This window comes from Ceratotherium simum, chromosome X (genome assembly GCF_057802395.1).
Source record: "Ceratotherium simum simum isolate JZ-2026a chromosome X, ASM5780239v1, whole genome shotgun sequence".
NCBI classification, from domain to species: domain Eukaryota; kingdom Metazoa; phylum Chordata; class Mammalia; order Perissodactyla; family Rhinocerotidae; genus Ceratotherium; species Ceratotherium simum.
The window spans coordinates 104,101,271-104,173,359 of NC_141940.1; positions in this window are offsets into that span (position 1 = coordinate 104,101,271).

Genomic DNA, 72,089 nt, shown 5'->3' on the forward strand with positions numbered 1-72,089 from the left:
TAATATGTTATATATAATATAACTCAGTCACAAATTTAGGTATTACAAAAGGATGAGGTAGAAAATAAATACTACTCTGAAGAACATTGGCTTAGCTGACACCACTCAATCCTTCAGCTCTCAGCTCAAGAGTTGCTCCTCTGAAGTCTTCCTTCTCCCAACCAGGTCAGTCCCCTATCATAGACCTGTGATTCCTTTTTGCCCTGGGCACTTACCTCAACTTGTGATTATACATTAATTGCTGTAGTTATTTTATTAATTTCTGTCTCCCCTACAAGATTGAAAGTCTGATGGTTGCAGGGACAACTTGTACTTTTTCTCTCAATTGTATTCCCAACAAGGAACTCAGTGCCTGGCACAGAATTAGAACTCAGTTTCTATAATGAACGGATAAGTGATTCCCAAGACCCTGTTTATCTGTTCCCAGCTCTGAGTCTCTAGTTGTTAAATTAGGAGGCTGAATCTTCCCGGGGGAATTCTGGTGACCCAATCAGCATATTTGGGCTCTTATTCTGGTATCTCCTCTATCACTTCATGTTGACTGCTCAGACTGTGGCCAGGTCAGCTTTCTCCTGTTACCTCCACTGGAATCCTTGGGAGTTGATGCTTGGCCTGAATTGGACTGTGAATCTCATTGTGAATGGGTCAGAGTGGGGACCATTCCCACTAGCTAAGTCAACTTCTCTTAGCCCTAATCTTGTTAGATCTACCTTTTTCATCTATTCTGGCTCCACTTAGAAGTTCTCAGCATGCTATGTGGAAAGTCACACTGTTATTTTACTACTTCATAGGGTTCGCATGAGAATTAAGTGATAAAATGCACATGAAAACACCTTAGAAATTGTAAAACATTATTCAAATATTTGTTGTTTTCTTTGTAGCATAAACAGATTTTCTTCCTTGAGAAACAAATACAATAAAATGATTAGGAAATACATTGTTGGAAGTTTTTGCAATTCATTGCCGTTAAAAATAATTGATAAAGAAATGAAGACAATCAGCTGACTTACTTGTACAAGCTATCCAGCGAAGAAGTGATTTTTCTTCTGAGCCAGATGAAAGTAAATCAAGGTTTACTGATTCAGATGTTGCTACCAGACATCATTGTTTGGCGTGGATTAAGTGTCAGCTGCTATATCCTGCACATTTAGCTCCAAACCCTTCATGTAATGCTCTTAGGTGAAGCCCAAATCTTCTGTTTCTAAATTGATTAGAAATTAAATCTAGAAACAAGTTTGGAATATAGTGTACTCAGATGGAAGACCATAATGCATAGGGTCTGAAGCAATAATTTTGAGAGGCAGGAATTCTCAAAATTTAGTGTGAATAGGATTCACTCAGAGATCTTGTTAAAACTCCGATTGTTGGGCCCCACCCCCAGAGATTCTGACTTATTGGGCCTGGGATGGGGTCTGTGAATCTGCATTTATAACAAGCTGTCATGTGCTGCCAATGCTGCTCATCTGTGACCCACACAGTGAGTAGCACAGTTCTAATGAATAACTGATTTTCTGCCCAGTGTGATATGTTCAAACTGGACCTTCCTTATAAGCGAATTTTAGTTCTATGATGATGTTCTTTCTAACCAACAAAAGATATATGTCCAAAAAGATATTTGAAATACTTCTAATTTATGGTAATTTTTGATGTGGAACTAGCAGCACATGGTCTACCCAAGGAAAAAAATAAAATAAGCAACAATAGGAAATTTGGTTTTCTATAGGAATAAGACATAATCTGGAGATAAAAATTATATCCTATTTCTTTGCCAAGCAAAATCTTGAACGTGAATAAAATGGTTTGTAGGATTAAGTGAAGAATGTCACATCACTTTAAATTCTCAGGGTTGGAGTTGAGAGTTGAATAACATCTAATCCAATTCCCTTAATTTATAGACAGTGACAGGGGAACTGCCCACGGAAGATGAATAGCACCAGGTGATATAAATAATTAAAGCCAGGGCCAAGATTGTGACCTAAGTCTCCTGGCTGTGAGTAGAGTATGCTTTCCCATCCAAGAATTTCCTTTCCTGACAGAAAAGAGCAGGTTACACATCTGGTTGGAAGCTTCTCTTGGCCTCATCAATAGCAAAGATTATGGTGATTTGTGAAAAGCCTTCCAGCCACTTTGGAAAACATTCTGGCAGTTCCTCAAGTGATCAAACATAGAGTTACCATGTGACCCAACAATTCCACTCCTAGGTTTATATATACCCAAGAGAAATGAAAATATATGTCCATACAAAAATTTGTATGTGAATGTTTACAGCAACATTACTCATAATGGCTAAAAGGTGAAAACCCAACTATCCATCAATAGACAAATGGATACACAAAATGTCACGCATCTATACAATGAAGTATTATTCAGCACTAAAAAGAATAAAGTACTGATACATGCTACAACATGGGTGAACTTGGAAAACATTACGCTAAGTGAAAGGAGTCAGTTGCAAAAGACCACATACTATATGATTTCATTCATATGAAAGCCCATAATAGGAAAACCTATACAGACAGAAAGTAGATTAGTGGTTTCTTAGGGCCGGGTTGGGGAGCAACAGGAGAATAGGGGAATAATAGCTAGAACATAGAGGGTTTCTTCTTGAGGTAATGAAAATGTTCTAAAATTGACTGTGATGATGGTTGCACGTATCTTTGAATATAGTAAAACCACTGAATTGCATACTTTAAGTGGATGAATTGTATGGTATATGAATTATATCTCAATGAAGATGATAAAAGAGCTTACTTCATGCAGAATTACCATTACACTATTTGTAAACACTACTACTAAGAGAATTAGAGTAAACTGACAAAAATCACTCTGAGAACATGCTTCCTAGCTCTGAACTTAGACAACTTGGCATTAAAGACCATGTTTCTTGTGGGGAGACTACTTAAGTGTGTAAAAATATATGATACACACACTAGCACATGTTTATTTCCCTGTCTCATCTATGATTTAGTCTTTGTATCAGAAGGACAGGGTAGGGACTGTGTCTGTCTTGCTCATTTTGTTGCAGTTCTGTACTTAGTGTATTTGACACCTGGAGAAGATCATTCTTTAACAAATACCTCCTCTAAATGGCAAGATTATTTTCAGTAATAATTGTGTAATAATGACTAACAATTATATTTTCTTGATTCATTTTTTAGTTTTGAACCATACAATAATTGTAAAAGAATACATTTTACTTTTAAGAGGTTATACAAATACCTCTTTAAAGGTATTTGATACAGAGTATAAAAACACAGAAGGGACATGGAGTAAAATATTTGCATCTTCTAAACAAAAATATGATACCTCGCGTTCACACTCTTTGTTTTCAATTTTAAACCCAAATAAAATTCTAAGTGGTCATATGAAATGTGAAAGTTCTGTTTCTTCTTTACAATAGTCATCTTTTTTTGTTTTGTTTTGTTTTTTACTTTTGGTACCAGCATTGGTTTTTATTCAACAGTGACTGTTCAGAACACTTTGCTGGTGGGCCCAGCTTTTCAAAGCCCTCTTCATCTCTTGCCACCCCCCACAACAGACAAATGTTTTCCATGAGCCCTATCATTGGGGCTTCAGGCCAGCTGTGCCCCTAATCCGCCCATGTCCCAGATTTGGGAATGGTTCAGACTCCAACTGTTCCCCCACCCTACCCCCACTTTCTCCCAATCTCATCTCTTCCAGGTCACTGGAGGTCCCATCTACCCTCCCTGGCCTTCCTCACTGGTCACCACCTGATTTCTCCATCTCATTTCACCCTCTTCCGTGCAGCTGGTGTTTGCTTTTGCTGGAGCTCAGTTTGCAATGGGGAAGGATTAGGACCCTTTCATGCCATTTTTTTCTTTTTGTTTTTTTCTTCAGTGCCCTTGACCGCTCCAGGGGCTGACAGGCAGCTAGCAGGGTCTGTATTCCCTAGGAAGGAACAGGAGGGGTCGTGGGGGAGGCAATGGCAGGCTCAGCTGGCAGGCGGGATAGAAATGGCCCCTAGAGACCCCATCCTGGGGCTTGGAGCATGGCACAGCCACCACTCAGATGTGAGCATGGAGCGGGCAGGGCAGGAGCTGAGTTTCTGCCTAGGAAATTAGCTTCAGAGATGGTGCTTGGGTACCCAATGGCAGCCTCTGCAGGGTAAGCTAAAATGGGTTGTCTGGTTTGCAGAGGCCTCTTTTGAGAGATCAGATGGAGTAAGGGTAGTTTCTCTGCCTTCAGATTGGGCACTGCTTATCCCCCCACCCTCTACTATGTGGTGGGCCGAGCTACATTCAGGGGCTGGGCACTTAGCCTAACAGGTGATGGCGTGTACCTAATTAATAACAAAAATCCCTCATGCCTGGATAAGTACTTTACAGTTTACAAAGCCCTTTCATCTCCAGGCTAAGAATTAAAAACCAGGACTGGAGTTCAGATCTTTCAGATTCTAAAGCCTGTGTCAACAGTTTTTGGTGTGGTGTTGTATGGCACTCTGAATTTGAGAGTGGTTTATGTCTGCCTTGTGTCTAGCCTTTTTCTGCTAGCCAGAGACTCCTACTTTTTTTCAGGGTAATGATTTTTTTTTTGAGGAAGATCAGCCCTGAGCTAACATCCATGGCAATCCTCCTCTTTTTGCTGAGGAAGACTGGCCCTGAGCTAACACCTGTTGCCAATCCTCCTCCTTTTTTCCCCCTTTTTCTCCCCAAAGCCCCAGTAGATAGTTGTTATGTCATAGTTGCACATCCTTCTAGTTGCTGTATGTGGGACGTGGCCTCAGCATGGCCAGACAAGCGGTGTGTCGGTGCGCGCCTGGGATCCGAACCCCCGGGCCACGAGCAGTGGAGTGCATGCACTTAACCGCTAAGCCACGGGGCCGGCCCCCAGAGTAATGATTATTAAATACTACATACTCTGTGCATCCAGCCAAGCCTCTTTAAGTATGATGTGTCACTGGCTAGCACTTTATGGCATACAGAGTATTGGTTCTCATGAATCTGAATTTGCTGGATAACTAGTAGCGGTGGTGGTGAGCCATCTGGTGGTTGGTTGATCTTCAGGATTTATCCTTCATGGTACCAGATTTCCAGGTCTGAGAGGTGAAGGAGGCCTCTGAGGCACAGGGGAGGTAGGGCAAAAGCTCCCCAAATCAAAAGCACGGCTGAACCTGAGGCAGGGGACCAAAGTATTCAAGAACAGGTGCTTCACCCCTAGTACACAGAATAACCTTGGCCAAGTCGCTTGACCTTACTGAGCATCAGCTTCCTTATAAATGAAAAGGGGATAATTCATTCACTTGCCCAACAAATATTTATTAAGTGTGTACTGTTCCAGGAGATGAACAAGAGGGACAAATTCCCTGCCGTCCTGGAGTTTGCAGTCTTGTGGGTCTAAACTGGAGCAATTTATTGCGAGGGACAACAAATAAGTAAACATAGACTAAGTGCTATGAAGCAAAATTAAAGCAGGGCAGGGGTGTGTGAGTGGAGGCTGTTGTAGATAGGGTAGTCAGGTGGTCCTCCAGGGGTTCTTAGGCTGTTTCAAACAGATAGTGCAAGTAATGCGCTCAGCTCAGTGCTGACAACAATTGAGTACTTAACAAATATTATGTCAACCTGCTCCACACCTCTCAGTCCATATTTTAGTCTCCAAATAGCAGTAATAATTAACACTTATGTAGATCTTACACTTAGATACTGTTCTAAGCCTTTTAGATATTTGAACTCATTTAATTCTGACAATAACTCATATGAGGTAGGAAGTATTATCCCCTTTTATGGGGTCAGATACAGGCACAGAGAAGGCCAAACAATTAGGGAGGGCTGGAGGCTGAGAACTGAACCCAGGTCATCTTCCTAGAGGCTGAGCTGTGAGGGGCTGTGATTAGAGAGATACAAGGAGACAACAGTCTAGCTGGCATGTACAGGCTCTGATGTCAGATTGCCTGGCTTCTTATCCTGGTAGATCTAACCTATCTACTTTGGTTTCTTCATCTCAAAAATGGCACTACCAGCACCTATCTTACCTTATAGGGATCATGCTTAGAAGAGAGCCTTCTTTCTGCTTTGCGGGGCCCCAGCCTGTTCAGAGACCAGCCCGGCAGGCAGTGTGAGGGGTCAAGGGGCCTCTGAAACTTCTGAAAGGAAATAAAGGCACATCAGGCAGTTGTGAGAACAACCCTAAGTTCAGCTGGAGACCAGACCTCGGAAGCTAGGTTTTCATGATTTTGAGGTTGCCAGGGTGAAATTAGGAGACCCATAAATGCAGAAAACAGCTGAAATCTTGGCGTGGCCACAACACTCATTTTCCATTTCAGGCCTTACACAGCTGCCAGGAGAGGTAAAGTCTCATCGAATGTCAGGGTTGGAATGGCGCCTAGAGACGGCCAAGTTAGTAGACGGGGAAACTGAGGCCCAGAAAACCTGAGGGACTTACCCGAGGTCACAATGTGCATTAGGGGGCAGTCAGCTGGGGCAGCCTGGCAGCAACCTCGCCTTTCCCTGAGGCTTCCAAATCTCGGCCTCTTACCTGGCCCTCCTCTGGCCGGAAAGGGCCTCACCTTCGTCCAGAGCACTAGCAGCCTCATTCCCCACGTGAGTGCTGCAGGGGCCGGGAACAGCCGGACTCGAGAGCGGGTTACAATAGTCATCTTAATAATTTATTTATGTATTATTTACTATTACTGTTTATTTTGAATCTACTGTTTAAGCCCAGGAATAGTTAATGCCACAGGGTTAGAAACACACACTGTAATAAAATTATTACAAGTTTAGCTTTCAATAACCACCTAATTGCCAATATAAAGAATTGGTGTCACATTTCAAGCATGATACAGCTAGATCTACATATATAAAAATTAAAGAGTAATACACATTGTTTAAAAAAAAAAAGAAACACACACTGTGCCCAAAGTAAGCTTGAAAAATTCCAACTTGTGAAACAAATATGTGTAGCTGAGTGTACATGTGTCAGGGATGACAATGTACCTGGGAGTTCTCCTTATTAACTTCCATGTGGAATAAAGTGCTTATTAAAGGATAAAGAATGAAAATGTGCTAAATTGAAGCTAATATGTATATTATTAAAACTCAGCAGTATCCACAGCAATTGCTTAGAACTTAGGTCAACAAAAAGCTTATCCATTTTTTACTGTCCCGCACATGGTGATAATAAACAGCAGAGCGATTTTCGTTGGTTTTATCGTTGTTTTCGATTGTCTCTAGACAAGCACTCCCTCTTGCCTACACTCAGGGTGAACTGCTCCCACCACTCTGGCCTTGCTATGCCACTGCTTTATTGCTCTCCAAGCACCCAGTGTAGGCACCCACATAATGGTTCCATGGAATGGACCTAAATAAACCCAACTGGAGCATTCAATTGCTCATATTATTTAACAACAACAACAAATAATAAAATAAGAAAAATATAACTTGCTAAACAAGTAAACTCCACTGACTTAGAATGAAAAATCAACATAAAAACTATTTGCAATAAATTGGAAGCATCCAAAAGACGAGTTATACTTTGCTAAAATTAATCTTTGGGATTCAGCTTCCAAAGAAGCCTGTACTTCTTTGTAAAGTTGGCCAGAGTCACAATCAAGGGGACTATAAGGCATTCAAGTTTATTACTTCTTATATACCCATTTGTAAAATACATGAAATGGTAGCTTAGGAAATTTTTGGACAAGTGGCATTTGGTTCAAGGGCATTTCGATTTAGCTTCTTCAGTTAGCTTAGAGGAGTAGATAAAAATGAATATGTTAATGGAAGGGAAAATTAGCAAAGAGATGAAATGTGTAGTTTAGTCATGATACTATTGGTATTTTCCTTTTGCCTTACATATTGTTTAATTCAAGGATCCAATATGTCTTAGGAGTAGAAAAATAGGGCAATGTTATTACGAGTTCCTATAGCCAGTGAGTAATAGTCACTTAAGACTCATCCCAATTCTAATACACAAAGAGGTTTTCATTTGTATTGTTTGGTCACTTTTAGTGAGTCTGCCACAATTACTGCCTTAAATTCCAAAACTGAACCTATTTATGCTGGGGCTATGAAAAAGACATTGCAGATATTCATGGGATACTTATGAGAAATGGTTATGGTCAATAGTTTGTAAATATAACTAATAAGTGGAGTTTCTGGGAAAGCTCTTGAAAGGGGATTGACCAAGGTGTCATACACAGTTTTATGCTTCCCACTTCCCCTTCTTTCTTCCTGAAAAGTGAACATAATGACCAGAGTTCCAGCAGCCATCTGGAGAGCATAAGGATGGGGGTCATAGTCTAAGGATGACAAAGCTAGAAGGAACCTGGCTTGCTGATAACAGCATGCAGATGCCACACTAGCCCTGCCCTTGCAGACTTCTTTAAACCCTTGATTCAGTTAACTATTGTCTTTTTAAATCACTTTATTGAGATAAGATTGACATACAAAAAGCTGTGTATATTTAATGTACATCTTGATGAGTTTGGAGATAAGTAGTTGTCCCTTGGTATCTGCAGGGGGTTGGTTCCAGGACCCCCGTGGATACCAAAATCTGCGGATGCTCAAGTCCCTTAGTTGGCACTCCCTATCCATGCAGTTCCACATCTGTGTGGTTCTGCATCCTCTGATTCAACCAACTGTGGATTGTAAACATTTTGCATGATCCACGGTTGGTTGAATCCACAGATGTGGAACCCATGGATAGGGAGGGCCGACTGTATACATCCCTGAAACCATCACCACAGTCTATGTCATAAACATATCCAACACGTCCAAAAGTTTCCTCCCACATTATTTATTTATTATGATTATGATAAGCACACTTAACATAAGATACACCCTCTTAGCAAAATTATAAGTATACAATACAGTATTGTTAACTATAGGCACTATGCTGTACAGTAGATCTCTAGGACTTATCTTGCATAACTGAAACTTAGTACCCTTTGACTAATATCTCCCCATTTACTCCTTCTCCCAGTCCCTGGCAACCACCATTCTACTCTCTGTTTCTATGAGTTTGACTATTTTAGATTCCTTATATAAGTCATACCATGCAGTATTTGTTTTTCTGTATCTAGCATATTTCACTTAGCATAATCTCCTCCAGGTCCATCCATGTTGTCACAAATGGAAGAGTTTCCTTCTTTTTAAAGTCTGAATAATATTCTTTTGTATGTACGTACCACATTTTCTTCATCCATTCATCCATCTACGGACATTTAGGTTGCTTGCATATCTTGGCTACTGTGAATAATGCTACAATGAGCATGGGAGTGCAGATCTCTTTGAGATCTTGATTTCAATTCCTTTGGATATACACCCAGAAGAGGGATTGCCGGAACATATGGCAGTCCTATTTTTAATTTTTTGAGAAACCTCCCTACCGTTTTCTATAGTGGCTGTATGAATTTACATTCCTGCCAACCAGTGTACAAGAGTTCCCAATGAAAGAAATTAAAGCAGAGACAAATAAAGGGAAAGACAACCCAAGTTCATGGATTGGAAGAATTAATATTGTTAAAATGTCCACATGACCCAAAGTGATCTGCAGATTCAATGCAATCCCTATCAAAATCCCAATGGCATTTTTTACAGAAATAGAAAAACAATCCTAAAATTCATATGGAACCACAAAAGATTCCAACTAGCCAAAGAAATTTTAAGCAAGAAGAACAAAGCTCAAAGCATCACACTTCCTACTGTATACCTTAAATTTACAATATGTAACATGTCAAATTTATTAAATTAAAACATATATTACAAAGCTGCAGTAATCAAAACAGTATGGTACTGCCATAAAAACAGACATATAGACCAATGGAACAGAGTAGAAAGCCCAGATGTAAACTCACATATATACAGTCAAAAGATCTGTGACAAAAATGCCAAGAATACACAATGGGGAAAGGATAGTCTTTTCAATAAATGGTTCTAGGAAATTGGATATCTAAATGCAGAAGAATGAATTTGGACTCTTATCTTACATCGTACACCTAAGTTAACACAAAATGGATTAAAGACTTAAACATAAGACCTGAAACCATAAAACTCCTACAAGAAAACATAGGGGAAAAGCTTCTTGACATTAATCTTGGCAATGATTTCTTGGATATGACACTAAAAACACAGACAATAAAAGCAAAAATAGACAAACTAAAAAACTTCTGCATAGCAAAGATAATCAACAAAATGAAAAGGCAATATACGGAATGGGAGAAAATATTTGCAAATCATATATCTGAAAAAAGGATTAATACCAAAATATATAAGGAACTCCTACAACTCAATGCAAAACAACAAACAACCTGATTAAAAAATGGGCAAACGTTAACTATTGTTTTTCATCTGTGCAATTCCCAGTTACAGTAGTGAACCTCATGAAGGGTTCAATGTTATTTGAGGATAGTAGTATACTTCAACTGAGAATAGAATACACAGATAAGCAGTTTAATTTGCTTTTGCAATATTTGCAGCCCTTTCTTTAATCTGGCTCTTTGCTATTCACCTTCCTCACCTCTGCCAACTCAAGTAAATTTCTTCATCACCCTCACACTTCCCAAATCTTTGCTTCTACTTGATTATACTGTCTGTCACCCTAGTGCAGCAATAAGTAACATAAAAGTTTGTAAATAATTGATGACCTCCTCAGGCATCTCCTATAATAATCAAATACATTGATTTATTTCAAATAGAAATATCAAAATTTGATGGTTTTAAGTTGGTAAATTTGAATAAATTACCTACTTCTGTAAACTCAAAATTCTGTATTTTGAAAAACATCTGTATATTCACTGCATATATATTATTTTTGTATCTCTTCTAAGAGAGATATTTATACCATATTCTGTTGGTAATATATTTTAGGAATACTTAACAGTTTCTTACTATATTCGAGTATTTCACTAGACACCTTCAGTCTTAAGAAACAAATGCAATAAGCTACACAAATGATTCTAACATTTTGCAATTCTGTCCTACAGTAAAACTCCTATGTCATGGTAGCCAAAAAGCTATGGGCTCCATATCAATAGATTCTAGTTTGACATAATAATGAACAAACATTTGAGTAGAGAGCAGGAGCAATAACCCCATTTTTATTTTTGGCAACTTGAAATACTTTTCTAGCAATATCAGAAGCCTGGTGACAGACATAAGGAAATTATGGCCCAATTTCTTTAGAATTGGTATTTGTGTCAAGTAAACATTAATGGGCCAAGTAAACAGGGATCAACAACATATATATGTCTATATATTATGTCATTAGTATATTTATATATATAAAATTATTAATGGCATTACTTTTAATATTTTTCATAGAAAAATCAGTTATTACTCATTATCTTCTTTCCAGCTTCCAAAACTTGGTTGCAACCACTTGTCTCTTATTGTCTCCTCTTCCCTTCCCTTTGTTCTTATGGATTATGCCATTTTAATCTCTTCATTGCCATTTCAGTGTTGTTTCAGGAGGGAGGGAGTTAAATGTATGTGGTACATACACTATGTTAATTCCTCACCTCCTTCACCTCACCAACTCTTACTCATCCTTAAGATTTCTGCTTAAATTTTAGTGCCTCAGAGAAGCCTTCTCTGGCTGAGCCATCTAAGTTTGGTTTTTACATTATAATCTCTCATAGCATTGTTCTTCCATTAAGGAGGTTTTGGGCAAGATCCATGAGTTCTAGCAGATCCCTTTGCCAGAATTCCTTGAATAGAAAAGGGAAAATAAAAGAACCAGGATCCCAGCAGTCAAGTGTGAGCTCTGTCCAGCAAAAGCACATAACCTCAATCATTTCACCTAGGAGATACATGCTCTATCGTTTTCTAGATGTTCTACAAACAATAATTTAAATAAAAAACAGTTTGTTTGCAGAAGCTTTTTATGGCGTGTTCATAGCACAGGGATATTCACATAATGAGTACTCAGTAAAAGCATTATATAGCTTAGATTTGCTTCTTGCATCTGTAGTAAAATTTGAACATCTAGTTGGGTAGCTTCTGCCTAACGGGCTAAATATATGTGTGTGTGTGTGAGTGTGTGTGTGTGTGTGTATGTGTGTTCATTTCTCTATATATGTGAGTATGTGTACTTACGAATTTTAAGGATAGGATTTTTGTATAGTTCTTGATTCCTTTTTTTTTTTTAAATACCCTAAACTTTTAAAATGTATTTTGGAATAGACAATGCAAACATACAAAATAGTATAAAATGAAAGGCTTGTCTGTCCTTGAACCACCCAATTCCGCTCCCTAGAGGCAACAAGTGAGATCAATTTCTTCCAGAAACATTTAAAGTTATAAATATATATATTTATTAAACACAAGTGGTAGCACACTACACATACTCTTTTGTGCTTTACTTTTTAGACTTGTACAATATATCTTGGAATCTATCTCACACTCTTACACATAGAATTGATTCATTTCTTCTAATAGTTACATAATATTCCATTGGGTGGATGTACCATAATTTCTTTAGCTGATTCCTTATTAATAGACACACGAAAACATTGTTTTCAATATTGCTATTACAAATGGCACAATAGTAATAAAGTTGTATATGTGATATTTCACCCATGTAGGACTATTTGTGCTTCTCATTAATCTCATTTAATGTCTAATATATCTTATAAAAGGAACAATGACATTCATTTTTAAAAAAAAAATCACTATGGCTAAAACATGGTGAATAGATTGTGGAATGTGAGAGTATAAGCAGAGAAATGAGTTAGGAGGCTAGTGCACTAGTCCAGGTGAGAGAATGGTGCCTGAGCTAGAGTGATGGCAGAGGGGTCAAGTTGGACATTTTGTTTGGGATACGTTAATTTGCCAACAAGGCCATGGGATATACAATACTCGAATTAATAGGTGAAACCTGTGTTGGAAACTCTTATTTGGAAGTCACTGGCAAATAGGAACTGATTCGGGGCACTGGTTGAGATTACTAATGGGGAGACTATGGGGTGAGATAGGAAGAGGCCCTAAGACTGGGCTCAGAAAAAGGACAACATTTGTAATATGGGGAGCAGAGAATAAGTTATCTAAGGACAACAGAAGGGAATATTCAGAGATGTAGGAATAAAATCAGGAGAATACACTGGCATGAACTCCAAGGAGTGTTTCAAAAAGGAGGAAATAACCAAGATAAAGAGCTCTCCTATACTTATTCAAGGCTTTCATGGCCTACTTAATTTTTAATTTCTTATCACTTCTTCTTTTGGTTTGTAACTCTAGTTGAGGTGGGGGGAAGAGTGAAATAGGTGAAGGGGATTAAGAAGTACAAACTTCTAGCCATAAAATAAGTAAGTCATGGAGATGTAATGTACAGCATAGGGAATATAGTCAACAATACTGTAATAACTTTGTATGATAACCGATGGTTATTAGTCTTATCAGGGTGACCACTTTGTAATGTATATAAATGTCGAATCACTATGTACACCTGAAACTAATACAATATTGTATGTCAATTATACCTCAAAAAAAAAAACAAAATAAAAATAGTTTTATTGATTAAAAAGACCCCATGTGATTATTTAAGTAATTCTTTTCCCCCACTAGACTGTAAGCTTCATGAAAGCAATAACAACGAATGTTTTACTCATCAGCACTTAGCTGATGATGAAAGTTTGTTTGATGAGCATTTCTCACCAGCACCTAGCATACAGCTTGGCAAATAGTAGGTGTTAAAACATTAATGGAAGAAATGATAGATCAAGATGAGGGCAGAAATAATGTCAGTGGATGTAATAATGGAAGTCACTGGTTACCACACCAGGGGGATTCTGGTAGAGAGATTGGGATGACAGCCAGATGGAATGAGTGAAGGAGAAAGTGAGAGATGAGAACGTGGGAAGCAAGTGTAGACAACTCTATTGCGAAGTTTGGCTGTGAAGGAGGATAGAGATGAGGCAGTAGCTGGAAAGTAAAGTAGGGCCGAAGGAGGCAGAATGGTATTGTCATCATCAAAAAATTTTTTGACTGTGATATATCAATTCATATAGCTACCTATTCTGTCCTAGAAGTTGTCTTTTTCACTTCCGAAGTAGGAAGAACCTGATTGCTTACGTTAGTATCAGAAATTCTGCCACTCTAAGCATCTCCTTTGTGTTCTTTATGATAATTACAATGGTGCAAGACACCAAAGATTGTGAACTTGCATCTTTTCCTAGTAGAGGCAATGCAGTTAGATGTAGTTAGATGTTAGAGGTTCTGGGATGGTGTTGGTGTAGTTCTCTCTGGGGGGGTATATTAAATACCCTGGGACTATGCCATTTACTTTTACTTTCCTATAATTTAACTATCCAAAACCCTAAGTGGTTTTTCTTTTCACTTTTAGTAGATGGGATGTAAGTAAATATATTTGAGATTGTTTTACAGTCTCTAATAATATTACAACATTAAAAGACCTCACTTGAATTTTGAGTAAATTTGAAGGTCATTGATTATAATTATGTGAAAAATTTCTTTGAGTCTCAAGCTAAAATGATGACTTTAACCACACTAAGGAAGAAAGGAGACTGTCTCAGAGTTATTTTCTCTTTCTGTTTGAGTCTCTAACTAATTTTGAAGCTCAAATCGATTTTTTGATTACCTTAGTTGTTAAGCATTCAGTATGAAACACTCTTAAGGATGCAACAAATTATCTTTGGAACTACAAGAATACCTGAGCATAGTTAATACCTCATCAAGTGTGAAGTACGTGTCTGTATTAGTTATAAATTAAGCAGGTGGGAGCCAGCTGCAGTAGTATCTGACCTGTTTGGAATGAATTGAGTTCTGTCTTTAAGGATCATGAGAATTTTATATTCCAATAAATGATTCATCTTTAGCTCTCTTTTGAGTTCATTCACCTCTGTCACTTTTTCAAAGGATATATTCTTCAAATGTTTTCCTCTGCAATTAATCATGACTAGCAAACTCTAAGGTGGATAGAATAATGGCTATATGCTCAAGCTGGTTTCAACTTCACTTAAATTATTTTCTAAATCGCTTATGTGTTCTGTCAGCCATGACTGTTCCCCTTCAGATACCATTATTATTATCCTTTCTGCTTTCAGGGGATGGAGATATTAAAGCTACAGATACTATTATAACAACAATTTTAGCAAACATATCCAATCTTCACTCCTAGATTTGCCAACTATGAATCTAAATTTTATCATTTTATTTCTTTCCTCTCCTTTTTCTGATGTTGTATGGTTCAAAGACTTGGAGATAATGCTACTTGCTACACATATGTCCTTGAATGAGTTACTGTAATGAACCTCTTTCTCTAAAAAATAGAGATAATAATATTAACTTCGTGGAATTTCCAAATGAAATGTGGGCAAAATAATTAGAACTTGGATCCTGAAAAGCATCAGGAATTTCATAAACATGTAACTCAAGATGGATTATTTCTTGGGAAATAAAAAACATGCTTAATGGTTTTACTGATCTTAAAATACTATATGCTCAATGTAGAAAACTTGATAAATAAAAAAGCATAAATTAGGACTATCTATAGAGCCACTAGACGGATACAATCATTATCAACCTGTGGGGGTCCTAAGTGAAAAAGAAGAGGTAAAGCCCTGAGCCTGAGAACCTAGCACTTAAGTGCTCAAAATATAACTATATATATAGTGGAACAAGGTGATAAAATTAGCCTTTTAAAATATCTACATTTTATCTATATGTACATCTCTATAGATATCTCTACATATTTACCTACATATTTAGGGATAATATGGTTTAAACTGCCAGGCAAATCTTCTTGTGGGGACTCAGGGCTGCTTTTGTTCAGGAGTACTGATTTATTTAAGCTAACATCAGAGAGTACTACTCATAGCATCATGCAAGGCCCTGGTGGGCCTACATCTGAGTAGCAGGCATAGTCTCCTCTCCTCTGTTCTTGACAATTCAGAGAAATGAAAGGGCTATCTTACTAGAGTGTTTTTGTCTAAAGATGTTTTTGTCGAGCCTATAATATGGGGGATGGGAAGGGTGGTGTTAGGAGTGTAACTGCTGGGGACCTCAAGCTTGCAGTAGCATAAAGGGAGCGTCAGCAAGAAGTGGATCTCAGCACCTTAGGCAGTGCTGATATGTCCCACATCCGATGGGCTTGCTTTGACCAGTAGGAATTGCACAGGCTCCAGCTGTGTGTAGGAACCTTGAGTCTCAGAAATCTGTTTGGCAGCATCAGACTTGTGACATCAATCATCCAGGTTTCTGGAGATATCTGCCACTCATTTTGCTGTACGATCTCAGGCAGGTTATGTCACCTGTCTGAGCTACAGTTTCTTTAAATCAAGACTCTTTCTTGCATGCGATGGCAATTTAATGTAAAGTTGCATGGATATAAAGGAAATTTATTGCCTCTAGGATAATATGAGGATAACTAACATCAGTTGAGAACTTTCTGTTTGCTGAATACTTTTCTAAGTGTTTTTGCTTATTTAATTTGTCCACAGTTTTATACAGTAGGTATTATTATTATTTTCATTTTACGGATAAGGGAACTGAGGCACAGAGCATTGCCAAGGATATACAGTTAGTAAGTATGAAGCTGGGACTCAAATTGATAGCAGATGCTCAATAAGTAGCTGTTGAATAAATACATGAACAGCCAGAAAGTGACCAGTGTAAGTAGATCAGTTGGCTGGAAGTGATAAAACATTTCTGAAGCCAAAAGCATGATTCTATTTCCATACAATTCACTCAGTTTATTTCTGTTTCATGATAACAGTGACATCCTTATTCTTACCCATCTCTGGCTTCTGGTCACCTGACAAGCCAATGCATGAAGAGGCTGTATCATTACTGGGATTAACATCTTAAGTAGGCTCTATAAATGGGGGATCGAAAGCCTAATCTCATATATGAGATGGCCAGCTCAGGAATTATCCCATCACTATGTAGTTGCCTTTCAAAATGTACTCGGAGTTCAAAGCCTTTCAATAATGACAAAAGTGCTGAGTTAAAAATAGCCAGGAGGATTAGCCTCTACATATAAAGAGATCTCTGAATTTCATTGAACATATTCTTACCTATTTATACTTTGTTTTTTTCCAAAAGGAATTTGAAGTGATTGAGACATCTTTTTAAGGTTCTAAGTCTTCTCTAAGAAGCTTTATAGATGTCCCATTTAGAATACAAGATAACAGAAAGTTACCACAAAGACAAGCTAAAAAGTGCACATACTAAAAGTATGAAAGAGAAAACAAGAAAAAGCAAGCAAGTACAGTAAAAGCATACAATTTCAAACAAACAGATTAAATTACCACAAAGGAACAGATAAACTTCTTTATCTAAACTATAATAATTAATGACAGTATAGAATTCCCTGAGGTTCAGTATTGCTATAATTTATTGAATGACTACTGTATACTAAGAACTTTTCATTTATTTATTCAACAAATGTCTTTCTAAAGTGTCTTTTATGTGCCAGGCCTAGTTCTAGGTGCTAGGGATACAATAGTGAACCAAAAAGGTAAAATTCCTTGTCCTTATAGAGCTTACATTTTAGTGAGGATGCAGAAAATAAACAAGTTAAGTCGGTGAGATACATAGCATGTTAGATAGCAATAATCTTCACAACACTCATAGAAAGTGAGAGTTATTACCTCACATTTCAGAAGAGGAACATATGAACTAGGTTAGCTATAATTTCTGTCATTTCCTCCCTTCCCCAAAGGGGCTGCTCAGCCCTTTGTCACTGTGATGAGTATATCACATGCCCCATCAGTTGGGATTAGGGCTGCCACAGGGCTGTGGTGGACCATGACATTGTAGAACCTTCTACCCACCCACGGTACAACAATCTAGGGCCCAGAGAGTAGACATAATGCTGAAACATTGTACAATAACAAGTCTGAAACTGAGGCTTCATTCAGAGGGCTGGGCAGAAGATAGTAAGAGAATCTTTAAATGAGGGAATGGTAAAAATACAGGAATTTAAAAAATTTTTGCTGGACTTAGCAAGTAGAAGAATGGGAATATATATATATTTTTTTTTCTTTTTTTTTTTGGTGAGGAAGATTAGCCCTGAGCTAACATCTGTTGCCAATACTCCTCTTTTTTTTTGCTTGAGGAAGATTGGCCCTGAGCTAACATCTGTGCCAATCTTCCTCTATTTTGCATGTGGATCGCTGCCACACCATGGCTTGATGAGTGGTGTGTAGGTCTGCGCCCGGGATCTGAACCCGCGAACCTGGGCTGCCAAAGTGGAACGTGCTGAACTTAACCACTACACCACAGAGCCAGCCAGAATGGGAATATTTTTTGAAGGCTAGGCTCAGTGGTGTGGAAGAAGCAGAAACCAGAATGCAGTAGTTTGAGCAGTGACTGAAAAGTATGTAAAGCTAGGTAAGCTATAATAGAGGAGGAAATAAATAGAGTTATAGAGTCAGAAAAAAGTAAATTTAATTATGACTGAAGGAACCATGGAGCCCTCTATGAAAGAGTAGACATTGAAAAACTGTGAGGATTCAAGTGATTAGAGAAAAGAGAGAAAAAAATTTAGAAAAAAGGAACAGCATACAAAGATGCAAATGTAAGTAAGTGAAAACAAAGAGTCAGTTCCTCAATTTGAATGTAAAGTAGAGAATACATTCGGGATTAGAGGCCAATAAGATTGGGAAAGTAGGCTAGGGAGAGGTCATGAGGCTCCTAGAATACCACAGAAATCCTAACAAAAATAATTAAATTTAGTCCTGTAGCAAATTTTACTTATTTTGAAAATATTATCATTCAAAAATAAAACATATCAGCTTTGTAATAATAAATGTTTTGGTTAACCACACCCCAAATAATAATAACATTTCAATGGAAAATTGATAGATTTTAAAGCATTTTTATTCGGCACATGTGTGCAGTGATGGGTTGTAATTCGTATTTGGATGGTGAACATGATGTAATCTATGCAGAAATAGAAGTATAATGATGTACACCTGAAATTTATACAATGTTATAAACCAATGTTACTGCAATAAACAAGAAACTAAAAAATAAATAAATAAAATAAAGCATTTTTACAAGGCACACGAAGTATATGGTGGGTTATAAGAGCCAATTATACCATTTGTTACAAGACACTGCCGTGTATGTTTCCGTGACTCTTGCTGCCAATTTTATTTTACTTATTTATATTTTTTGTGAGGAAGATCTGCCCTGAGCTAACATCCGGTGCCAATCCTCCTCTTTTTGCTGAGGAAGATTGGCCCTGGGCTAACATCTGTGCCCATCTCTACTTTATATGGGACGCCGCTACTTTATATGGGACGCCGCCACAGCATGGCTTGATGAGCAGTGTGTAGTTCTGTGCCCAGGATCTGAACACATGAATCCCGGGCTGCTGAAGCGGAGCACGCAAACTTAACTACTATGCCACCGGGCCGGCCCCTGAGCTAATTGCTTTAAATACCTTTTGTAGAGATGGAAAACAACTGATCAAAATGTTCAATGAATCCTCCATATGCAGAGGATGTTTTCTTAAAGATCTTACACTAGGGAAGACCTCTGACTACTCACCCTGTAAATTAATAGTAGCTCACATTCAGTTTTAGTTAGGCACTGCATTTTACATAGAAAAAAGATCTCATTTAATTCTCACATGATGGTGTGTTAGACAGTATTATTAACCTCATTTTTTTTTTTTGGTGAGGAAAATCAGCACTGAGCTAACTTCTGATGCCAATCCTCCTCTTTTTTGCTGAGGAAGATTGGCCCTGAGCTAACATCATGCCCGTCTTCCTCTACTTTATATGGGACGCCGCCACAGCATGGCTCTACAAGCAGTGCATCTGTGCACGCCCAGGATCCAAACCGGCGAACCCCCGGCCACTGCAGCGGAGCGGGCGCACTTAACCGCTTGCGCCACCGGGTTGGCCCCATATTAACCTCATTTTGTAGATAAGAAAACTCAGTCTCAGAGAAGATACGCAACTTGTACAACTTGCCAAATGAGTACACGATTAATTTTTCCCTAATTCTTACTATCTCTACCTTTAATAAAAACAGAATCATTGATTAAAGCTAAAGCTGAGACTGGATCTGGGAATTTAATTATTTAAAATGATGATTTCTGAATCCCAAACCCAGATATTCTCATGTGTAATAAAATTTCTTCCCATAAAGACTGGAGATTAGTCAGCCTGTTTTTTTTTTTTTTTTAATTTCAGTGGCCCCTCGAGACATGGTCTATCCAGGAATTAATTGAGCTTAAATATTCATGTTTTATGTGGGAGTGAGTCAGAGATATTTTAAGAGTGCTTATCCTTGGAAATGCAAGTCAAAACCACAATGAGATACCAATGCACACCCACTAGGATGGCTATAATTTAAAAAAATAGATAATATCAAGTATCGGTGACGTTGTGGAGAAACGGGAACCCTCATACATTGCTAGTGGGGATGTAAATTGAGGCAGCCACTTTGGAAAACAGTTTAGTGGTTGCTCCAACAGTTAAGCATAGAGTTACCATATGACCCATCAATTCCACTTCTAGGTATATACTGAAGAGAATTGAAAACACATGTGTACACAAAAACCAGTACATGAAAAGTTCATCACAGTATTACTCACAATAGCCAAAGAGTGAAAAAAACCAAAATGTCCATCAAGAATGAATGAATAAACAAAATGTGGCATATTCATACAATGAAATATTATTCAGCTATAAAAAGAAATGAAGTACTGATACATGTGACAATACATGGATAAACTTTGAAAATATGTGAAATGAAAGAAGCCTGTTACAAAAGACTGCATATTGTATGATTTCATTTGTATGAAATGTCCAGATTAGGCAAATATACATAGACACAGAATAGATTAGTGCTTGCCTATGGATGGGGGGTATGGGGGAAATGGTAGGAGACTACTAAAGAGTACAGGGTTTCTTTTTGGGGTGATGAAAATGTTCAAAAATTGATTGTAATGATGGAGGCACAGTTCTGTGAATATATTAAAAACCACTGAATTGTACAGTTTAAACAAGTGAATTTATGGTATGTCAATAAAACTGTTTAAAAAAAGTTTATCTACCTTTACTCCCAACAAAACTTATTAAATACATTATGTCATCTGATACGGTACCATGGCAGCAATATGAGAGTTTAGTTGTGTCCTGTTTTCCACAGTACAACTCACCTCAGTTAATTGTTGGGCCTGAAGCCAAACAGTAAAAATAATTCTCAATGGGGAGAAGAAGGCTTTGTGTTCTGCTTGGATTGCAGAAGAGTCGCCTCTTCTGCAGCAATGCAGAGGGCTGCTCTGTCCATTACACTGGATTCTTATTAAGAATTCACATGAAGAGGAAAAAGTTGGGAAATGTTCTTTCTTCCATCTTCCTACTCATGAAACAGCTCCATGCCTTAGATTCTAAAGCTTAGAAGCTTAAACCATTTTTCCTTGACCTAATGGCAGTAAAGCAATAAGTAATGCCAAGAACTGATTTTAAGAAGGAAACTGCATCTCCAGGGAATTAGATCACAGAACTGGCCTGACAACTCCCTTATCCCTCAACATACATCCCAGACATTTCCCAAAGAATGGGAAACTATTCTCACGACTCTATCTTATCAGCCCAGCGGACATCTCCTCAAATACCAAGTCCTCTTCTTGTTCTTAAGAATACAAGCCATTCTGAATGTCAAAGAGATGTGGGAAATATGTTTATACTCACATTTGTATGTAACCCAACTCCAATCAGTGGAGTCTCAAAGGAGATAATGCATCAGCCCAGGAACGACTCTCAATTACATTTTATATCACAGCTGGATAATTAAGTGGCCTTTCTCCAACTCAACAGCTGACACAGTGGGAGGTACACTTTGAAATGAACAGTGGGAACAGTTATCCAGCTCCAGGTGGGAAGAATGGAAAGCATGAGAAGAAAATAAATATTCATTGCATTTTGAATGTGTATAGAATATTCCAGACAGATGAGTCAGAAGCCAGGGTGGTGGGCAATAGTCTGAAAAGAAATGGGTGATATTAGGGTACCCTAGGTGGTGGCATCCCATTGAGCATTAGTGCCTCTTGAGGTAAAAAAAATAGCTCTTTGCACAAAATGTACCCAGAACTGTCATTATTTTTTCAGAACGTGCATTAAGTGTCTCACTAAATAAACATAGTGAATGTTGAATTTTTTGCCGTGACTTTCTGTGTTTATTGATCATCCCTCCCTTGTCCTAGGATTGTTGGATGCTAATTTGAGAAACGCTTAATTGGAGAAATATTTGGAAAGTAAATTCATCAAGATTGTTGATTGTTTAGGTGTAGGGTGAGAGAGAAGGTGAAGAGTCACAAAGATTCTTCTATTTTTAGCTGAGAGACTGCCACGTGCAAAGAAGCTTAAATTAATTTTACAGGAAGATTAGTTCGCTAGAAGATATACTAATGCCAGTGGGTAGAGCTTATGTGGGAAAGGAAAGGGGTTTATCAGTTGTGGAATGCTGTTTCTGTGCTGGTCTCCAAGTTGATACTTTATATACCAATTTACACTTAATAAAACAAAGATATTTCTGTAAAGCACGAGTGTTTGAAAATAAAATGTGTTACCTTGGCAGGAAGAAAACATCTCACTGGTGAAAGAGTTCAAGAAAAGGTTTACTATTTGACCTCCCTTGGGGATGATGTAGAACAATGCTTCTCAAACTTCAAGGTGCTGAGAATCACCTGGGGATCTGGTTAAAATGTGCATGTTGGTTCAGTAGGTCTGGGTTGGGGCCTGAGACTGTATTTCTAAGAAACTGGTAGGTGGTGCTGCTGCTGCTGCTGGTCCACGGGCCACACTTTGTAGCAAGGACGCAGAGCAAGTCTCAATCTATTGGTGGTCATGAAATCAATCTAATGGGTCGTTGTAAAGATTAAAAACATATAAAATAGAATAAAAGGGGAAAATATCTGAATTCATTGCACATAGTAAGAGGAAGTACTGTTTTATGGAAATTCTGTTTCAGTTATGTTCAGTTATGATGCATTTTGTATATACTGTATCATAATGTATTTCATGTATTTCTTTTATATCCTGGGTCACAAGCAAAAACATTGGAAAGCTACAATTGTGGAGGAAACTTGTACTAACAAATTGAATTAGATAACTGCTTAGGTTCCTTCCTACCTTGAAATTCGATGATTCTGTGCATCTTATGTCTCATTCAAATCTCTCACTCTAGCATTCACAGAATATGCAAAGAGGCTTGAGCATCATTGACTCCATTAACTTCATTCTCACACTGGGAACCGAAGATATTGAACACGGCAAGGCATTGTGTAAAGGTATGTCATTTCCCTGTGGTTAGTGCTATGAGGAGAAAGCCCTGAGATAGTCCCTGCTTCCAGGGTTGATATTTGGTGCTTATTTCTGTTGTTGTTTTGATGCTGGGGTCATTTGTTTAATTACAAAGGGCTGTTAACATCAATTTGTGAATTATAGGCAAAGCTATTTGGAAGTAAAATAAGAACCTAAAAGAGTTAATGTCATTTCCAGAGCTATCTTATTTACAAGGTCATAACTCAGATTCTAAATAAATCTGGTTCATTATTTTTTAACTGAACGACGATTGCATTTGAAATTCAATCAAGATACTATGTCACTTTTGTTATTGCTCTAATTTATAATTTGTACCAAAAATATCTTAGTTTGAAAGATTATAGGCTTCCCAAGGGTACCAGTGTGTCTAGGAACACACAGACACGTACACACACACAGTGTTTGTAAATTTAATGTTGGAGTAGAGCAACCAAGGGCGAGCAAAAACAGCTGCAAATGTAAAGAATGTTTTAATGAGGTATTTCAGTTTGGAGTTTACTACTCCAATGGTCAGAAGGGTAAGTTTGCCGTCTGAGAAGTAGTTACTAATATACGACTTCTCTTATTAGTATCTGAATCGAAGTTAGACGCTACCACTCCTGTTCATGTGACTTCTCTAATAAACACCTGGCACAATTTGAATTACATGAATTATAAAAGTAGTGGTTACTATATTTAAAAACCATATAAAATATCCATTATTTTCTGTATTTTATAGTAGTTTTCTTGCATTACCAGATAATTTTTCATTTAAAAACATGAGCTGCTGTTTCAAATAACCCATTGGGTAAAATCAACACGATATTTCCTACTTTGGTTAAAAACTAACTAAGTCTAAACCTAATCCAAGTAATAACTACCAATGCTAGAAACATCTAATTTGATCTGAAGGCATTTCAACTAAATCTGAATGTTTTGATGCAGAAAATGGAATGTGGGAATGCTAGCTGCTGAAGCTCAAAATGAATCAACTTTAGGGAGAAATAGAAATAACTGAACACCCTAAAAAATATCTGACTGGAACTCAGAAACTAACTTCTCTTGATTTCTTCTCAATTATTCAACTAACTCACTTATTTTTGCCTACTAAGCCCATACTCAGCAGTGTGCTAGGTATGTTAGGAAATACAGGATAAACACGAACAGAGCCCTGTCTCAAAAGCCCTTCCAGTTGGCTTTTCTGAACTGCTAGAATTTCAGAGATGAAAGGTCACATGGATATATATTCAATTCAATTGAACAAATCTGCATTTAGCTGGTGGTGGATCCTGACATTCTCTTCTTGTTCTCAATTACATTACTATTTGGCATATCCCTAATATGGCTAAAAATCAAATTATAGTCCCTGTTCTAAGGGACCAACAATTAACAAGCTAATAAACTGTATTTTATTTACATTTCAAATACTCAAGCTAATTGTTGACATGCCACGCTATGCCTTGATTACAGGTCAGTAAGAACACTTATTAGAAAAAAAAATGGGAATGCCACTATATGCTTGAATTTCACAAGTTACAGGTTTCATACCAGTGAGCTTAACTGAGTCAATATTTTCATATTGAAACATCAGATAACACACTGTCTCATCTGAACATGTAGCTCATTAGAACCATTTACAGTTGGACTTTGGATGGAAGGATACTTCAGGGATATCTTAATTACTCTACCTTACTTCAGGTAAAGGCTAGTCTTTGCATGTGGTATAGTTGTTGTTTTATAGTTGTAGTATTTGCCTTTGGATGATACAGTAATTTGAATTTCACTTGTTATTTTGAATTACAAAAAGAAATTGAGGCAGTGAGTAAATTTAGATATTTATCTCTAATAGTACTTCTTTCTTCAACATATTACTAAAGATGATTTTGTGATTATAGGTGGACTAGGCCTAATCCCAAGAAGAATGCTTGTCAATGAAACCAAGCCTTCACTTCAGTTGGGTGTACAAGAATAAGGTTAGAATTAGTTGGGTCTTAATTATCATGTCCAAAGTCTAAGACTCCATGAATATCAATAACCCAAGAAATGCCACACCTTTTAAACTAATTCATGCTAGAGTTGTTGATGACTAATAATGACCTATCCATCTCAAATACCATTTACTGTATAACAATCTTTCAGTGATCTAGCACAAAGGCTAGAAAGGCTCGTTAGAAATTTCAGGTACTAGAAGATACCAGTGGTGAAGAGATTTGGGGCAGTGAATCCTTTCAAACAATATATTTATAGATGTCTAAGTAATAGATTGCCTGGAACTGTATGTAAAGGAATATATTTTCATTGAAAACATTCAAAGCTAGGAAGGAGAAAATCCATATTTAACATCTCGCTGCCAAGATCCAATCCTTTTATGTAACTGTTAGATAAACCCTGCAACATGTTACATATTCATGTAGGTGATTGCTAAATACATAGAAAATATTTTTCTTTTTAATATGCCTTTTCTTTCTCTATTCTCATTGTCTTCTTGGTGAATGGGAACTACACATGTACTATATATGTAAAAATAATGATTTTTCTCTTCTCCAAAGTTCATTTTTCAGATTTTTTTCAGTTTCAAGTCATGTACAAGATGGAGAGGAAGCAATGCAGAACTTTTTATTATCTTCAAATTTTCCAAGTCATAATAAATTGGAGAAGTGCTCCTCTCTCATCCCTCATAAATAAAGGGCAATAAGAAAAAAATGGTTTATGTTTATCACTATAATTTTCTAGCTGCTATAGAAGAAGCATTTGTTTTCCAGATTAAGAGTGCACACACACTTACAAACACACATACACACAAACTGAATTGTTACTTTGACTTCCATTCAGCACAACAGAAAAATATGACTGAACAAAATGTTCACAGTAAAATCCCCTAACCAGATTCAGAGTACTAAGCCAGTATGGACTTAGCTGTGGTTCATTAATCTTTCAGGGAAACACAATAACAAAACATAAATCAGAAGCCAAACCATAAAGTTTCACCTGTTTTTAACTTTAAAATGATGTAAAATACAAAAATGACATGTCCAAATGCATCCAAATACCCACTTGTTGAATTGATTTATTATTTTGTCATTTGCTACAGATGAAGAAACTGAGGCACAGGGCCTATTAACCAGGTCACAGGGTCTGAGCAGTGCCAAGTCCTGACTTCAAGGTTAATGATATTTCCTCCAGGATCATGGAAATGGCAAGAACTCAGGAACTGAAGGTGGGAGGAGGGTGAATAAAATTCTGTGTAATATACTCATTTTAGACAGTTCTGGAGTATATGTTAATGTCTTTTGCAGAAATAGGGAAATAATGGTGGAATTAAAATTATATTTTTAAAGGTTGAAATGTTCCCTGAAGCATGAGGTGGGTATGAGGGAGGCAAAAATAGAAATACCATATGGTCCAGCTATCTCACTACTGGGTATTTATCCAAAGAACACGAAATTAACAATTCAAAGAGATTTATGCATCCCTGTGCTCATCACAGCATTATTCACAATAGCCAAGATGTGGAAGCAACCCAAGTGCCATTCTACGGATGAATGGATAAAGAAGATGTGGTATATATGTACAATGGAACACTACTCAGCCATAAAAAAGACAAAATCGTCCCATTTGCAACAATACAGATGGACCTTGAGGGTATTATGCTAAGTGAAATAAATCAGACAGAGAATGTCAAACACCGTATGATTTCACTCATATGTGGAAGATAAACAAACACATGGATAAGGAGAGCAGATTAGTGGTTACCAGAGGGGAAGGTGTTAGGGGAGAGCGAAAGAGGTAAAGGGGCACATATGTATGGTGACATGTAAAAACCAGACTATTGGTGGTGAACATGATGCAGTCTATACAGAAGACTATCACATAGAAGGTGATAATGTACACCTAAAATTTACACAATGTTATAAGCCAATATGACCTCAATAAAAAAAAAATCAGACCTGGCAAAATTTCTATGTGTTGAAATAGTATCCCGTAATGTGAAGTAAATAAAACAGAAAATAGAAAGAGCTTGATCATCCTTGGTCTGTTATCTGAAATGAGTTCGTTACTGGTTATCATTTACACAAATTAATTCACATCCCTAACTTTTTCTGGATAATGAAGGTTATTTCACACTTACCACACTTTTGCAGAGATCTGGCAAAACAAAGAAAGTAGTTTTATGCTATTTTCCATTAGAAAATTACGAACTTTGTATATCCCCCTCCACTTGTATTCTTTTAAAAGTTAACCTTAGCCTTGTACATGTTGTTTTGTTTAGTGTCCTTGTGCCTGGTTTTAATCTTAAATAAAGAAACAAGAAATGCTACTTTTTTTTCCCAAAGGGGGAAAAAATCCGAAAAGCCACTTCAACAAACCCAAATACTGCAATAGTTATATTCTACTTCACTAACCTCTCCTGCTTGTTAGGAGCTTTGATTCGAGCTAACAAGGTTATCAGATTGTATGTCTATTGTCCTGTTATGACTTCCTTGGCTGGGCTCGTGCGGTAAACAGTGCTGATGTGATGTTTTGTTCAGGCGGCAGCACAAGAGGGAGCGGGAGGAGGAAGGTGTATGGAGGGGGACAGGGTCACAGAACTGTCAAGGCCTTCTCAGTGGCGGAGCTGTAGCCACCGCTACCTACAGTCAATTCTAATCAGCGCCTCAGTGTGCTGACCTCAGGTCCAGGTCCCCTTTGGCGGCCCGGAAATGGGAACTGAAACTCGGCGTGCTTTGTTCTTTTGAAGTGAATGCAGAGAGCAGCCAACAGAAAAAAATAGAACGAAAGAGGGTGAGGAAGAAGTAGCAGAAGGAACGTTGAATCTGGTCAAGGTAAAAGGAGCTCAGGCTTCAATTCAGCACTGACCTGTTTTTTTTTTATTAATTCTCAATTCACATAATCACTCACCAAATTGCTTCACATAAATCCTCCAAAGGATGAAGTTGATTGTATTTAGCAGAGCAGTTTAAATAAAACATTGTATGAAACCTTATCTAATCAGCTAATGAAAAAATAAAAAGCCTATTTGTTCATATCTCCCCAAGGTCTTTTGGTGTTCCATTGTGTCCCTATCTTGTTGTCTTTGTCAAAAATGCAGTCTTCGCAGTATGAATAAAAGAGTTGGTTGAGGAGAAGCTAGGTGTTTTAGATACCTCCTCATGCATCGATGTCTAGTTTTAGCTAACAATCCTAAATGACATTTGTCACATACATGATGTATCAGTTTCCTATTGCTGCTGTAACAAATTACCACAAACGTACTGGCTTAAATCAACACAAATTTATTTTCTTACAGTTCTGGAGGTCAGTAGTCCAAAATGGATGTCACTGGACTAAAATCAACATGTTGGCAGGGCTGTTATGTTACTTCTGGGGGCCCCAGGGAAGAATCTGATTTCTTGCCTTTTCCAGATCCCAGAGGCCACTTATATTCCTTAGCTGGTGGCACCCTTCCATCTTTCAAGCCAGTAATTACCAGTCAAGTCTTTCTTTTGTTGCCATCTCTCTAATTCTGACTCCTCTGCTTGCTACTTCCACATTTAAGAGGCCCTTGTGATTACATTGGGTCCATCCAGACAATCCAGGATAATCTCTTTATCTTAAAGTCAGATGCTTGGAAACCCTAATTCCACCTGAAACATTAATTATCTCTTGCCATGTAACATAATATATTCACAGACTATAGGGATTCAGACGTGGACATCTTTTGGGGGCCAGCATTCTGCCTACCACACATGACATTGACAGAAGTAAGAAGTAATGAGGCACTGTTAGGCAATTTGTATAGGATAAATGTTAATTAACTCAATACTAAGAAACAAATTTCCTAGAGTAGATGTAGACAAATCAAGTCAGGCAAAATTCAAATACCTATGTATTATTCCAGACATTCTCACATTATTCCCTGCTTTGTCCTTCGGTGTATGATCCTCATAAGACACAGTTTCTCACACAATTATTGGGCTGTTGTTAAGCACAACTATGTCAGTTGTTTATCAAGCTAAATAGCTATTGGTAAGGAAGAAGCCATTTACAGAAATTAGTTTCAAAATCAAAACATACAACCTACCATGTGCCATAGAGGTGCGGGATGTGGGGCACGTGACAGGGTCATGGCAAACACATACATGCCCTCTGAAGATTGATGTATCTATTCATAACTAGAAAGGTAAGCATTTGTTAAAACCTATGCTACTTTAATCTTTATTCAAAATATCTAAGAAGGAAGAGGCAGTCTTTTGTCTGAAGGTAATCTTCTTTCTAGGACATGTTGTATATCCAAAGGGTTTGGTTTATACAACCAATGAGCTTGAGAAGCAGTCTTAAATTCTTCTTTTATTTTATCAACTATTCCAAAGTATAATGGAATTTATCTGTCCATTTATGGAATTGTTGGTGCAAGATTTTACCTCAGGTTAATTAGATTAAAGATTAAATTCCAATGCAATATCTCCCTCTTCATTTTCGAGATAGCTCATTACAAGTGTCACTGAAGTATTCTGAGACAGATTTATGCTGACAATTTTGAGGTAAAAGCTTCTACCTAGACTAGAATGATAGACTCTTAAGAAACAACACTGATTCTTGTCCTACATCCTTCAAATTTATCTTCTGTGCTGAGTGACTTGGCAAAACACAACTTCTTAGCATGATATAAATCTGCGTGATCTGGTCCTTGCCAGAAATTTCTCTGTTGACTTATTTCCCACCACTTCTCACTTCACACTTAATGCTTCCTGAATTCACATGGGACTTCCTATAATCCTCTGCACAAGCAATGGTGTGTCAAGCCTCTGAGCCTTTTCCTTTTGTTGTTTCCTCTGCTTGGAACACCTTCCCCAGTTTCTTTACTCGGTTCATCCCTAGACATACATCAAGGCTTTACTTAGGTATGGCTTCTTCTAAAAAATTCCCCTAACTCCACACTTCACCCATCTTAGGTGGTGGCTCCCCTGACCTTTTTTAATGTTTATCTCTTTCTTGACTTCATGTATGGTGTCTTAATCTCTTGTTTTCCCAGCAATTACAGAGGAAGTCGACAAAATATTCAAGACCTGAGGGATGATTTACCAGGGCAAATCCTATACTCTTGACTGGAGAAAAACTAAACAAGAGTGAGATTCTGCAACTGGATCAGAACTATGAATGTCCAGTCTTGTCTTCAGTCTCTAAGGAACCAATGAGATCATGACTGTCCTCTTTGACATCAGAAAGGTCAGGGATCCAATCTTCAGATTTTCAGCCTGTCTACCTTTTTAAGATTGTTATGCACTTTTATTATCATCGAACTATATCTTTTAACTTTTAAGCGGGTTCTACTATATTATAATTGGGTCAACAAATTCATCTTCATAGTTATTTAAAAATTGGGTCATATCTCCTTCTCTTAGCCTTAATTTTTTTTAAGTTGACAATACTAGTCATTTTAGTCTATCTAACATTTTTCCTATAATTTATAGAATACAGACTTGCTGACAAGGTATAAGAAGAAATAGTTTCCAAATTCTTCTACATAAACTCACTTCTTTCAGTAAATGTCATGTTTAACTGGAGAAAATCCTTGGAACATATCTCTGGTTTTGGATTTTCCCCATGTCCATTAACATGAATCTTATGAGACTCCCTTTATGTGGTCACCAGTCTATTAACTAAATTAGATGATAATTTAAGTGCTTGCTTGAAGGTTGGGACTGAGTGAAAAGTGGAAATGCTGGATACAAGTGGAGACAATTGATAAAAGCCATAGTTACTCAGCTTCATTAAAATTCTCTCTCTTCAGCTAAACAGACCCTCCCACATTTGCTGAGGCCAACTGATAGAATTTTTATTTCATGGCCATAGAGAACACACCAGCTTCCCAGAGGAATTAAGGTACTGGAGAAAGCACTTATTCACTTCCGTTAGTGTGCACCAACCTGTGCTAGCAAGATTGTGGAGCAATATTAGAGCCAGGATCTTCCCTTCTCCTGCCTTCTCAGCCAATTGGCGGGAGGAACACCTATAAAGTGAGCGTGTCTGTGTGTGTGTGTGTGTGTGTGTGTGTGTGTAAATTCTTCTGTTTTGCAAAGGCACAATCTGATGTAAAAGAATCTGAAAGAGATCTATAACCAGTACTGTAACCCAAATAATGGTTTTCAGTTATATAGAAAATAGTTAATAAAATAATGAAAACTCATTTATGTTAGGGGTGGTATACAGAAAAATGCTTTGTGTTGAAAGAAACAAGTAAAAAGTGTGTGAAGCTGAAACTATTTTTATGAAATTGAATTTTATAGAACTTTTCATCAAGCTTAGATATGCATGGGAATGAAGGCTGTAAGAAATCTCTTCAATTATTAAAAAGAATATTTTTTTTCATTCAAACATATCTTTGCTGCAATCATATGAGGAATTTTATAGTCTTGCAGCATACTCATGAGTGAGGGGGAACATTTCACTCAACTCCAAAATAAAAGCTTTTATTTAGTGGAAGCATTAAACCCGGCTAGACAGTTGAATGTTACAAAGCTCTTTTTTAGCTCTTGGCAGTGAAATAGGAGATCTTTAGAAGGATTGAAATTGTCACTAGGGACCTAAGAGATGTCTATTTTATTCAAGCCTGGGGGTCAACTTCAGTCATCTTCAGAGAATTTAAAGACTTTTTTTTTCCTTTTTACAGAATGGACTATGGGGAGCAGGATGAGGCAAGGAATTTTGAATACTAAGAACTAACTTCATGTAGTATGATTGGAGCCTTTTAAACATAAAGGTCAATAGGCCAAATTCCAGTTACCTCAATGAAAACCAAGCATAATAAAATACAGCAAAGTCTAGTTTCTCTGGTATTCTATCAACTAGAAATCCCTATTAATGGGTTCTTCTACACAGATCATTAAAAACTGATATGCTCACTAGTGACCCTGAGGCCCTGAAACATCCCGGAAGCTTTCCTAAATTATCAAAGAAAGATGGAATGACTTCGGTATCATTTGAATGTTAATCATATTTTATAGTATTTAAATGCTTTTAAAATTGAGGATCCAAGTGTGGCAAAAAGTATAGTACTTTCAGTTCAACAGGTTATTTGACTAATCAGAAATATAATTTTTGAGTTATCTACAGATTTAATGTAGAAGTTCTTCTTGGTATTTAATATAGATTTACTGAGCATCTACAACATGCAAGAAAGTGTACTCAGTTATCTAAAAGCTACAAAAAGAACAGGACAAGGCCCTTCAGGCCCTCACAATCTGATGGGGAAGGACTTATACACAGGTAACTACAATAAAATATATATATGTATTTTTTTTTGTGAGGAAGATCAGCCCTGAGCTAACATCCATGCTAATCCTCCTCTTTTTGCTGAGGAAGACCGGCTCTGAGCTAACATCTATTGCCAATACTCCTCCTTTTTTTTCCCCAAAGCCCCAGTAGATAGTTGTATGTCGTAGTTACACATCCTTCTAGTTGCTGTATGTGTGACGCGGCCTCAGCATGGCCGGAGAAGGGGTGCATCAGTGCGCACCCGGGATCTGAACCCGGGCCGCCAGTAGCGGAGCGCGTGCACTTAACCACTAAGGCACGGGGCCGGCCCAAAATATATTTTTAAATAAATCTATTAAGATATGTGTAAACCACTGCTGCAGAGTCTCAGAAATGAATTATGAAGAACATTTTTAAATATCACTGGTCAGTATACACAACGGCAGTGATGTTGCAATACTTCGTATGAAGAACACTATCTCACCCACTGCAGTGGTTCAGTTTTGCCCTGACTTGTAGGCTAATGAAACCCTTAGATTTATAATTTAACATCTAATATTAGATCATTGTTAACGCCCTGAAAGGAGGGACCAGATGTTTTAACAAGGGGATATCTGTGGCAAATCATATTAATTTATTTCCAGGGCTGATTTTCTGATTGGTTGGCTACATAGGTATTTTCTTTCTCTGTGAACCACTGAACCCTCCCAAAGCTATAAACTGCATAAAGAGGCCAGTATTTCCAGCTGGAGGAAGGACAGTCTTCAGCCACTGGCACACAGTAGCTGCACGCCCCTTTTAGAATGCTACTACAAGCACTCGAGGAGCATCTCTTAGTTGACTCTGTATACCTAGCATCTGACATAGCATACTTCCCTTAGCTGTATTTCCTATGAGTTCTTGATTTTGCTATACTTTAGATAAATAATAAGAAATGCATAAAGGTTTGAGTAGATATGAACAATTTTTATACCCGAGCTATAACTACTTTCTAATTTTAGCTTCTAATTAAAATATTTTCTGGGCCAGCCCCATGGCCTAGTGGTTGAGTTCAGTGTACTCCGCTTCGGTGACCCGGGTTCAGTTCCTAGGCCGGGACCTACATCACTTGTTCGTGGCCATGCTGTGGTGGCGACCCACATACAAAATAGAGGAAGACTGGCACAGATGTTAGCTCAGGGCAAATCCTCCTCAAGCAAAAAGGGGAAGATTGGCAATAGATGTTAGCTCTGGGTGAATCTTCCTCAGCAAAAAAAAAAAAAAAAACAAGGTCTTCAGTTTGTTAACTGTTAGTTTTTCCCTCAACAAAAATCCATATCGGCCGTGAGGAATTTCCTGCTAGTCTGATTCATGGAAAGAAAGTTCCTATTTTATTGCCAATGGATGTATTGTACAGTATATCATGATTTTCTTTAGGTGTCTATTGAAAATGGGGATGGATATTATGTCAAAAATATTTTTGCTATGATATTGTGTTCATCTGTGGGCTGGTTATTCTCTGTTGGCCCTCAGATCCATTCTCTGTCCTTTTCTGACCTACTTTATGCTCCCAGGAGTCTGAACACTGTGAACGAATCTCCTGGGCTCCTTTACTGGATCGCTTCAGGTTGGGTTTGGCCAATGGGAGCCATCAGCAGATCAGAGGTTGAGAGAAGAAAGAGAACAGGTCAGTTGTTTCATCCTTGCTTCAGGCTATGGTTCTGGCAGTAGCTACATCCCTCCACATCTGTTGGCAGCATCTGTTCCTTGATTTCAACTCTCACTGGGCTCTGTTTCTTTCCCTTACCCCTTCAGCCCTAGAGGTGATGATGGTTTTCCACGGTTGCTAGTCTCTGGATGCCCCATCATGCCTAATTTTCCCCCATATCTCTGTATTAAAATCTCTTAATTTTGAATCATGTGGGAGTAAATTATACTTCGTACTGGGATCATAACTGATAAAACTTCTTTAAGAAGTGTTATAATCCCCAGGAAGAAAATATTAGGCTTTTATAAGAATCTTGTTTTCTACAAAACAACAAAACTTTAACATGATTGCTTAGCATCCAAATGCAAGTTATTGTGATAAGTAAGATTAACAATGAACCTCTAGGAGACTTTGGGAGTCAGAAACAGTCATACTTGCTCTCTTGGAGTTTTGTTATAGACTTCGTTCTAGTTTGTTTGTTGCATCTAGTTTCACCAAGGCCTTTAAATCCACACTGATGCCAGAGGCAAGTGAATTAGACATGGAGGTAATCATGTCATTCCTCTGCTCAAAACTTTTCAAGGGCTGCCCATCATTTGGGCATCCAAAGTTCTTTAGGATCTGCCTGCTGCCTACATACCGAGCATTATCTCCAAACACTTCCATTGTCACACTCAGTGGGACCACTTGGAGTTTTCTAAGCACTCTATACACTCCTATGCTCTACAACTGGAATGCTCATCTTATTGGTCTGGCTGCCTCTCTGAAATGTTTGCCCTGACTTCTCAAGACAGACATAAGGGTTTCTTTTCCTATGCTTCCACAGTTCTTTGTAGAATTTTCCATTACCATATTTATTTTAAGTTACTGAAATTGTTCCTTCATTTGTCTGTCCTTCCACAAGACTATAAGGATCTCGAGGGCCTCTACATCTTTTCGTCACTGAATTTCCATGCCAAACAATGTCTGGCACATCATCAAAATCTGATCAATCAGTGCTGCTCAATCTTGTTTACACATTGGAATCCCCTAGGGAGCAGCTTTAAAAAAATCTTGATGCCCAGGCCTTATCCCAGCCAATTGAAGCAGAATCCATGAGGGTGGGACCCCTGAATCAGTACTTTTTAAATTCCCCAGGTGATTCTAATGTGTAGCTAAGGTCGAGAACTGTGATAAACAGTTGTTAAATGAATGAATCAATAAGTGTTAAAAGAAATTTAGAACAGGGAAAGGAAAACATCAGAATGCTAATAGTGATTCTCTCTGGTGAATGGCGTAATATGCTAACTTTGCATTCTTTGTACTTTTCTGAATTTTCCAGATTTCCTACAATGAATATATACCATTTTATTATTAGAAAAAATAAAAGCATTATTAAGTGACTTTTATCTATTAGCACTGTAAAAACTAAATGTTTTATAAATCATGGTATTTGGGGATTAAACCAAAGGTTTTACTTATAAACCTCAGGCACATCACCTGATCTTTGTGTGTCTGTGTGTTCACGAGGTTAAAAGGGACAAGTCCCTGCAGTCAGTGACCTGGTATTGCTCCATTCACTATATTTACTGTTCAGGTTCCATTGATCCTTCACAAAAGAAACTTATTCCAGGATGAGGAGACAGTTATTAAATAATGGATACCATCTCACTGCTTTCACATTTTATTTCACAAATAGGAGGTAGTAAACATATGTCCTTTGCTAGACAGGACTGTGGGATTTGGGCAAAAGTACTCACATGCTAAAATAAGAGAGGAAAATATTGTAACGATAGTGACAGAGTTTCATCAGCATTTAGACCACAAATAACTGCAAATACAATCTTTTCTAATCTGAAGAAGGGGGGAGACATTGTAAGAGGGGCTGAGGGATGAAGGTTGCTGTGGCTTTATGGGATGAGGATGGCTGGTCTTTGGTGATGTGCTCTAAGGCCTGGGAACAGTCGCTGCCCAACTTTTGGAGAAGGGGTATGGTTTGGTTTACAGAGCCCACTCCTTGGATATAGGACACAGCTGCAGAATGCAGGGCCACCTTTTCCTTCTTAAATCTGCCTGCATTAATAAGTCTATAGCATGCCAGCTTCTTTTTTGATTGGGATCAGCTTAGAGGTTATGATGGTAGTTGTGATGATGTATTTAGTAAAACAATTTCTCTGAGTTCCACTCACGGATTGTTTAGTTTGAAGAGAAGCCTAGCCCAACCTTTTTGTTTTTATATAGAAAGAAATAGTGGCCCTGAGAAAGGGAGCCAACATTCTGTGGTTACCCAGTAAGTTTGTGGCAGTACTCTGGGTGCTGAAGTGCCAGATAAGGCTGCCTTGACAACACCAACATTCTCCCTGGCAGAAAGTGATGCCACTGGGGGTCACGTGCCCCTTGGGATGCTATGGTAGGTACACAGGTGGTGTGTGAGCACACCCTCTGTCGCTCAGTGGACTGCGTAAGGAAGGAAGACATCCACTTAGGCTCCTTCTGCTCCTTCCCCAGGGCAAGGATTTACTTAACAACAACTCCTTCCCAATTTTCAATTTTACAGTCTTTAAGTGTATAACCTTCCACAAGGTACCATCTTAGACCTAGAATAAAGACTAAGCTGAGGCCTAAAGCCACTGGTGAGAACATGTGTGAGGCTTTCTTTCCCTTCTATGCTTGTGGAGTATGTGCGCTCTGTTCCATCATTGGAGAAGCAAACAAAATGAATTACAGAGGTGTTTAACCTTTCTTAATCTCAAGTGTTTAAGGATTCTCACAAGCTTGGCCAGATAACCTATCGCAGAAGTAAGGTCTACATACTTATATTGAAAGAAATTATTTTTCTATATCATTAAAAAACATGTATAGAATGCCTAATACTATACCTAGAACAGATTAGGCATGCAATAATGGTAGCTACTCCTAATACTTTACAATTAATCAGTTGTCTTTTGAAGAGTTGCAATAGTGGAAGTGAACCCATTTCTCTTATAAACTGCATATTGGCAATATTATTTAAATGAGGACTTGTAGGCATTTCCAGTAAAATCCAGAAAATTTGGGGAGAAACTTCATGGGTGGACGTTGATAGAGAAAAGTTGTGGTGAAGAGTTTTGCCAGAATGTGGATACAAAATACTTAAGTCAGTTCATAGGCTGCAAGATGGAAGGTTCAACTAGATTCCTTTAGGGATCAGAAATTCAAGAATGGAGCTGGGCTGCAGGTCAAAGACAATAATTTTTCTGGAGCTCTGAGTTGAGCATTTTTGTTGAACAGTTTCGTTTTTTTCTCTAGAACCTTAGGTAATCATAGTTGCTTTTTTTCATATAATCTTTATAATTGATCAGAACTAAACAAATAGAGGGGGCGGAGTCAAGATGGCGGCGTAGGCAGACTCTGAACTCACCTCCTCCCGTGGACACAGCCAATTTACAACTACTCGTGGAAAAATTACCCCTGAGACAGAACTGAAAACTGGATAAGAGGAACTCCTGCAACAACGGACAATCCTAACTGGGGTAGAAGAGGCAGAGACTCCCTTCTGGAGAGAAAAACGCCGCCTTCACAAGCCGCCAGCTTCACGGCTGCCGGGAGCAGCTCACAGGAACGCAGCCTCCCTGGAGGCGCGGGGTCCTGAGCCGGGGAGCGCCCCCGCTGTGGGCATTTTGTGGACCCAGCACAATCGACACCAGCGGCATAATATCTGACTGTGCCCGCTACTAAAGCATTGGGTAGCACCCCCAGAAAACCCGGTTCACAAAGAAACTAAAACTGGCTCTTAAAGGGCCCGCGCACAAACTCACCCGTTCCAGAAAGCATCCTAAAATCACCAGAAAGAAAGGTGCACAGTGCTTCGGTGACAAGAGACTCACCTAATAGGCCCTGAGTGCATCTCGGTGAGGGGTGAGACCTCTCCAGGGACTGGGACATTGGCGGCGGCCATTGTTGTGGCCTGGTGTGAGCGTGCTGACACAGACGCCATTGGAGTTTTCCCTGAGACCTGCTAGCCCAGGGTCTGCTCCACCCGCTAGAGCACTGATTTAATCCAGCTCAGCCAGGGCAGGCAGCCCACCCTAGAGACTGGCCCCACCCAACAACAAGCCCTCAGGCAACGTGTGGGCCTGCATAGATTGGTGACTGGATTCTCTGCAGCCTGGCAACTGAGCTGACTTGAGCGGGGCAGGGTGTGCATAAGGAGCGGGTGGAGAGTGTGGGGTGGTGGCGGAGTGTGTGGGGCTCCTGCCGTGGAGAGACTGGGTCCGCTTGGGGAGGTCGGGGCGCTCACACGGGGCAGGACTGTGTTGACTGTGTGTGTGGACCTGTGGGCAACAGGGCTTGTCAGCTGCAGAAGACTTGTGCTTCTCAAAGACCCACATAGGAGGTTTGCCCCACCTTCCAAAGCCTGAAACAATTGGGTGCTCCTGTGCCTGAGGCCAGCCCCACCCAGCTGCAATCCTCTGAGAGCTGACAAGAGACCTAATAGGCTAGAGGTTTACAGCAATTCTAAGGCCCTGAGCCTAACAACCTGCCACACTGGGGGCCTACTCAATTAAAAGAAATACTGCAACACAAATGTGGTATTAGAATTTACAGCCAACTGTGCTGGGGCTCCCCACACCTGATAAAGAGACTGAAGGGCCCACAACAACTACAAGCAGCTGAGCATTACAACAGCTGGCCAGGAGCATAACTCAGCCTCTCTGGGCACCTATAGGGAGAGCTAACAGGCCACAATAGAAGGACACACATAGCCCACATAGGGGCCACCCCTGGAACATTGAGAACTGAGGGAAGCACACTGGAAGCCTCCTAAGGCATCACTTACATAAGGTCACCTATCCAAGAGCAGGAGACGTAGCTGACCTACCTAATACATAGACACAAGCACAGGGAAAGAGGCAAAATGAGGAGGCAAAAGAATACATTCCAAGTAAGGGAACAGGACAAAACCCCAGAAAAGGAACTAAGTGAAACAGAAATGAGCAACCTACCTGACAGAGAGTTCAAACTAAGAGTGTTAAGGATGCTCACTGATCTGGGGAGAAGAATAGATGAACTCAGTGAGAATGTCAACAAAGAAATGGAAGATATAAAAAAGAACCAATCAGAAATGAAGAATACAATACTGGAAATGAAAAACTCATTAGAGGGACTCAAAAGCAGAGTAGAGGATACAGAAGAACGGATCAGTGAGCTGGAAGAAAGACTAGAAGAAATTACCCAAGGGGAACAGGTAAAAGAGAAAAGAATTAAAAAGAGTGAGGACAGTCTAAGGGACTTCTGGGACAACATCAAGCGCACTAACATCCGTGTTATAGGTGTCCCGGAAGGAGAAGAGCGAGACAAGGGGGCAGAGAATCTATTTCAAGAAATAATAGATGAAAACTTCCCTAACCTAAGGAAGGAAACAGACATCCAGCTACAGGAGGCACAGAGAGCCCCAAACAAGATAAACCCAAAGAGCCCCACACCAAGACACATCATAATCAAAATGCCCAGAATTAAAGATAAAGAGAGAATCCTAAAAGCTGCAAGAGAATGTCAAGTTACATACAAAGGAAACCCCATAAGGCTATCAGCTGACTTCTCAGCAGAAACCTTACAGGCTAGAAGAGAATGGCACGATATATTTAAAGTGCTAAAAGGAAAAAACTTACAGCCAAGAATACTCTACCCAGCAAGGTTATCGTTCAAAATGGAAGGAGAGATCAAAATTTTCCCAGATAAGCAAAAATTAAAGGAGTTTGTCACCAAGAAACCAGTGTTACAAGAAATGTTAAAGGGACTGATTTAAGGGGAAAAGAGAAGACCACAAATAGGAAAAATTATCTATTTCCACGATTAGAACGTAATGGATACAAATGCACAAAAAAAAGAGTAGATAGGATATCAAAAACATAAAAGGAGGGAGGAGGGAGTTAAAGAGTACAGCTTTCAGACAGAGGTCAAACTAAAGTGACCATCAATTCTGTATAGAGGAAGTAAGGAACAGAGAAGGACTACTAAAACACTGAGGGAAAAAAAAAGTTAAAAATGGCAGTAAGTACCACATTATCAATAGCTACTTTAAACGTCAATGGACTAAATGCCCCAATTAAAAGGCATAGGGTGCCTGACTGGATAAAAAAACAAGACCCATATATATGCTGCATACAAGAGACACACTTCAGACCTAAAGACACTCACAAACTGAAAGTGAAGGGATGGAAAAATATACTCCACGCAAATGGCAATGAAAAGAAAGCTGGGGTAGCAGTACTCATATCAGACAAAATAGACTTTAAAACAAAAACTGTAAAAAGAGACAAAGAAGGGCATTACATAATGATCAAGGGAACAATCCAACAAGAGGATATAACACATGTAAATATCTACGCACCCAATGTAGATGCACCTAAATATATAAAGCAATTATTAACAGACATAAAAACAGAAGTAGACAGTAACACAATAATAGTAGGGGACTTTAACACTCCACTTACACCAACGGATAGATCATCCAAACAGAAGATCAATAAGGAAACATTGGCCTTAAACCACACCTTAGAACAGATGGACCTAGTAGATATATACAGAGCATTCCATCCAAAAACCGAAGAATACACGTTCTTTTCAAATGTGCATGGAACATTCTCCAGGATTGATCACATATTAGGCCACAAAACAAGTCTCCATAAATTTAAGAAGATTGAAATAATACCAAGCATCTTTTCTGACCACAACGGTATGAAACTAGAAATCAACTATAGGAAGAAAATCAGAAAAGCCACAAATACATGGAGATTAAACAACATGCTACTGAACAACGACTGGGTTAACGAAGAAATCAAAGAAGAAATCAAAAAATACCTGGAGAGAAATGAAAATGAAAATACGACATGCCAGAATTTATGGGATACAGCAAAAGCGGTTCTAAGAGGGAAGTTTATAGCGATACAGGCCTATCTCAACAAACAAGAAAAATCTCAAATAAACAATCTAAAAATGCACCTAAAGGAACTGGAAAAAGAAGAACAAACAAAGCCCAAAATCAGTAGAAGAAGGGAAATAATAAAAATCAGAGCAGAAATAAATGAAATAGAGACCAAAAACAATAGAAAAATTAATAAAACCAAGAGCTGCTTCTTTGAAAAGATCAACAAAATAGACAAACCTTTAGCTAGACTCACCAAGAAAAAAAGAGAGAAGGCACAAATAAGTAAAATCAGAAATGAAAGAGGAGAGGTTACAACAGACACCTCAGAAATACAAAAGATTATAAGAGAATACTATGAAAAACTATATGCCAACCAATTCGACAATCTGGAAGAAATGGATAAATTCTTAGAATCATACAACCTTCCAAAACTGGATCAAGAAGAAGTAGAGAATTTGAATAGACCAATCACCAGTAAGGAGATCGAAACAGTAATCACAAACCTCCCCAAAAATAAAAGTCCAGGACCAGACGGCTTCCCTGGTGAATTCTACCAAACATTCAAAGAAGACTTAATACCTATCCTTCTCAAACTCTTCCAAAACATTGAGGAGGGGGGAAAGCTCCCTAACTCATTCTACGAAGCTGACATTACCCTGATACCAAAACCAGACAAGGACAACACAAAAAAAGAAAATTACAGGCCAATATCACTGATGAACATTGATGCGAAAATCCTCAACAAAATACTAGCAAATCGCATACAATACGTTAAAAAGATTATACACCATGATCAAGTGGGATTTATTCCAGGGATGCAGGGATGGTTTAACATTTGCAAATCAATCAACGTAATACACCACATTAATAAAATGAAGAGCAAAAATCACATGATCATCTCAATAGATGCAGAGAAAGCATTTGACAAGATCCAGCATCCATTTATGATAAAAACTCTGAATAAAATGGGTATAGAAGGAAAGTACCTCAACATAATAAAGACCATATATGAGAAACCCACAGCTAATATCATCCTCAATGGTGAAAAACTGAAAGCTATCCCTCTAAGAACAGGAACCAGACAAGGATGCCCACTGTCACCACTCCTATTTAACATAGTATTGGAAGTCCTAGCCAGAGCAATCAGGCAAGAGAAAGAAATAAAAGGGATCCAAATTGGAAAGGAAGAAGTGAAACTGTCACTATTTGCAGATGACATGATTTTATATATAGAAAACCCTAAAGAATCCACCAGAAAACTTTTAGAAGTAATAAACGAATATGGTAAAGTTGCAGGATACAAAATCAACATACAAAAATCAGTTGCATTTCTGTACACTAACAACGAAGTAGCAGAAAGAGAAATTAAGAATACCATCCCATTTACAATTGCAACAAAAAGAATAAAATACCTAGGAATAAACTTAACCAAAGAGGTGAAAGATCTGTACACCGAAAACTATAAAACATTTCTGAAAGAAATTGAAGAAGACACAAAGAAATGGAAAGATATTCCGTGCTCTTGGATTGGAAGAATTAACATAGTTAAGATGTCCATACTTCCTAAAGCCATCTATAGATTCAATGCAATCCCTATCAAAGTTCCAACAACATTTTTCACAGAAATAGAACAAAGAATCCTAAAATTCATATGGAACAAACAAAAGACCCCGAATAGCTAAAGGAATCCTGAGAAAAAGAACAAAGCTGGAGGTATCACACTCCCTGATTTCAAAATATACTACAAAGCTATAGTAACCAAAACAGCATGGTACTGGCACAAAAACAGACACACAGATCAATGGAATAGAATCGAAAGCCCAGAAATAAACCCACACATCTATGGACAGCTAATCTTTGACAAAGGAGCCAAGAACATACAATGGGGAAAAGAAAGTCTCTTCAACAAATGGTGTTGGGAAAACTGGATAGCCGTATGCAAAAAAATGAAAGTAGATCCTTACCTTACACCATACACAAAAATTAACTCCAAATGGATTAAAGACTGGAATGTAAGACCTGAAACTGTGAAAGTTCTAGAAGAAAACATAGGCAGTACACTCTTCCACATCGGTCTTAGCAACATCTTTTCAAACACCACATCTGACCGGGCAAGAGAAACAATAGAAAAAATACACAAATGGGACTACATCAAACTAAAAAGCTTCTGCTCAGCAAAGGAAACCATCAACAAAACGAAAAGACAACCTAACAATTGGGAGAAGATATTTGCAAACCATACATCTGATAAGGGCTTAATCTCCAAAATATATAAAGAACTCATGCATCTCAACAACAAAAAAACTACCAACCCAATTAAAAAATGGGCAAAAGACCTGAACAGACATTTCTCCAAAGAAGATATACAGATGGCCAACAGACACATGAAAAGATGTTCAAAATCACTAACTATCAGGGAAATGCAAATCAAAACTACAATGAGATATCACCTCACGCCCATCAGAATGGCTATAATTAACAAGACAGGAAACAACATGTGTTGGAGAGGATGTGGAGAGAAGGGAACTCTCATACACTGCTGGTGGGAGTGCAAACTGGTGCAGCCACTATGGAAAACAGTATGGAGATTCCTCAAAAAATCAACGATAGAACTACCATATGATCCAGCTATTCCACTGTTGGGTATTTATCCAAAGAACTTGAAAACACCAATTTGCAAAGGTACATGCACCCCTGTGTTCATTGCAGCCTTATTCACAATAGCTAAGACTTGGAAGCAACCTAAGTGCCCATCAAGGGACGAATGGATAAAGATGCTGTGGTATATATACACAATGGAATACTACTCAGCCATAAGAAACGCATTTAAATCCAGCCATTTGTGACAACATGGATGGACATTGAGGGTATAATGCAAAGTGAAATAAGTCAGAGGGAGAAGGCCAAATACCGTATGATTTCCTTCATTAAGTAGTAGATAATAACAACAATAAACAAACACATAGGGACAGAGATTGGATTGGTGGTTACCAGAGGGGAAGGGGGGAGGGAGGAGGGTGAAAGGGATAATTCGGTACATGTGTGTGGTGATGGGTTGTAATTAGTATTTTGGTGGTGAACATGATGTAGTCCATGCAGAAATAGAAGTACAATGATGTACACCTGAAATTTTTGCAATGTTATAAACCAATGTTTCTGCAATAAACAAGGAAAGAATTATAAAAAAAAAAAAAAAGAAAAGATAAATCCAGAACAAGCTAAAAACAGCACACAATATTACAGCTAACATACCATACATAGCATGTTATTGTGTATCACAGAGTAACAATAAAAAGAAACAAGGAGAAAATTAAAGAGGAATTATGTTTAAAATAAGATGATATAATAATGCAATCTTTAATAATATTCAAAGACATTTTTATTCCATTTATGAAATAGAGCCTGCTTTTTTATGGAGGATCATTGAGATAATGTGTTCCAAGATAATTTTTCTATAATTTTTTTTAGTTAACTAGGCTTACTTGGAAAATAAAAGAGGAAGGGAGAATTAGTAAGGATTAGATGGAATCTCTTCTTTTTTATGGTCTCAAGTCAGTTCATTTGATATTTTTTTGTTTTCATACTCAGATATATCCCCAAAGCCAGCCTGAATCAGTATAGAATATAAATTAAAGGCTTTTCAGATGAGTATAGGTAACTTCCATCTAGATAGCTTCAAATTTATTTAGAAGTAAAACTAAGTATATTTTTGAAGACTTTGCAAATGACTGTTCTTTCTTCTTTGTAGGAAACGGGAGCTGTGGGCTACCTTACAGTTCAGAGTGAGACAGGGAGGGTCTTCTATGGAAGTACCCAAGTCTGCCTGCGGGGTTTAATGGCCACAAGAAGACTAACTGAAACTAAGGAGGGCTCTTAGTGTGTGATGGGGGCAAGAGTCCTAAAGGGACTGAGTGGTTATTCAATGCTCCATTTTGTCTTCTTTGGTCCAATCTGTCAATTCTATAAAATGCAGTATTATTCTGCAGTGCAGAAGCAGCAACTCTGATTGTAAAAATAAAAAAGCATCACAAATCTTTACAATGGCATTTCAGGACAAAACAGGTCATGTGTATTATTTCCACGTAAGAAATTAAGACAGTTTTATCCTTCCAAATCAAATAAAATGAACATTTAAAAAGATTTAAAAAAAAAAAAAAGAACTAAACAAACATTTTTTCTCTCCCTCCCCTCATTATCTTTCTTAAAGGTTTGAAATGCTTTATGAGTAAAAGTGTATGTTGTCCAAAATAAAATTCTTTAGCAGTCAAAAACTGAAATTATGAACTTTATTGTGAAACTGAGGAACTAAAAAGAGTGCAATTTTTTAATAATTTGAACCAAGAATCCTGATTATTGTAACTAATGTTAAAATTGGCTGGACTCCATGGGTGGAAACTAACTAGAAAGTGCTTTTATATATTTAGAATATTTTCATGACAATGGTTTTAAAGGAAATGATGTGTATGTATGGGTCTTCATTAAAGCACACAAAAGCTACAAAAGGTTAGGAAATCATGAGAGGTCACTGCATGAGTAAGATACTTTTTTTATAGAGATAAAACAGCTGAGGGTCAGTCTATTCTTTTGTTTGTTATATGTATAGCAACTTAGCTGATCATGCGGGCTAGTAGGGACAAGTGGGGCAGTTAGAGAAATCATAACCATTGAGGCCTTTCTAACTAGGATTTAGACTAAATTGTCAAGAAGAAAACGTCTGGTTTTGGTTCCTACATCTGCTCATATTCGGAATTTGGGATTCAGTGATATGGAATGTGGAGGATAAAAAAGTAAATAAGAAACAGTCCCTGATCCTAAGTTGTTTACAGTTTAGAAGGAAAGATAAGGCGTGATGACATCATCAGTATATCCTGCCTGACTAGCTTAGTTACAAAGTAAGGTTACATTTCCTTTAAATGTCTAACTGATAACTGTCATCTATTCATTAACTTCTGAGACAGTTCTAGGCATTGAGTAAATCATAAAAAGTTTGTGATTCAGTTATTATCTGTTTATTTGATATTATAACTGGCTATATAACACTAGGTTTTCTCAGACAGGAAGAATTGAGTTAAAAAGTTTATCCTATACCTTCTAATATACTGTTCAGTGTTTATTCTTCTTGAGTAAAGCAATGGCAGTGAAATACTTAAGGGGAAGTTTCTTAATTTAAAAAGAATCAGACCAAGATAAGGACACAACCTAAACGCCCATCAACAGATAAATGGATTAAAAAGATGTGGTATATAGACAATGGAATATTATTCAGCCATGAAAAATAAGGAAATCCTGCCGTTTGTGACAACATGGATGGACCTTGAGCACATTATGCTAAGTGAGATGTCAGGCAGAGAAAGACAAGTTCTGTATGACATCACTTATGTGTAGAATCTAAAAAAGTCAAACTCGTAAAAAACAGAGCAATATGGCGGTTACCGGGGGATGGGGGCTGGGGCGATATGATTGATGTTGTTTAAGGGTACAAACTTGCAACAAGTAATAAATAAGCCACAGAGATCTAATGCACAGTATAATAAATATAGACAATAATATTGTACTATAATGATGTAATGTGATAAATATCGCTACAATGGCAATCGTACTACAATATATAAATGTATCAAAGTAACAGGCAGTATGCCTTAAATTTACACAATGTTATATGTAAAATATATTTAATAAAAAGAATCAGAAGTTACTCAAATGCAGCTCAAAAACGGAGAAAATGAAACTCTCAGTGTATCTTCTCTTCAACAAAACCCAATAAGGAAAAGGCAAGCATTTTGTTGTCTGAAAATATAATCTAAATTCTAAGACTTTATCTTTTCCCTTAAATTATAGAATTCTTCCAAGCAACTGCTCCTTTCCAAATGTCTTTATGTCTTCCTGTGTTATGGTCAATGTTTTATTCTATTTAAGGCAGCTTATTTGTGAAGAGTCTGTGTGATCTTAATTGAATTTTGAACCTAGTTTTAAAAAGCAAAGGGTTAGTTGATGAAATAGAGCTCCATGTCACTTGACTGTGCCCTTTCAGAATTTCATTAACATAGTGAGATGAACCAAACTATAAATAAGCAGAGAAAACAAAACACGGGGAAAGACCGAGGAAGTTGCTTTTTATCTAGACAAATCTGAATATGCAACTATGCAAAATGCACCTAATTCTTTGTCTTATAGCTTTTTATTCAGTTTTCAAACTGTATATTCTTCACAATGAATTCCAGCTTTATTGAGATGTAATTGACATATAGCATTGTGTAAGTTTAAGGTGTACAATGTATTGATTTGATACACTTATAGGTTGCAAAATGATCACCACCATAGCATTAGCTAACACCTCTATCATGTCATGTAATTACCATTTCTGTTTTGTGGTGAGAACATTTAAGATTTATTTTCTCAGCAACTTTCATGTATATAATACAAGATTATTAGCTACAAAACATTTCTTGGGAAGTATTATGACATAAAGTAACTCCCAGCTTCTAATCTCCCACTGTTCATCAGTTATCATAAAATGCCATGCAAATTGGTATTCTTATAAACATGAATAAAGAAATGGGGTATTTACTAATTTTGAATTTTCAATGACAAGGTTTTCTGTAGTAAGCAAAACACGTCATTTGTTTTCCAACACTTTCAAATTAACTGGAACGTAATTGGGTGTTAATAATCTAGTACAAAATATGCATATGGTGGATAATTTCCCCACTCTTCAGACAAAGATTAGATTGCCACAGGGAAGTAATAAAAATTAGCTTTAATAAAACAAACTTCAAATGGGCAGTTATAAGTAGATAAAATAAACCACTGAATTAATTAAAGTGCTTAGTTTAGCATCTTAACTATCACAAGGATATAGTAAATATTTGCTAAATTGAATAGAGTGCTATCACTTTAGAGAAAATATTTTATTTTGTCAGTTTATTAACCCCTTTGATCAATATGACTTTGATATAATTGGCAAAGTCCAGAAATAACAACTATTTATTACAGAATTTAAATGACTAAGGTCAGGTTTAAGGATGCCTGAATATGCACTAAACTGAAAGTAAATAAATTGAAGAGCTCCCAAGAACTGTTGAATATAGAATTAACTGAAGGACTTTAGAAGAGAGAGAAATTCACTGCCCACAAATGTTAGTGCTTGATTTGTGGAGGAGAGTTTGCAAATAGCTGAGTACTACCATAATGTTAGATTCAGGCATTTTCTTGGATCAGATTTATTATACGTGAATTATCTCAAATTTTTCTTAAGTATATAATTGTTAAACAGAAAAATAATCTGCTGTCGGTATATTTGATTTTGCTTATATTTTATATATCTACTCAAGTTACATTTATCTAAATTTACTATTACTTTGGGTTATTTGGAAAAGACTAATGAACTCGCAGCATCGTGTTTGACTTTGGAAAGTAGCAGATTCTTAGATGCAATCAGTAGCACACTTATCTTCACATCGTAATAATGGGCTATGGGAGAAATAGATCTGATTCCTGGCTACGATGTGTCATCCGTCAAAAGGATGTTCTCTCATTTGAGGACCATTTGGATGACTGCAGGGATTCTGACCCAGGCTGTGAGTAACCCACACAAAGAGCAAATGATGGTTTAGTACAGGAATCAATAAAGATATCTGACTTCTACTACTATGTTATTTTAAAAAGGGAATAAATTGTACCTGAGCTGAAGGAAAGTGCAGCAAAAAAGTCCCTTTAACAAAAAACAAAGAATAAAATTATAACAGATTCATTCGAACGATTATTGTTCTTTTGTGCAAAGGACAAGTTTGAGGTTAATGTGACATTATCTATGAAATACTGCAAAATCTCTTGGCCTTGAAAGGTATGTCAACAGGCTGCCAGCTTTGGGTTACCTTAGTAACCAATAGAATAAGGCCTTGTGAGTATTTAGTGACCAAGGAAAGTGGAAAACCATTTAGACGTTCTAAGTGGAACCGAAATATTTTTTTTCATTGCATTAAACTGGTTTGTGTTCTTTCCTTTCCTCATTTCCAAGCTTTCAGAACAGTTAAATTAAAAAGGTTTTTAAAATAATTTAGTTAAAAAATGAGAGCAAAATTAGTATCAGGAAACCCAAGGCAAATACTTGTGCTTCAGACATAAATGGTAGTTCGTATAAAATCCTGACCTTAGATTAGGATTAAAAGAGAGAAGAAGTAACACAGAAGAGGTGATAGGAAACGCTTGAGGTCATTCTTGGTTACACTTTTGAATTTAGATATGTTTTTTGGTTTAAAACAGTCAAATAAGAACATTTTTCAGTGGTATCTTGGTATAATTGGATACTCCGAATGTCATTTTAGTGATTATCTTTGTATAAATCATCAAGCTTAATAGAATATTTAGAATTGTTAGTGACTGGGAATTTTACAGTTCGATCCCTCCTTTTTCCAGGCAATATTAAGGCTCAGAGAGGTCATCAAGCTAGTTAGGGAGTGAGCAAGGATAGGAAACCCTACTACTTCACCACTGCTGCTTCGCCTTCTACCACGCCGCCTTTCCAACATCATGAAGGGCATCAGATCTGGTCACTGAGTTATGCCAATCAGTGGATTGATTTTTTGGGGGGGAAGGGGTGTTTTACTACAGAACACTTGTTTTGCTAGCATGGCCCCAGCAAAACAGAAGAGAAACTAGGCTTTTTTTAAAACAGCTTAAGTGAAATATAATTTACATACCATAAAATTCACCTAAGTGTGCAATTCAACAGTTTTTAGTGTATTTACAGAGTCATGCAACCATCATTACAACCTAATTTTAGAATATTTTCATTTCACTCAAAAGAATCCCTGTACTATTAGCAGTCACATCCCATTCTCATCCCCCATCCCAGGTAAACACTAATCTTTCTGTTTATATAGATTTGCCTATTCTGGACTTTTCACATAAATGGAATCATACAATATGTGGTCTTTTGTGATAGGCTACTTTCACTTAGCATGTTGTAGCACGTATCAATACTTCATTCCTTTTTATTGATGAATAATATTTCATTGTATGGATATACTACACTTTATTTATCTATTCAGTTGATGGGCATTTGAATTGTTTCTACTTTTTGCTATCATGAATAATGCTGCTATGAATATTCATGTACAAGTTTTTGTATGGATATGTGTTTTAATTTCTCTTGGGTAGATCCCTAGGTGTGGAAATGCTGGGCATTATGGTAACCCTATGTTTAATCATTTGAGGATCTGCCAGACTGATTTCCAAAGTGGCTGCACCATTTTACATTCCTACCAGTAATGTATGAGAGTTCAGGTTTCTCCACGTCCTCTTTGTATTATAGCCATCCTAGTGGAGCGAAAGTGAAATCTCACTGTGGTTTTGATTTGCATCTCCCTGATGATTAATAATACTGAGTATCTTTTCATGTACTTATTGGCCATTTGTGTATCTTTGGAGAAATGTCTATTCAAATCCTTTGCACATTTTTATTGGGTTACTTGTCTTTTTATTATTGAATTTTAATTCTTTAAACATTCTGGATACAAGTTCCTTATTAGACATACTATTTGCAAATATTTTCTCACAGTTTGTAGGCTGTCTTCACTTTCTTGATGGTGAATTTTATGCAGGGGATTATAGACCTTTGATGTAATAGGGTGACCATGATATTCAGTTTCCAGGGAAATTTTGTGTATTTGTTTTATATTGCAGCTTAACAAATGGCCACCAACTTAGCAGCTTAAAACAACACAAATTTATTATCTCATAGTTCCATGGGTCAGGAATTTGGCAAACTTTAGCTGAGGTCCTCTGCTCGGGTCTCAAAAGGCTGAGATCAAGATGTTGGGCATCTGTGTCCATATGGAGGCTTGACTAGGGAAAGATCCTCTTTTGATCTTACTCGAATTGTTGGAGAAATTCATTTCCTTGAGGCTATATGACTGAGATCCCTGTTTTCTTGCTTTCTGTCAGCCACAGATAGCTCTCAGCTCCTAGAGGCCACTCTCAGGTCCTTACCATGTGGCCCCCTCCATAGGCCAGTTCACAACATGACCATTTGCTCCTTCAAGGCCAGAAGAATCTTTCTCACACTTTGAATCTCTCTGACTTCAGGAAGGGTCAAATCTCTCTTTTAAGGCCTCACCTGATTAGGTAAGGCCCATCAAGGATAATTTCCCTTTTGATTAATTCAAAGTCAACTGATTAGCAACCTAACTATGGGAGTTATAGCCCATTATATTCACAGGTTCCACCCACACTCAAGGATTGTAAAGGGTCTGTACACCGGGGGTGCGAATCTTGGGGGTCATTTTAGGATTCTGCCTACCACATTTTGAAAAGGTAACTTTTTAACTATTTTTATATGGAGAGATTTATATAGGAAGCATTTTAGTTATTTCATTTGTGATTTTCACTTCTAATTAGAGGTAAAAATATAATTACATGAAGTTTTTGTAACTGAATTATGTTATATTCACCTGATTTTTGTTTTTGAGAAAATAAAAGGTTAAGAGTAAACAGGTAAATAAAAGATTTTTCAAATAGACCATGTTTTAAATAATTATACCATATAAATATTACCAGGGCTAAGGATATGGAAGCAGTAGTGTTCTCAAGAAATGTCTTTATTTGAAAATCTGTTTTAAAGGTAAAATACTTTTAATTTTTCAAATATTTATGTTAAAATCAAACTTCTCCTCCCACTCCTGCCTCTTTCTCATGCCCACTAAGCGAGCAAGGAATGGAATAGTTTGCTTATAAGGTCTCAGAATAAATAATTAAGAGAGAAAATATTAGTGGAAATAATCTTGGATAATGCATGATACTATTTCTATTATTGCTGCTTTATATAGTATATTCTTTTTAATTTCACAATGCTCTGTGGCTTTAAACAACTATAGAAGCTTCTGACAACTGAATCTTCATGGCAAAATAAAAATCCCTTTGCTATTTCTTGCTTAAAGCAATTTGGTTGATAACACTGTACCTTAAAATTGAAATTTGCTAAGAGACTAGAACTTAAATGTTCTCACCAAAAAGAAAAAAAAAAGATAAATGTGTGAGGTGATAGTGTTAATTAACTAGATGGGGGGAATCCTTTCACAATGTATACGTATATCAAATCACCATGATGTACACTTTAAATACGTTATAATTTTATATGTCAATTAAACATCAATAAAGATGAAAATTTTTTAAAAAAGCAATTTGGGCTGTGCTGTGGGTACAGGAAGATGAATTACAGCTTAAGTCAAGGAAGCATTCAATCATGACTGGTGAACTTGTGGGGTTGTCCTGTCAGATGAGGCCATGGAATTATCCTGGAAAAGAACTCAAGCTGTGTCTGCTGCTGTGGCACAGATACATCTGAATGATTCTGATGAACATGTGGCATGACCAAAGAAGAATCTATTTGTAGGGGTTGCTAGAAACTTCTTGGAAGAGAACTCATTTGAAGGTGCTTGTCTTAGTTTGTGTTTTGCAGATTCAGGACTTGAGGCAACGATTCAAGTTCAAGTAGTTTAATTGGGAAGTACAGGTAACATTGGTAGAGGAAAGGGGTCATGAGACAGGGCAGGGAAGGTAGCCAATACATTAAGCCAACTACCACAGTGGGTACCTGGAGCTGAATTCCTCTGAGAAACAGTGCATAACACACTCAGAGTTGCTTGAGAAGTGAGGGAGCTGGGAGGTTTACACACTATCCTGAGAATCAATGGTTGAGGGCTGCTCCCAGGAGGTGTTAATTCCTCAGCACTGGGCAGATCTTTAGGCATAGGGATATAGATTTGGGTAGTTGGAAGTCTACAGCAATACACATAAAGTTCCAGGGACCATAGACAGGACACTGACAATATCTGTTACAGGCTTAATCTAGTCTTATGTCTTCAAAGGGAAGAGAAACATTCTATCTTTTGCTTGAATCCATTTCTCTAGCCGCTTGGATAGTTACATAAGTGCTGAAATAAAAAAAGAATGCTATAAGAAAAGGCTGAAAAGATATTTCATTAAACCTCAGTAACATATGGACCAGGAGTAACCCTGCTTCAGAAGACAACTTAACAGAGAGGAAGGATCTACTCGCTCTTTTCCACCCAGAATAGCATGTTCCTGGTGAAACCTTGTGATAACCTGAGAGTGACGTGCTCTTGAGCACGTCACTCTCTTGGGGTTTCCTCAACATCCTGGAAAAGTGGGTCAGGGTTAGAAAATCTGTTACTATTGTCAGAGCAACCACATTTCCACAGACTAGTAAGGCCTGGGAAGATGACCTAAGCAATGAAACATTTACAGCAGCCTCACTATTTACCCAGTTCTCTCCCACGTCTATTTTGCTCTGTTTATAATATTTCATCTTCTCTGGACTGGATTGGAAAAAATATTGGATTGGAAAAAATATGACAAGAACCAACTCTCAGGTCGTATTATGAGATCTGTGATCAGAGACCATCAAATAGAGAAGAAACCGTCTGTCTGCCCATTCACAGACTCATCTAGTAGTTCTTTCAAGAACACAAAGTACTAGGTTTAAAGCACTCTATATTTTTTGCTTCTTTTGTATTTTTGGTATCATGTGGCTCAATTAGAGAGAACCAGGCAGATCTTAGTCCTGCTGTTCATTTGTCTGCAATAGTATATTAGGTTGTACTCCATGCTATACAGAAATATGTAATCTCCATGTGTTCTTACCCTCGCCTTTGAAAAATTTTTTTCAGACTGATCCTTTGTCCTCTAGTCCCACATTTTCCACTATTAGAGGCTTTCAATCATAGAACGCAGCCCTTCTACTACAATGTCCCTCCCAGCAGGCTCTGCCACTCAAGGCCCTTGCTGATGCTCGTGGCCTTGGCATTTACTATCTAGCTTCCATAGATTCTGACAGCCATCCTCTCTATCTGGGCCACTGTGGAGAAAAACCCACTGGGCTAACATTCTGAAATCTAATGCCTGTTGTTTTCATCCGGGTAAGGCGAATCCAAACCTCAAGGAGATCAGACTTAACTGTTCTCTTTAGGGTGAGGCTAGGCTAGAAAAGGAAAAATCATATTTGTTTTTTCATAAGTCCTTTGTAGAAATTAGACTCAGGTTATTCCTCAGAAAGTTAATCTGCCTTGCATGCTTCAGTTTATTGAATTTTCACTGAGGCAAATTTTAATCTTTTCATTTCACAGATTAGGAAAGTGAGACCAAGAGAGGTAAAACAACTCAACCCAGTTTGCCTAGCCAGGAAGTAGCAGAGCTGAGATGAGAAACAGACTGAGACCAAAGCACACATTCTCTGCACTGTTCCACTCCATTCCTCCCAAATGAAGAGCTAGCCAAAGCTTTAAAAAGTTTGTTTTTCTTGATACAAGCGTACTTTGTATTTTGAAGCATTTTACAGTTTATGAGTTGGATATACTATGAGCTTAAGTAAAAAAAAATAATTTGAGAACTATTAAGAACTAATTCTTAGGGAGAAATATGTAAAAATGGACTGTATAGGAGATAAAGCAAAAAAAAAAAAAAGATAAAAGTATTTTTACCACTATGAGCAGGAAACAGATCAATAAGGAGGCACATCCATGACTCTGTGGGTACGAGCCATTGCTGGTCAATTGCTATTGAAAGTCAGATCATTTGTTGACGATATCCTTCAGCCCACAAGAAAGATTACATTGACAATGACTGCTTTTGGGACACAGAGTAAAATTAACTTCTAGGTTATCCCCGTCAAGGACCATTAAGTCCTGAACTATGAGGGATACTGCGAACAAGTCATATTTTAACCTCCCATGAGCACACGGCCGGCAGATTTCGCCCCCTCTCCTCCCTTCAACAAATCTGACCTTCACTGAAATTTATGTGAAAATGAAAAGGGAAAAGAAAGCTGCGGCCCTGCCAAATTCTGACCATGTTACTCATTTTAATTACTGGTATTTGGAAATTAAATGGCCTAGGGCTTGTTCGGCAATTTGTTTCAGGAAAAAAATGATTTAAGCAAGCCACAGAGTCCCAGCATCTTTTTACAGCAGGTGTTGAACAAGGCGTTCATTTTTCTTTTTACAGAGCGTCCTTGCAAGCATAATAACAATTAGGAAGCAAGGCCTTCACATGGAAACCTCAGGCTCATTCTGACATTCTTCCTTCACCTACCTCATTGCTTATAGTTTCCCTAGCTGTGCCTGCACTTGAAAATTTCCTTTAAATAATGTCACACTTCGAAGACATTTTTTTTTGGTAGAGGTAGAGATTTTAAAGGATAATATGAAGAGTACTTTAAAGTTAATTCAACTGCTTTTCCTGTCCTCATGGCCTATTCTCCAGCTCTGGGTTTAGTTAAAACGCCTTTAATACAATAAATTGAGGCAGTTTACAAGAAAAGAAGGAGGGGCTATAAATGAAATTTGGTTTGAATATATTTCTAGCCATTGAAATTGGCCATCAGCTCATATTTTCATGTGTAATAGGTCACACCTGGACTATATGTACTTTAAAAACAGCTTTTTTAAACGCTTGGAAAGTTATATGTGAAATCCCCCCAAACACCCATTGGTTTCAGATCCTTTTTACTTTTTAATTAACTTTTCTCATTCACTCTAAAAAGATGCTGAATAAAATTTAAAATACTAGTTTTTTTTGCTATCCTGTTTGCTTTAAGATCTGCTAATAAACAATTGTGTTTTTCTGAAATGAAACATGAACATGAGCTGAAACAAAATTTCACCTTTTAATACCAATGGATATTTACTCATAGCAATTCTCAAGGAAAGATGAAAATAGTTTACTTTTGCGAACACAGTGTATATGGCATAATGTAAGTATTAGATATTACAATATAACTCATATAAAATTATGACAGAGTGGTGGTGGCTGATGAGAACCAGCCAGGAAGAAGTATTCAAACAATACAGCATCCAATCAGGTGGTAAGGAGATTAGCTGAGTTGAATCAGGTGGGACGAACCCAATAGTACAAGAGAGGGCTCCTATGTCTTGGCCTTGACTTTTCAGATCACAAATTGAAATTATGGTCCCAAGTCTGAGACCCTTTAGTTGCGTCTTTGCAGCTGTAAAGGCAGAAAAGTAATTAAAATCGAAACCATAGTAATATTAATTTGTGTTACATTTAGGATTACCTTTTGCCAGTTCAGTGATGATCTCTGTATGCTTTCTTTTTAAGATGCTTAAAACATTTAAAAGAATCTGATGTATTGGAGAATCTGACATGTGAATCAATTTTAATTTGAAATGGTTAATTAATATTAGACTTGTGACTTTGACTTGAAAGGTAGAAGAGAATCTTATTGAGTTTATAACAGTATTTTAATGTATAAATGGTCCCGATTTACTATATTAATGTTTCTGCTCTATTAGATTCACAGGAGTTGTTTAAGTGAACAGGAAGGTTTTGTTTGTTGGGTTTGTAGTATTGTCCTGGGAGGCTTTCAAAGAACTTATAAGAATCAGATATATTAAATTTGTAAATGTAGATTAAAATTCTTAAGGGAATTTAATTAAGTAGATTTGAGGTTAATTGTTTAGGGTAATTTAATCTATTAAATGTGAGCTAGTGAACATCAATCAAAGAATAAGTGTAAATGATTATTTTTAATTTTAGATTAAAAGCCCTAGATCTGTAAGCAGTATAACAAGATTTGTAATTGAACTTAAATGCTTGAGAAAATATGGGTTTTTAATTTTGTAACTTTACCAAAATATTCATTAAAACATATGCAGCAACAAAAATTTTCTTTTGGAAACAAAAACACCACCCTCAGATGTTTAAAAAAACTCCATAAAGATTCCTTATTTGATGAACATTAATTTTTATATTCACAATTATATTGCAAGTTTTGTAAGGGCATGGGCTATATCTAAACTTTTTATGCAACCTCCCACTTTACTCCAAATGCCTACCACCTCCTGTAAAGACATAAGAGATGTTCAATGTAGATATTTGTTGAGACTGAAATTAGTCAAATAATCAAATGACAGTTATTACTTTTTGTAGTGTGCCATGGAGAAAATCAGTTCAGTTGAAGAGCTGTGTTTGTTGAAAATCAGATTTGAGATGAAATTAAGAACATTGAAATTTTTCATGTAGGACTCTTATAAAAAGGGACATATACAAGATGGCTAAAAGCTCTGAAGGTGACTCTCCCTCCTCACCATTCAGAGATTTTGAGTAACAAGAAAAAGATAAAATTAAGAAAGAAGAGGGGACACAGGACAGGAAGAGAGAAGGAAGTACTGCATTGGATGGAAAATTGGAGTAAATATTCTCTGACGTTCTTTCTAACTTGGATATATCTTAATGCCAAGGAAGGAGATGGGACGATAGCACTAGGAAGTGGATGTTGAGGAAACTGAGGCACTGAAAGGTTAAGTAACCTGCCAAAAGTCATTTACTTAGTAAGGCACAGCACTGGGATTCAAACCCAGGCAGCCTACACTCATCCATCAAAATATGTTCTTGATAAAGGATTTATTGAATCATTACTATGGAGCAAATGGCGAGTGGCAGTAAGCTCTCCAAAGAAAAGCAAAGCAGGCTAAAGGGTATAGAGTGACAGAATGGAGGGAAACACATTTAGATATGTCGGTCATGGAAGACCTCCCTGAGGAGATGAGTGGAGATCTGAAGAGAAGAAAAAGGGAGGGCCATGTGAAGATTAGAAGTAATATGTCCAGGTAGGTGGATCCACCAGTGCAAGGTCTCTAAAGTTTCAGAAATTGTAAGGAAGCCAGTGCAGCTAAGGAAAGTGAACAGTTCAAGAGTAGGAAATGAAGTATCAGAGGTGGCCGGAGACCAAATCTCACTGAACCCATAGGCCATAGGAAAGATTTTATTTCAAAACAGTGAATTCATTTGCAGCTATTAGTTCACGACTGTATATTTTAAGGAAAGTGCATGATATTTATTAGCCAGTCTGCACATATCTGGAGAAGAATGCAACAGGAAACTTCCTGGAGTCAATGCCATCTGAGCACAGGGTGATGTATATTAGGAGCTGTGACTGCAGAACTGGAGTTCCTGGGGGGAATTTGAACAAATTGTATTTACTGAGAAAATTAAAACCAATGATAGGAAATTGTCAATTTATAAATAAAATTAGTGATTCATTTGCAGAGTAAACTGCATTTTATCATAAATAAGCAAAAGTGATAAAGTGATTAAGAATTATTTAAAAGTCAGTTTTAACAGAAGCTACTCATCTATAAATATAATAATAAAGTACTATTAAAATTGCTTTCTTTACTACTGTTAATTAAAATTATCTTCAAAATTCCACTTGTTGGTCATTTTTTTATTATTCTTTCTGTGTGTTTCTAGGCTTCACTCTCTGACAAAAGTCTAGATTTCCTTCCAACCTTGGCATGTAGAATTCTCCTTCCAGTGGTTCTCAATAGTGGGCTATTTCTATTCCTAAAAGTCATTTGTCACAATGACCATGGGTAGGGTCATTAGAGGGCAAGGGCCTGGCTGCTAAATGTCCTGCCCTCTGAGGGACAGTCCCTCACAATGAATTGTTCTTCACCAAATGACAATAATACCCTAGTTGAAAGCACCGCACACATTTGAGATTACTTTTAATTTATTAAGGAATATGGATTTTTGCATCTAATGAATTTCTGGAGATGAAGATTTCCTGCCCAATGTTTCAATAATTTTAATAATTGTCCCATAGCCCATTTTGGGCTGCTTCACATTAGTAGCTCCTTTTAGTCCTCTATCTTATCAGTTAGAAAATGGAGTGATTTTTCTAGACCAGATTATAGGGATAATATTATTGGAAGCATTTGATCTGATTGAACAATCATTTTTATGTATGCATATATTATACAGCTCCATGTAGAAAGGTAAATCCATTCTATTTGAAAAGGTCAAGCAAATATTTACAATGTGATTCCATCACAGGCAATATGTTTTTGTCAAAAATGCAGGATTCGGGCACATTGGTAGTTAAATGTGTGTGGCCATTTGTTTTCTAATGGCTGGAGGTCTGAACTTTCTGCCTGATTGATTAGTAGTTGGAACAGATTGGCAGGTAAGAAATGGATGATTAGACAAATTCTATATAGGGATTAATCTTCAACATCCTCCAGCCATCTAACCATTAACATAATTAGCCAACATGGCTCCCTCAGGTTTTACAACTTATAGGGCCATAATGGGTACCATTTTCACTTATTAACATGCAGAAGAATAACTTATGAGCATATTTTCTTGACCTTGATTTTTTTTCTTTCACAAGTTGCCAGTGGCAGACAAAGTAATTTATAGAGAGACATTTCATGCCAAGGGAAGTAGCAAGGCTGAAATGCAGCTAAATATATTCCCATTTGGTAGACAATCTCAGTAGCACCTTTTATGTGTTTGGGGCTTTAGATGTGAGAAAGCACTTTCACCCACATTGCCTCCATTGCTTCTCACTACAGCCCTTTAAGCTAGGCAGGGCAAATAGCATTGCTACTAAATATTGTTTCGAAGAGGTGACTAAAGTACTAGCAAGTTAAGCTAGTCACTGGGCTGCTACCAGTGAGCTCGAAATAAGATTTTTTGATTACCAACTCATTCCCTCTGGGATTTTTAATTCCATCATTGAAAGAGAGAAAACAGGGAGTGGAAACCCTGCACTCTCTATTTGGATACAATCTGGATGACTGTATGTACCCAAGACTGTAGATTACTGGTAATTTACCTGAGTGAGTGAAAAATATTCAAGTAAACTTTCTCACTTTTATTTGACCATTTAATACCTTTAGCTCTGTCTTAAAAATGAAACCCCATTTGGACATATTTCAGAAAATACAAAAGACCCTTTTAAGTTTTGTGATCTGATAAGATTTAAAAATTAAAAGCCATAAAAAGAGTTAAGGATTTCAGATGGATTGACAAATTAAACTAAAAGGCCACTAGTAGTCCACAGAGGGTTTCTTTGGAAGAAAAAGGAAGGTCTGCAGAAAGATGGCCTCATATTCAGTCTGAGTCAGTCAATTCATTAAACAACACAGCAACAAAACAAAGTTGTTCTTTTTTTCCCAATTGATTGTATCTTTTTCTTTTTTCATTTTTTCAGCTGGTGGTTTGGCATCCTAGTAATCCTAGTAGATCTCAGATATAAATATATAGTTTGACAAAAGCTATTAGTTACAGATACTCCATTTCAAAAATCCACGCTTAATTCCTTTATTTAAGGGAATTAAATAAATGTGTCCCTTGAAAGTAAATATTAGCCTCTAAGTGTGGGACTCTTAATATATAAAAAGCAAACAAAATTTAAGTTTTAAAGAAATATATAAAAAGTGTATACTATCATATTTGAGGAATGAAGACACAGCAAAAAGGCAAGGACAGGTGTAATTTTAAGAATGGGCAACTTACAATGATGTTTAATTTTTCTGAACATTAAAACATGGGTTTTATTAGCAATAAAATCTCAGAAGAGGGCATTACCCAGGGAAATTATTGACCATGTGAAGTTAATGGACCTCTCCCTTGCCTTGGGCTATGAAACCTTTTAGCTAGTCATCCATCAATCTTGGAAAATGCCTATACTAGGATCATTAATGTGTAAGAAAGTTGAGAAAAGAGTGATGTAGGAATAAAAAAGATACAAAAAGGATACAAAGTTTACGTTTAAGGAGTCATCACTAGGAATTTTTCCAGAAATGTTCTATCAAGCTAGTATGGAGATTTCTCTCTCTCTCTCTCTCTCTCTATATATATATATATACATTCTCACAATAACTTTCTTGTCTTATACCTTTGAGACCTATACCAATTCAGAAAAAAATTTATTCAAAGAAACATAACTTCTTAACATCACTTTACCAAAATGCAAATGAAACTATTTGGACTAAATTAGTCCTAAGAAATATTCAGACATTTGGAAGGGCAGAGAAAGGGGAGGTAGGAAGGTGTGCAAGAGAGAGGAGGCAGACTTGGGAGAGAAATAGGGCTCTTGGTAGAGGAAGAAATAGCAAGATGGGGTGCACACTCTAGCCAGCACCATATTAGAGTTGTTTCCCCATCACTATGTTGTTTAGACAGTGTGATGTGACATTAGGAACTAAAGGGGCTAATCTTACCTTGCCTACTATATTTTTCCTGGTCTAAATGATCTGTGTTTGTTTTTAATGAATGATTAAGTATTTCACTTTTTTTTTGTCCCCAAAGCCCCAGTAGATAGTTGTATGTCATAGCTGCACATCCTTCTAGTTGCTGTATGTGGGACGCGGCCTCAGCATGGCCAGAGAAGCAGTGCGTCGGTGCGCGCCCAGGATCCATACCCGGGCTGCCAGTAGCGGAGCGCACACACTTAACGCTAAGCCATGGTGCTGGCCCAGTATTTCACTTTAATAGACCATTTTGGGGGGCATAAAAATGCATGACACCAGCATTTTCAAATTATTTATTTAGGTCAGCCTGAAAATTCCAAACGGCTTTCAGAATACTTCTTAAAGTAATTCATTATTTCCCATGTTTTACATTTACTGTTTTATGTTGAATGGAAAAAAGTTAACTTAATAAGAATTACTGTTATTATATTACAAGACTAAAACGCAGAATGATTTATGGCTAAAGTTTAATTACAGTCTTTGAACAAATCCTTTTTATTCTCATTGAGAAAAGGCCAAAAAAGGAAAGGCTGGTTTAAAGCAAAAATAACAGCTAAACATCCAGCATTTACTGTCATTTACAATGGGCTTATGACTGCGCCAAGAAATACCAAAGGCGTGTAAAACATGGTACTTGCCCTCAGGCAGCTCACAATATGATTTGGTAGGAACGATTAACATCCATAAAATAATGTTGACAGTATGCTAATATTGGGAATTGCATGATATGCTATAGAAATTGAAAGGAGAGGGAAGTCAACGAAGACAGAGGAGATGGGGCTTGTGTTGCCCTGGAAGACGGGAGGAATTTGAGTCTCTAAAGAAAGAAGAAGGGGCATTCCAATAAAGGGCTAGGATGAACAAAAGTACAAGCATATTATATTTGTGGAGATAGTGTGGACACTAGAATGACCATTGTCATCATATGTGTAGAAAAGTAAGGAGAAATAAGGTTAGAAAGGTAAATACAGGTAATATGACTGAGTTGAAAGAGCACGACCATGCTTAGAACCTGACAAGCTGAAGTCATGCCAAGACTCCGCCAAATACAGGTTGGTTGTGATGTTTTGCGTCATCACCCACTCTGAGTCTCAGTTTTCCCATCTGTAAAATTACACATTTGTTGAGGATTAAATACAAACATGTGAGCTTGTAAAATGTTAGCACAACTATTATGATTATGGAAAACTGACATTAGAGCAGAAATACTGAGACTCTACGTGGTAAGACATTTGTTGAGCCAGAAAATAGCATAAATATAGTAGCCCTTAAGAAAAATTACTCCTGTTAATGGCAGTCAAGACAAACTGGCTGGCTGGAGACAAGACTCAGGAAAGCTAGCCATAAAACTACTGCAGAAGTCTCAGGCTGACATATAAAATTATAGATTATGGCAATAGCAAAGGAATGGTGAAGAAAGGTTTGACTCTAAGTTCTGGAATATTTGCCATCATTTTGGCTTTCCTCATTATGGATGTTTTAATAGCATATGAAATTTACCTTGTGCAAAGAGTATACTTAATAAAGTAGATGGATAGGTACGTTCTCTGGTGCTATAAATTGATGATACTATTCTACTCCTAAATTGTCAGTAATAATTCAAATTAAATAAGTGCATTTTATTGAGCTTGTATATAAAAGATATAATGATGGGCACTAACTTGCACAGAATACAGGGAAGATATATTTTCTAATCTCAGGGTAAGCAGTCAGCACTTAGTTCATGTCAATGCACACACACACACACACACAGTGTATAATAGTATTGGCAGCTCCAAAGTATAGTAGTATGTATGAAAAGACAAAATTCTGAGACAGGAAACATTGAATGGTATGGTATAACACATATTAGTATTAGCTACGAATAATTTTCCTTTGTTTTGTTGAACAAACAGCTGAAATTATTTCACTAATCATCAATGGTCAATCAGTACATCAATTACTGTCCAATGAAATTACAGAATGCAGTGATGATCTGTCTTCATGGAAATACACAATTGTGAAGAATGCTTAAAGCAACACCCAATTTTATACTGAGTAATGAAATCCCTTTAGATGTATAAGAACAACTAGCTACATTAGAGAATACTTATGTTCTAATTCCCATTTAGCAGTTCCAATTTATGTCACTAGTAGTAAAGTACAATGGATAATTATGGTACATTTTGGGGTTTTGAGTCTTAAAAAATCATCAGACTTGGAATCAGAAGGCTTGTGTTCAAGTCCTGGCTCCACCACTTACTGGCTCTGTGACTGTCGGAGGTTGAGAGTTTTGTGTTTCCCACAAAGAAAATATTATACTTAAGAGTTCTAGGTCTGCTTCATGAAGACCACCCATATCCATGAAATATCCGTCATTCTTATTCTAAGTATCTAGGTATTTACTCCAATTTTCTGCCAAAGAAGATTCCATAGATGAATGGGGCAGAAATATGAACAAAATAACTTCAAGGAAGAATAGAAATGTCTTTTAAGAAGTTTGCTTTGGCAAAGGTTACCAGTTACCCACACTTGTTTTTATTTTATTTTTCAACTTTATTGAGATCACATTGGTTTATAACATGATGTAAATTTCAGGTGTACATTATTATCTTTCAGCTTCTGTATAGACTGCATCATGTTCACCACCAAAAGTCTAGTTTCCATCTGTCCCAATACATATGTGCCTCTTTACCCCTTTTGCCCTCCCCCCATACCTCACAACTCTTTTTAGATAAAGCTATCTGTAACATTTCTGAATGGACAGTTTTCCAAAGAAGACATACAAATGGCCAACAAATATATGAAAAGGTTCTTAACATCACTAATCACCAGGGAAATGCAAAGCAAAACCACAATGGGATATCACCTCACCCCTGTTAGAATGGCTGTTATCAAAAAGATAAGAGATAAGTGTTGGTGAGGGTGTAGAGAAAAGGGAACCCTTGTGCACTGTTGGTGGGAATGTAAACTGGTGCAGCCACTATGGAAAACAGTATGGAGGTTCCTCAAAAAATTAAAAATAGATCTACCATATGATCCAGCAATTCCATTTCTGGGTATATGACCATAGGAAATAAAATCAGTATCTCAGAGAGATATTTGCACTCCCACATTCATTGCAGCATTATTTACAATAGCCAAGACATGGAAACAATCTAAGTGAATGGATAAAGAAAATGTGGTATATACAATGGAATATTTTTCAGTCACGAGAAAGAAGGAAATCCTACCATTTGTGACAACATAAATGAAACTGGAGGCCATTATGCTAAGTGAAATGAGCCAGATGCTGAAAGACAACTACTGTATGATCTCACTCATACGTGGAATCTAAAAAAGTCAATGCCAAGGCCTGGGGAGTGGGAGAAATGAGGAGATGTTTGTCAATGGCTGCAAACTTTCAATTATAAGATGTATAAGTTTTGGTGATCTAACGCATAGCATGGTGACTATAGTTAGTAATATTGTATTGTATACTTGAAATTTGCTAAGAGAGTAGATCTTAAGTGTTCTCATCATACACAAAAAATGGTAACTATGTGGGGTGATGAATGTGTTAATTAACTTGATTGTAGTAATTACTTCACAATATATAGGTATATCAAGTCATCAAGTTGTACACCTTAAATATATACAATTTTTATTTGTAAATTATACCTCAATAAAGTTTTCTGAAATTTCTGGAAAAAAAGAAATTTAGCTATGGAGAAAAGATAGATATGAGGCCTATAGATATTTTAAAGATTAAGTCTGAGCAATGCTACCCAGGCAGACCATTCCTTTCCTATCCAATTGAAAGAAAAATAGGTAAAAGGAAACATTCAATTCCTCTGAGAATTAGTGATTTAATTATTATAGTAAAAAAATTGTAAAGTGAAAGGGCATAGAGTATATAAAACTCATAAGTTATTTAAAGTAGTCTTCTTTTAATAACAAGAATTCCTAACGATAGGTTTTTCCTTTTTTAGTCTTTTTAAATATTTCCTTTTATTTTTAGTTGCAATTCTCATTTTACCAGTTCTTACTTTCTCCAGGCTAGTAGCAACATCATATCTCACTTACATAATTCACAATTCCTACCATTATCTTTAAATTGAATTTAAAACATGAATGTCCAGCTTTATCCAACCTACAAGCAGTTTAGACACAAACACAGACACACAACAATAGTAACGAAAGAGCAATCTTTCCATCATAGCAGTTTGTCCATTCGCCATAAGTGAATGTAAATGTAGGCCTATGGATACAATTGTCACTCTTCTGATAAGGGTTGCCCTATTTGTGAGAAAACACCAAAAAAGTCACATTTGAATAGGTACGAGTTCAAAATTTATGTCATAAATGGAAGACACTGTAGGCTGATGCCTTGACTGGATCATTTATAAAGAGTGTGACTGAGTGGAGAGAGATCCTGTCATACTTGCCTCCTATATTACACATTGCCAGTCTGTCAAGTCAAATCTAATATAAATGAATCACATTAATCAGAAAATGTGAATTTTTACATGACAAGCTAAAGGGGCATGCCATTTCCAATTAGATTAGTGATCTAAAATTAGCTACTGACACAAGCAAGTATACATGGTCAATTTGCCTGCCTGAAACAGAAAATTAAATAAGACGTATTGGATAATAGATAGCCCTAGAGGGGACATGCAGCTGTAACTCATTCATGTTGCTCAGTTGATATCACAAGCCGCCAAAGAATATTCAATCTTGTGCTCATTTTGAGATGGTTGAATTTAACTCAAGAAAATACTTGGATCAATTGTCCATTGATTTTGTTCTTTGACTACTATGGTGTGAGTACAAGAGAGGACATTCGCTATGGTTTCAGTAGAAAAGTAAATTGAAATGGGCAAAGGGGAATGGTTCATTGGCAGATCAATATCTCATTATTGATATGTATCAGTATTTTTGAAATGGAGAAACATGTCTTTATACAAACACACTTAAGCTTTCTGTACTTTACTTTGTTCAATTTTACATTGTAAATAATACACCCACCTCACCCTTCTCACAGGCCATTGCCAGTTTTGGTGACAATATTGTACATAAATGGGCTTTAAAGAATTAAAAGTGTTTTTATGTTGTTACTACCATTATTGTTACTTCAAAATGTAACTGAGTCATTTTTGTAAAGTTTACTTTGTAAATTGTTTATATTTGCTTCTTCTGTACATCTGGTGAGCAAGAATGCACAATTAACAAAGTCATGTAGCACAGTTTCTGTTAGTTGTTCTAATGTTAAGAATGGTTATTTACCGAGGGAGAGGGCGGAGTCAAGATGGCGGCGTAGGCAGACTCTGAACTCACCTCCTCCCGTGGACACAGCCAATTTACAACTACTCGTGGAAAAATTACCCCTGAGACAGAACTGAAAACTGGATAAGAGGAACTCCTGCAACAACGGACAATCCTAACTGGGGTAGAAGAGGCAGAGACTCCCTTCTGGAGAGGAAAAACGCCACCTTCACAAGCCGCCAGCTTCACGGCCGCCGGGAGCAGCTCACAGGTACGCAGCCTCCCTGGAGGCGCGGGCCCTGAGCCGAGGCGCCCCGCTGTGGGCATTTTGTGGACCCAGCACAATTGAGACCAGCAGCATAATATCTGACTTTGCCTGCTACTAAAGCATTGGGTAGCACCCCAGAAAACCCGGTTCACAAAGAAACTAAAACTGGCTCTTAAAGGGCCCATGCACAAACTCACCCGTTCCAGAAAGCATCCTAAAATCACCAGAAAGAAAGGTGCACAGTGCTTCGGTGACAAGAGACTCACCTAATAGGCCCTGAGTGCATCTCGGTGAGGGTGAGACCTCCCCAGGGACTGGGACATTGGCGGCGGCCATTGTTGTGGCCTGGTGTGGCGTGCTGACACGGGCGCCATTGGAGTTCTCCCTGAGACCTGCTGGCCCGGGGGTCTGCTCCACCCGCTGGAGCGCCGATTTGATCCGGCTCAGCCAGGGCAGGCAGCCCACCTACAGACTAGCCCCACCCAACAACAAGCCCTCAGGCAACGTGCGGGCCTGCATAGATTGGTGACTCGATTCTCTGCAGCCTGGGAACTGGGCTGACTTGAGCGGGGGCAGGGTGTGCGCGGGGAGCGGGTGGAGAGTGTGGGGCGGTGGCGGAGTGTGTGGGGCTCCGCCGTGGAGAGACTGGGTCCGCTTGGGGGTCGGGGCACTCACACGGGGCAGGACTGTGTTGACTGTGTGTGTGGACCTGTGGGCGGCAGGGCTTCTCAGCCACAGAAGACTTGTACTTCTCAAAGACCCACATAGGAGGTTTGCTCCACCTTCCAAAACCTGAAACAATTGGGTGCTCCTGTGCCTGAGGCCAGTCCCACCCAGCTGCAATCCTCAGAGAGCTGACAAGAGACCTAATAGGCTAGAGGCTTACAGCAATTGTAAGGCCCTGAGCCTAACAACCTGCCACGGTGGGGGCCTACTCACTTAAAAGAAATACTGCAACACAAATGTGGTATTAGAACTTGCAGCCAACTGTGCTGGGGCTCCCCACAGCTGATAAAGAGACTGAAGGGCCCACAACAACTACAAGCAGCTGAGCATTACAACAGCTGGCCAGGAGCATAACTCAGCCTCCTGGGCGCCTACAGGGAGAGCAAACAGGCCACAGCAGAAGGATACACATAGCCCACATAGGGGTCACCCCTGGAACATTGAGAACTGAGGGAAGCACACTGGAAGCCTCCTAAGCCATCACTTACATAAGGTCACCTATCCAAGAGCAGGAGGCGTAGCTGACCTACCTAATCGTAGAGCACAAGCACAGGGGAAAGAGGCAAAATGAAGAGGCAAAAGAATACATTCCAAGTAAGGGAACAGGACAAAACCCCAGAAAAGGAACTTAGTGAAACAGAAATGAGCAACCTACCCGACAGAGAGTTCAAACTAAGAGTGTTAAGGATGCTCACTGATCTGGGGAGAAGAATAGATGGACTCAGTGAGAATGTCAACAAAGAAATGGAAGATATAAAAAGAACCAATCAGAAATGAAGAATACAATACTGGAAATGAAAAACTCATTAGAGGGACTCAAAAGCAGAGTAGAGGATACAGAAGAACGGATCTGTGAGCTGGAAGAAAGACTAGAAGAAATTACCCAAGGTGAACAGGTAAAAGAGAAAAGAATTAAAAAGAGTGAGGACAGTCTAAGGGACCTCTGGGACAACATCAAAGCGCACTAACATCCGTGTTATAGGTGTCCCGGGAAGGAGAAGAAGCGAGACAAGGGGGCAGAGAATCTATTTCAAGAAATAATAGATGAAAACTTCCCTAACCTAAGGAAGGAAACAGACATCCAGGTACAGGAGGCACAGAGAGCCCCAAACAAGATAAACCCAAAGAGGCCCACACCAAGACACATCATAATCAAAATGTCCAGAATTAAAGATAAAGAGAGAATCCTAAAAGCCGCAAGAGAATGTCAAGTTACATACAAAGGAAACCCCATAAGGCTATCAGCTGACTTCTCAGCAGAAACCTTACAGGCTAGTAGAGAATGGCATGATATATTTAAAGTGCTAAAAGGAAAAAACTTACAGCCAAGAATACTCTACCCAGCAAGGTTATCGTTCAAAATGGAAGGAGAGATCAAAATTTTCCCAGAGAAGCAAAAATTAAAGGAGTTTGTCACCAAGAAACCAGTGTTACAAGAAATGTTAAAGGGACTGATTTAAGGGGAAAAGAGAAGACCACAAATAGGAAAAATTATCTATTTCCACGATTAGAACGTAATGGATACAAATGCACAAAAAGAGGTTGGATATGATATCAAAAACATAAAAGGAGGGAGGAGGGTAGTTAAAGAGTACAGCTTTCAGACAGAGGTCAAACTAAAGTGACCATCAATTCTGTATAGAAGAAGTAAGGAACAGAGAAGGACTACTAAAACACTGAGGAAAAAAAAAAAAAAGTAAAAAAGGGCAGTAAGTACATACTTATCAATAGCTACTTTAAACGTCAATGGACTAAATGCTCCAATTAAAAAGGCATAGGGTGGCTGACTGGATAAAAAACAAGACCCATATATATGCTGCATACAAGAGACACACTTCAGACCTAAAGACACTCACAAACTGAAAGTGAAGGGATGGAAAAAGATACTCCACGCAAATGGCAATGAAAAGAAAGCTGGGGTAGCAGTACTCATATCAGACAAAATAGACTTTAAAACAAAAACTGTAAAACGAGACAAAGAAGGGCATTACATAATGATCAAGGGAACAATCCAACAAGAGGATATAACACTTGTAAATATCTACGCACCCAATGTAGGTGCACCTAAATATATAAAGCAATTATTAACAGACATAAAAACAGAAATAGACAGTAACACAATAATAGTAGGGGACTTTAACACTCCACTTACACCAACGGATAGATCATCCAAACAGAAGATCAATAAGGAAACATTGGCCTTAAACGACACACTAGAACAGATGGACCTAGTAGATATATACAGAGCATTCCATCCAAAAACCGAAGAATACACGTTCTTTTCAAATGCACATGGAACATTCTCAGGATTGATCACATATTAGGCCACAAAACAAGTCTCCATAAATTTAAGAAGATTGAAATAATACCAAGCATCTTTTCTGACCACAAAGGTATGAAACTAGAAATCAACTATAGGAAGAAAATCAGAAAAGCCACAAATACATGGAGATTAAACAAAATGCTACTGAACAACGACTGGGTTAATGAAGAAATCAAAGAAGAAATCAAAAAATACCTGGAGACAAATGAAAATGAAAATACGACATGCCAGAATTTATGGGATACAGCAAAAGCGGTTCTAAGAGGGAAGTTTATAGCAATACAGGCCTATCTCAACAAACAAGAAAAATCTCAAATAAACAATCTAACAATGCACCTAAAGGAACTGGAAAAAGAAGAACAAACAAAGCCCCAAATCAGTAGAAGAAGGGAAATAATAAAAATCAGAGCAGAAATAAATGAAATAGAGACCAAAAAAACAATAGAAAAATTAATAAAACCAAGAGCTGGTTCTTTGAAAAGATCAACAAAATAGACAAACCTTTAGCTAGACTCACCAAGAAAAAAGAGAGAAGGCACAAATAAGTAAAATCAGAAATGAAAGAGGAGAGGTTACAACAGACACCTCAGAAATACAAAAAGATTATAAGAGAATACTATGAAAAACTATATGCCAACCAATTCGACAATCTGGAAGAAATGGATAAATTCTTAGAATCATACAACCTTCCAAAACTGGATCAAGAAGAAGTAGAGAATTTGAATAGACCAATCACCAGTAAGGAGATCGAAACAGTAATCAAAAACCTCCCCAAAAATAAAAGTCCAGGACCAGACGGCTTCCCTGGTGAATTCTACCAAACATTCAAAGAAGACTTAATACCTATCCTTCTCAAACTCTTCCAAACAATTGAGGAGGGGGAAGCTCCTAACTCATTCTACGAAGCTGACATTACCCTGATACCAAAACCAGACAAGGACAACACAAAAAAGAAAATTACAGGCCAATATCACTGATGAACATCGATGAAAATCCTCAACAAAATACTAGCAAATCGCATACAACAATACGTTAAAAGATTATACACCATGATCAAGTGGGATTTATTCCAGGTATGCAGGGATGGTTTAACATTCGCAAATCAATCAACGTAATACACCACATTAATAAAATGAAGAACAAAAATCACATGATCATCTCAATAGATGCAGAGAAAGCATTTGACAAGATCCAGCATCCATTTATGATTAAAACTCTGAATAAAATGGGTATAGAAGGAAAGTACCTCAACATAATAAAGACCATATATGAGAAACCCACAGCTAATATCATCCTCAATGGTGAAAAACTGAAAGCTATCCCTCTAAGAACAGGAACCAGACAAGGATGCCCACTGTCACCACTCCTATTTAACATAGTACTGGAAGTCCTAGCCAGAGCAATCAGGCAAGAGAAAGAAATAAAGGGATCCAAATTGGAAAGGAAGAAGTGAAACTGTCACTATTTGCAGATGACATGATTTTATATATAGAAAACCTAAAGAATCCACCAGAAAACTTTTAGAAGTAATAAACGAATATGGGAAAGTTGCAGGATACAAAATCAACATACAAAAATCAGTTGCATTTCTATACACTAACAACGAAGTAGCAGAAAGAGAAATTAAGAATACCATCCCATTTACAATTGCAACAAAAAGAATAAAATACCTAGGAATAAACTTAACCAAAGAGGTGAAAGATCTGTATGCTGAAAACTATAAAACATTGTTGAAAGAAATTGAAGAAGACACAAAGAAATGGAAAGATATTCCATGCTCTTGGATTGGAAGAATTAACATACTTAAGATGCTCATACTTCCTAAAGCAATCTATAGATTCAATGCAATCCCTATCAAAGTTCCAACATTTTTCACAGAAATAGAACAAATAATCCTAAAATTTATATGGAATAACAAAAGACCAGGGATAGCTAAAGGAATCCTGAGAAAAAAAGAACAAAGCTGGAGGTATCACACTCCCTGATTTCAAAATATACTACAAAGCTATAGTAACCAAAACAGCATGGTACTGGCACAAAAACAGACACACAGATCAATGGAATAGAATCGAAAGCCCAGAAATAAACCCACACATCTATGGACAGCTAATCTTTGACAAAGGAGCCAAGAACATACAATGGGGAAAAGAAAGTCTCTTCAACAAATGGTGTTGGGAAAACTGGATAGCCATATGCAAAAAAATGAAAGTAGACCCTTACCTTACACCATACACAAAAATTAACTCTAAATGGATTAAAGACTTGAATGTAAGACCTGAAACTGTGAAAGTTCTAGAAGAAAACATAGGCAGTACGCTCTTGACATCAGTCTTAGCAACATCTTTTCAAACACCACATCTGACCGGGCAAGAGAAACAATAGAAAAAATAAACAAATGGGACTACATCAAACTAAAAAGCTTCTG